The sequence below is a fragment of the Nicotiana tabacum genome, chromosome 20 (genome assembly GCF_000715075.1).
Source record: "Nicotiana tabacum cultivar K326 chromosome 20, ASM71507v2, whole genome shotgun sequence".
NCBI classification, from domain to species: Eukaryota; Viridiplantae; Streptophyta; class Magnoliopsida; order Solanales; family Solanaceae; genus Nicotiana; species Nicotiana tabacum.
Genome location: NC_134099.1, coordinates 89,177,373 through 89,249,461, shown reverse-complemented (window position 1 = coordinate 89,249,461; position 72,089 = coordinate 89,177,373). Strand labels below are relative to the sequence as shown.

Below are 72,089 nucleotides of genomic sequence, written 5' to 3'. Positions count from 1 at the left end.
GAAATTTAATAGCTAACCGTTTTATTAATGTCAAAATTAAACCTAGACCAAATATTTTACATAACAATTTTAACCAAATTACATCCTAAAGGCATCATTATATCTTTTTAAAAATAAGACTTGTTCAACAAATAACTTTGTAGAATAACATGATTAAGTTTTTTATGATTCTTTTTCTATGTTAACGATTTAGCTTAATCATAAATTATACTTCGCCATCCCATAATAATCTTTAAATTTAAACTAATAGTCCTATGGTCCCACTAAGTCGATGAGTAAATCTTGTATCTGTAAAAAAAAACTTAAAATGCAATATATTGGTAATACGGGTGAAAACCTGTGGTGATATTGATGTAAATAATTGAGTATTAAAAATGTCCAATATAATAATCTAAGACTCAACTTCACAACAAATTAAAACGCAATGACTAAAATTATAAAGAATCCTATATGGCCGGAATATCAATAGGTAAAATAACTCTTTCTAAGTCTAATTAGGGAGAATGACTCTGTTACCTAATTTATAGAATAATAATTTTTTCAATATGGGCACGCATTCAAGAAAGTACTGAGGGAATATGTGTTGTCTCTTGAGCGTACGGTTTTTGTAACGACCCGGCCGGTCGTTTCATGAGATACCGCTCTATTTCCTCCATTTCTGTTTCTTTATGTGTTGTTAAGTTGTATTATCTGGTATCGGGTTGTTGGTTCGGGTTCAGAGTGGTTTTTGGAGAGGAATGAGACATTTAGTCTCTTTTGAGTAAGCTTAAGTTGAAAAAGTCAACCGGATATTAACTTATGGGTAGAAGGTCTTGGATGTGAATTCTAATGGTTCGGATAGTTTCGTTAGGTGATTTGGGACTTAGGAGCGTGATCGGAATATAATTTGGAGGTCCGTGGTAGATTTAGGCTTGAATTGGCGAAATTAGAATTTTGGAGTTTTCCGGCCGGCAGTGAAAATTTTGATTTCGGGGTCGGAATGGAATTCCGGAAATTGTAGTAGATCCATTGTGTTATTTTTGACGTGTGTGTAAAATTTTAGGTTATTCAGATGAGGTTTGATAGGTTTTTGCATCATTTGCGGAATTTGGAAGTTTGGAAATCCTTAGGCTTAAATCCGATGGTGATTTGATATTTTGATGTGGTTTTGAGCGTTCCGAAGGTTGAAACAAGTTTGAATGATGTTATGGGATATGCTGGCATGTTTGGTTGAGGTCCCGAGGGCCTCGGGTGTGTTTCGGATGCTCAACGGGTCATTTATGAACTTGAAAGGGGAGCAGATTCTGCTGGTATTTCTATTGCAGAGGTTCCTTCTTCGCGATCGCGTGAGGGGACTCGCGATCGCGCAGAGCATTTATGGAGGCAGTCAAGTTTGTTCTTCGCGTTCACGTATTAAGGGCTGCGATCGCGTTGGTTGATCAGGAGAAGCATCGCGAACGCGTGGGTTAAGTCGCGTTCGTGTAAGGTTAAGTGGACCAAAGCTGGGCCATGCGTTTGTTCATCGCGAACGCGGTCCGTGGTCCGCGATCGCGTAGGAGTAAGGGGCAGAGCATTGCGTTTGCATGGAGATCGACGCATTCGTGTAGAGTTGTTTCAGGAGACAGCAAAGTTGTTCTTCGCGATCGCGAGGGTCTTTCCGCGATCGCGATTAAAGAAAAACACCTGGGCAGAATGTATATAAAGCCATCTTAGCGATTTTTAGGCCATTTCTCACATTTTTTTGAACGGCTTTGAAGCTTTTTGAGAAGGATTGAAAGGGATTCGAGGGAAAACACTTGGAGGTAAGGTTTTTGAACTCAATACTCGATTCTATGGTAATTTATAACGAATTAAACATAAAATTAGTGGAATTTAAAGACAAAAATTGGGGAATTAGGGCTTGGAATTGGAGAGTTTAAATTGGGGATTTGAGGGGCCATTTGAGGTCCGATTTTGATGTTCTTGGTATGTATGGACTCATCGGAGGATGAGGATTCTTGTGATGTGATTTTTATTGAATTCCGAGACGTGGGGTGGGGGGTCGGGTTTGGCATATTTCGGAATTGTTGAGTTAATTTGATAATTTTCGTAGGGGTTTCATTCCATTAGCATATATTGATGGTTATATACTGATTTTGGTTATATTCGGAGCATTTGGAGGTCGAATCGAGAGGCAAGGGCGTCGCGGGCTAGAGTTTGGCTTGAGGTAAGTAACGCTTCCAAACTTGGTTCTGAGGGTTTGAAACCCCGAACTATTTGTTCTATATTCCTATTGAGGTGATGCAAATGCCAAGTGACGGGTGTGTGGGCGTGTACCGTGAGAATTGCAGTTTGGATCCTTCCATGGCACCGCTTAGTAACTCTTTCTTTTTGATATCCTTGTTTCTATCAAGTGATTAAGTATGTTTGCTGCAAAAATTTGCTAGATATCTTGTTAGGGCTTCACGCCGATATTGTTGAGACCCGAGAGGTCGTTTCTTGCTGTCATATCATTATATTCATTGATATTCTGTACTCAATCTTGTTCGTGCATTATATATCATGCCTTAGTCTCAATTATTGTTATTGGGCACATCAATCATTGTTCGGGCTAGTATCATGATATTTTGAGCCCGTGTCTGTGAGATTGGAGAGTGATGACTGAGTGAGGACGAGAGCCTAGTTATGAGTGATAGTATATGGGATCGGGCTGCACGCCACGTGAGTTGTCCGTGCAGATTATAGCGCTTGGGCTGTAGGAGCCCCTTCGGAGTCTGTACACACCCCCAGTGAGCGCGGTTGATTATATTGAGGGATTGATCTTCCCTGGATATGGATCTTGTCCGAAGTATTTATACTTGGAGATGGATCTTCTCCACAGGGCTGGAATGGCCTTCCTTGGTACTGGATGACTGCGGTCATTGATATATATATATATATATATATATATATATATATATATATATATTCCAGGATGGATCTTCCCTGGGCCGGATGGCCATATACAGTACCAAGTGGTTGAGCACTTGTGAGTGGAGGTACATGGAACATGATCATGCTATCTGTGCATTGGTACATAGATATTTCTTGAGCTTTCTACTCCGTACGGTTTAGACTGCATTTATTTACTATTGAGTTTTTGCCTGAACTGCAAGCATGTCTACTTTTCAGTACAATTTAATGACATTACCTGTTGAGGTTTGGTTAGTCACTACCTGCCAGTCCATAGTTTGGACTTGTTACTTATTGAGTTGGTGTACTCACGTTACCCCCTGCACCTTGTGTGCAGGTCCAAGTATCTCGAGTCATGGTAGCGGTTGCTGATCTTTTCAGTGGTGGACTTTCCTTGGAGATAGAGAGGTAGTTGCCTGGCGATCGTAGTCCTGCCTTCTCCTTCCTTATATTCCTTTAGTGTATTTTGTTGGCTATTCTCAAACTATGTTAGTCTGGTTTTATTTCTAATCGTTATGGTATTTTGCTCATAACTCAGTGACACCTGAGGTCAGGCTTGTATTTTTCTCTTTATTTTGATTATTACTTTATATCTTTTATCAGATTTCTGTTAAAAATATGGTTTTACTTAAGTTTTAAATGAAATATGGAGTATTTGGTAATAAGTTGGCTGGCCTAGTTTCACGATAGACGCCATCACGATTGGGTCGGATTTTGGGTCGTGACATGTTGGTATCAGAGCCTAGGTTACATAGGTCTCACGAGTCATGAGCAGATTTAGTAGAGTCCCGCGGATCGGTACGGAGACGTCTGTACGTATCCTCGGGAGGCTACAAAACCTTTAGGAAAAAAAACTTCACATTCTTGAATTCTTGTCGTGCGAATTTTTTGATTCTGGTACTAAACTTCTGTTATTCTATTCTCTTGCAGATGGTGAGGACACGTGCTACCGGTCAGGATGGACGACCACCACTACCACCAGTTAGGGCCACTATAGGCCGAGGTCGCGGTCGAGGCCGTGGTAGGGGCAGAGGTGTAGCCCGTACAACAAGTAAGGAAGCACCTGCAGATCCACCAGCCGCCCCAGTTTATTATCAGGCTCTAGCGGGGGATGCTCCAGCAGCACCAACTCAGGCACCGACTGTGCCTATTATTATTCCGGGTCTCCAAGAGACCTCGACTCAGCTTCTGACCGTGTGCACCAGTCTTGCTCAGGCGGTCACAGTTACTACTTCAACAGCTACTTCTCAGGCCGGGGGAGGCACTCAGACTCCCGCTGCCCGTACACCCGAGTAGGTTGTTCAGGGACTGCAGACACCAGTGCAACGACCCGACCGGTCGTTTCATGAGTTACTGCTCCGTTTCCTAAATTTATACTTCCTTACATCTTGTTGAACTGTATTATATGGTATCAGATTGGTCGGTTCGGGTTCGGAATGGTTTTGGAGAGGAATAAGACACTTAGTCTCTTTTGCATAAGCTTAAGTTGGAAAAGTCAACCGGATGTTGGCTTATGGGTAAAAGGTCTCGGATGTGATTTCTGATGGTTCGAATAGCTTCGTTAGGTGATTTGGGACTCAAGAGCGTGATCAGAATGTATTTTGAGGTTCGTGGTAGATTTAGGCTTGAATTGGCGAAATTGGAATTTCGGCGATTTTCGATTGGTAGTGGAAATTTTGATATTGGTGTCAGAATGGAATTCCAGAAATTATAGTAGGTCCTTTGTGTCATTTGTGGCGTGTGTGCAAAATTTTAGATCATTCGGGTGAGGTTTGATAGACTTTTTGGTTGTTTGCGGAATTTGGATATTTTGGAATCCTTAGGCTTGAATCCGAGGGTGATTTGGTGTTGCAACATTGGTTTGAGTGTTCCGAGGATTGGTACAAGTTTGAATAGTGGTATATGACTTATTCGTATTTTTGGTTGAGGTCCCGAGGACCTCGAGATGATTTCGGAAGGTTGTCGGAAAGATTGGAATTGAGTTTGGGCAGCTTCAGCTGTTGATCCTTTCATAACCGCACCTGCGGATTATGGACCGCAGGTTCGGGCCCACTGAAGCGAAGAAAGGGATGCTGATGCAACCAAGATGGTGAAGGGCAGGAGCCGCATATGCGGTGAGGTCAGCGCACCTACGATGGCGCAGGTGCAGATAATTGATCGCAGATGGGGTTTTGGGCAGATAAGTGACTTCCGTAGGCGCGGTCGCGCAGGTGCGTATTTGGGGCCGCATGTGTGGAATCCCTAGGCCTGAAGCTATATAAGCCTTCATTCGCAATTTTCAGCCTTGTTCCACAATTTTTGAGTCGGATTGAGAGCTTTTTGGGAGGATTTGAAGAGAGATTCAAGGGATAACACTTGGAGATAAGATTTTTGAACCCAATACTCGATTCTATGGCATTATTTCACTGATTAGGCTTGAAATTATTGGAAATTAAGGGTTAAAAATTTGAGAATTAGGGCTTGGTATTGGGGAGTTTCCATTAGGGGTTTGATGGGCCATTTAGGGTCCTATTTTGATGTTCTTGGTATGTATAGACTCGTGGGAGGATAAGGATTTTAGTGATGTGATTTTTATCAAATCCGAGATGTGGGCATAGAGGTTGGGTTTGGCCAATTTCGGGATTTTTGAGTTAATTTGATTATTTTCGCTTGGGCTTTGTTCCTTTAGCGCGTATTGATGGTATGATGCTGATTTTGGCTAGATTTGGAGAATTCGGAGGTCGAGTCGAGAGGCAAAGGCATCGCGGGCAGAATTTTGACCGCATTGAGGTAAGTAATGATTGTAAATGTTGTCCTGAGGGTATAAAACCCCGAATTTCACATCGTGGTGCTACTTTGAGGTGACGTGCACGCTAGATGATGAGCGTGGGGTCGTGCACCATTGTGGATTGTGACTTGGTCCGTCCCGTATGACTATTAGTCACTTATTTGATTGAAAACCGTTTGATATCATTGTGTTTTGGAAAGTATTGCTATGTTTTGGGATGAATGCCATATCTGGGCCTCGTGACAACTATTTTGGACCCTTAGGGGCTTTTTACCACTATTCCTTACTATTTTGACTTAATATGTACTCAATCATGCTGTATTCTACTATTTTCATAACTCAGTCATATTTACTCCATTTTGATATTTTAAATGATATTTTAGGCTGAGCCTCATGTTTTACTGTTACCCGAGTGGTTTGAGAGGCTTTCTAACTAAGTGTGGCCGAGGGCCTATGTTGTGAGGATATTATGGGATCGGGCTGCGCGCCGTAGCATGTTGTACTGATTTGTGATATATGAGACGCCGAGGGCCTGATTTATTATGCCACGAGATGGCTTGTGATAGCTCTTGTGCTTTAAGAGCCCCTCTAGAGTCTGAACACCCCCAGTGAGCACGAGTACCCAGTCTAAGTGATGTGATATTGCCCGAGGGGCTGTTGTTGTTTCATGTTGCTGCCCGAGGGGCTGATTACGAGTGACTGTGAGGTAGTCCGAAGGGCTGATTCTATTGATATTTGGCCCGAGGGGCGGTTTATGGTACATGTTTTGCCCGAAGGGATGCTTACGTTTCTATCCTTTTACTCACTATTTTCATCACTCGTTTGAAACTATTGAAAGATGCTTTAAAAAGGTTTTACTGAACTGAGTTATTTTTACGAGTTAATTGATTTACTGTATTGTTCTGGACATATACTATTTTGTTGTAGCGCTATGATGTGGAATTACCTATTCTCTTACTGCTCAGCTGCTTTTAATTTTATTACTTACTGAGTTGGCATACTCACATTACTCCCTGCACCTTGTGTGCAGATCCAAGAGTTTCGGGACGCGATAATGAGTGCTGATCAGTCTTCCAGCAGGTCTCCGGAGTTGACTAGGTAGCTGTTTGGCGTTCGCAGCCCTGTGCTTCTCCTTCTTATATTACTCAGATTGTCTTAGTATTTTATTTTTGGACTATGTTGTCTTTTCTTGTTCCTAGACGAGTTTGTAGTTGCTCATGACTGGTGACATCCCAATGTCGGGCTTGTGTTATATTTTCGCACTGCTTATTTAAACTTATATTATGGGATTTTAGTTTATTAATGGCTTAAAATGACTTCTTATAATTTTTCTGGTTGGTTTTGGGTTTGTGTCGGCTGACCTAGTTTCGCGATAGGCACCATCACGACCGGGTCAGTTTTAGGGTCGAGACAATTTGGTATCAGAGCCTAGGTTACATAGGTCTCAGGAGTCATGAGCGAGTTTAGCATAGTCTTGCGAATCGGTACGGAGAAGTCTGAACTTATCCTCGGGAGGCTGCAGAACCTTTAGGAAAAACTTCATATTCTTGAATTCCTGTCGTGTGAATCTGTTTATTCTAGTACTAAACTTATGTTATTCTATTCTTTCACAGATGGTGAGGATACGTGCTACCGGTCAGGATGGACGACCACCAGTACCACAAGTTGGGGCTGCTAGAGGCCGAGTATGCGGTGGAGGCCGTGGTAAGGGCAGGGGTGTAGCCCGCACAAGAGCTAGGGCAGCACCTGCAGATCCACCAGCCGCCCCAGTTAATGATTAGGTCCCAGTTGTGGACGCTCCAGCAGCACCAGCTGTACCTATTGTGATTGGAGGCCTTCAGGAGTCCCTGTCCCAGATTCTATCAGTGTGCACTGGCCTAGCTCAGGCGGTCTCAGTTACTACAACTGCAGCCACTTCTCAGGCTGGGGGAGGCACTCAGACTCCCGCCGCTCGCACACCTGAGCAGGTCGTGCAGGGACTTCAGACATCGGGGGTACCCCCAGCCCAGCTGGTTGCAGCTGCCCAAGACTATGTAACTCTTGTTATGCCAGAGGATGAGCAACGTAGATTGGAGAGGTTTGGTAGACTTCAGCCTCCGATTTTCAGTGGTGTAGAGGGAGAGTATGCCAAGGGTTTCTTGGATAAGTGTCAAAGGATGCTTTGGGGCCGCGTGTATTTTGGAGACCAGTGGGGTCTCGTTCACTACTTTCGAGTTTTCATGGGCTGCACTTAGTTGGTGGGAGGCTTACGAGAGGCGTAGGCCGGTTGGTGCAGCGCGCCTTTCTTGGCAGCAGTTCTCCGTTCTTTTTCTAGAGAAGTTTGTACCTGAGTCTCGCAAAGAGGAGCTGCGCAGGCAGTTCGTGCAACTTCGTCAGGGTGATAGATCTGTTACACAGTATGAGATGCGGTTCACTGAGTTGGTTTGTCATGCGGTTTGGTTGGTTGCCACAGACCGGGAGAGGATCAGAAGGTTTATAGATGGCCTCGACTTTCAGCTTCAGTTGCTCATGACTAGAGAGAGAGAGAGAGTATCTGGTGCTACTTTAGATGAGGTTGTTGTCATAGCTCGACATATTGAGATAGTTCGTGGTCAGGAGAGGATTAAGAGGGAGGCTAAGAGGCCTCGTGGTTAGGGTGGATTCAGCGGTGCTCCTCATGGGGGTCAGTTTCAGCACGACAGAGGCCGTCCATTCAGGCATGCTCAGTCAGCTCGCTTAGGTTATCGTGGGGCATTATGGGGCCATGGTTCTTACAGTTCTCATCAGGGTCATTCCTTACTCAGTTCCCTTCCAGCCCAGAGTTCGTCGTGTGCTCCATCAGTCTAGGGCTCTTATATGCCAGGTTCTTCTGCTAGTCATCCCGGTGCTAGGGGTTCCTTTTAGTCCCCGTCTCCAGTAGCAGAGGGTTGTTACGAGTATGGAGAGTCGGGACATATGTGGAGGAAGTGTCCTTGTCGTCTTGGGGGTTCATCTCAGTAGAGGAGTCAGCCATCGACTTCAGCACCAGTTACTTCACCACCCACCTAACCAGCTAGGGGTGGAGGACAGTCAGCTAGGGGTCTCCCTAGAGGGGAGGTTGATCAAGTGGTGGTCAGGCCCATTTCTATGCACTCCCAGCTAGACCCGATATGCTTTAGATGCTGTGATATATGTATTGTCTTAGTTTGCCAAAAATATGCCTCTGTGTTATTTGATCCTGGTTCCATTTTTTCACATGTGTCATCATATTTTGCTCGTTATTTGGATACGCCTCGTGAGTCTCTTGTTTCATATGTTCGTGTATCTACTCCAGTGGGCGATATTGTTGTTGTGGACCGCGTATATCAGTCGTGTGTGGTAACTATTGGGGCTTTGGAAACCCCAGTGGACCTTCTGTTACTTTGTATGGTTGATTTTGATGTGATATTGGGCATGGATTTGTTATCTCCATGCCGTGCTATTTTGGACTGTCATGCTAAGACAGTAACGTTGGATACACCGGGTGTGCCACAGATTGAGTGGTGAGGTTCGACTGATTTTTTTCCCAGTAGGGTGATTTCATTTCTGAAGGCCCTGTGGATGGTTGGGAAAGGTTGTCTTTCATACTTAGCTTTTGTGAGGGATGTCAATGCAGAGACTCCTACCATTGATTCAGTCCCGGTAGTGAGGGACTTTCCGGATGTGTTTCCTGCAGACCTACCGGGCATGCCAACGGACAGGGATATTGACTTTGGCATTGATTTAGTGTCGGACACACAGCCCATTTCTATTCCACCGTATCGTATGGCACCAGCGTAGTTGAAGGAAGAACTTCAGGAACTCCTTGATAAGGGATTTATTCGACCTAGTGTGTCGCCTTGGGGTGCGCCTATTCTATTTGTGAAGAAGAAGGATAGCACTATAAGGATGTGCATTGATTACAGGCAGTTGAACAAGGTCACAATCAAGAACAAGTATCCTTTGCCTCGTATTGATAATTTATTTAACCAACTTCAGGGAGCGAGGGTGTTCTCCAAGATTGATCTCAATTCCGGGTATCGCCAGTTGAAGATCAGAGACTCAAATATTCTTAAGACAGCTTTCAGGACCCGATATGGTCATTGCACGAAGGGTGATGCCATGCCATATTCTGTGAGTGTTAATGCACGAAGGGTAATGCCGTGCCAAATTCTGTGAGTATTAATGCACGAAGGGTGATGTCGTGCCATGTTATGAGAGAGTTAAAGCACGAAGGGTGATGTCGTGCCATTTATATTGTTTCTTATAGTGAGGATGAGAGTAAAAGCACGAAGGGTGATGCCGTGCACTTTTTTTGCTAAGTCTATTACTTTCATTGGTGCAATTATATTGTGTACTGTGTTTCTTTATTATTATTGTTTTCATAACCTAATTTCTCCCCCCTCAGCATGTTATCCTCCTTCCCGTTATTAATTGCTTAATTTCTACTTGTTGTTATTTTCTCGTACATGATTTAACTGCACAGGTTCATGTTATTGTCTTGCCCTAGCCTCGTCACTACTTTGTGGAGGTTAGGCTTGACACTTACCAGTACATGGGATCGGTTATACTGACACTGCACTCTGCACATTGTGCAAATTTTGGTGCGGGAGAGTGTTGATCCTAGTCGAGATGCTGCCTTCAGTCCTACAGGAGACCCAAGGTAGATCTGCCGGCATTCGCAGACCCTGGAGTCCCCTTCTAGTATTCTTGTTCACTGTTTTATCTTAATTCAAAGAAATATGTATTTTCCTTTAGTAAGTGTTTGTAGTGACTCTCAGAAGTTCGTGGATTGTGACACCCAGTTTTGGGTAGCTATGTTGAGATATTTGAGTAATTATAAGCTTCCACATTTCATTTAATTATTATGTTTTAAATTATTGTCTTTTAGCAAATTATTTTAAAGGTTAGTGTATTTAATTTCTATACGTTGGCTTGCCTAGAAATAAGGTTAGGCGCCATCAAGATCCCGACGGTGGGAAATTCGGGTCGTGACAAGTTGGTATCAGAGCACTAGGTTACTTAGGTCTCACATTTCACGAACATGCTTAGTAGAGTCTGCGGGAAGGGTATGGAGATGTCTGTACTTATCTACCAGAGGCTACAGAGTTTAGGAACAATTTCACTTCCATTCTTCTCTGTTGTGTGACGTTATTCTCTCATTGCTAATTTAATTCTTCTACTCTTGTTCTCTCGCAGATGGCGAGAACACGTACCACATATTTAGATGAGCAGCAACCCGAGCCCCCAGTAGCAGCTCCTATGAGGGGCAGAAGATGAGGCTGAGGCAGGGGCAAGGCTCAGCCTAGAGATCGCGCAACAGCACCAGTGGCGGAGCCTTAGGTAAAGTTTGATAAGGAGGCTCTAGCCCAGACAGTTCCAGCAGGACCAACTCTGGTTCTAGAGGGGTTCATAGCCACCCCAATGCTTCAGAATGCTTTGGTCCGTCTCTTGGGCCTTATGGAGAGTGTTGCTCAGAGTGGCACATTTCCAGTAGCACCAGCCATCTCTCAGGCGGGGGGAAGAGCCCAGACTCCAGCTACTCACACTCCGGAGTAGATGGCTCCCCAGTTTCAGACTCTAGCAGCTCAGCTAGTTGGGTTAGTTCTGCCGGGTGTTGTAGTACAAACCAGTAATGGATCAACTATGTCTTATAAGGCCTTGTGGAGGTTGGATAGGTTTACCAAGCTTTTCACCACTACTTATGGCGGTACATCTTTAGAGGATCTCCAGGACTATCTGGACAGTTGTCACGAGGTGTTATAGAACATGGGGATAGTGGAGACTAATGGGGTCGACTTTGCTGCTTTTCTTCTGCCAGGTTACGCCAAGAGATGGTGGATTGATTTTGTGTTGACTAGATCAGTTGGGTCGCCTGCCTTGATTTGGGACCAGTTCTCTCAGCTATTTCTCAAAAAGTTCCTTCTTACCACTCAGAGAAAGGACTATCGCAGACGGTTCGATCGTCTTCGGCAGGGTCTTATGACTGTCACCCAGTATAAGACTAGGTTCATTGATTTGGCACGTCATTCTCTTCTTATACTTCCTACCAAGAGAGAGAGGGTGAGGAGGTTTATTGAGGGACTTGCTCAGCCTATTAGATTGCAGATGGTTAAGGAGACATGGATCGAGATTTCTTTGCAGGATGCAACCAATGTGGCTAGACGAGTTGAGATGGTTTTAGCTCAGGAGAGTGGTCAGGGGTCTGACAAGAGGCCTTGTCACACCGATGGATTCAGTAGGTCCTCATCTAGAGGCCGGGGTAATTTTGGTAGAGGCCATCTTCCCAGGCTATTTCATTCATCACTACAGGTTTCCCACGGTGTTTCAGGTGGTCGTGGCACTCATATGCAGTATTTTGATCAGCTAGCCTACAATGCACCACCAACTCCTATTAGTACACCTCTACTCTAGAGTTTTTAGGGTGGTTATTAAGGCCAACAGGGTCAGTTTCAGGGTCAGCAGTCTCAGTAGCCGAGGTCTTGTTATACTTGTGGCGATCCGAGGAATATTGCTAGATTTTGGCCTCGAGCATTGAACAGATCTCAACATCAGGGTTCTCATGCCATGGTTCTGGCACCAGGGGTTTCACTGCCCGCTCAGCCAGCTAGAGGTAGGGGTCAGACAGCTAGAGGTGGAGGTGTCACACCTCCCTTTTCCACCTGAAAGGGGTATAAGAGAGTTTTTCCAATTAAAGTGACAAAATCAAAATGGGATTATTTATTCAAATTCAAAGTCTCCACTTGGGATAATTTATGGTGTCCCAAGTCACCAGTTTAAAATACCGAATTGAGGAAGTTTGACTCTTATTTATGGTCTTCGAACACAGAAATCCAGGTAACGAATTATGTTAACTTGGGAGAAGGTGTTAGGCATTCCCGTGTTCCGTGGTTTTAGCACGGTCGCTCAACTGTTATTAATGGACTAATTTATCTAATTAATTACACATTTTAAACCTATGTGCATTTTTATCTTTCTAACCGCTTTTAGTGTTTATGGATTTATTCACGATCGTCTTACACTTGTTTGTTTTGGAATACATCATAAACCACACTACATGAAATGCACCCATGGTTCACGACATGTTTATTTTATTAAAAAATAGTTTGAAATTATGGTGGGATCACATGAAATATACACCCGGATTTAGAAATTACGTATCACAACTACGTCACGTGAACCGTACCCGTAACTATGAAGATTTATTATAGCGCGCCTAAAGCAAATTAACGAATATTCAAGGTTGTGTAGTTCTTACTGCGGTGAATGTGGGCAAGAAGGAGCCCGAGATTATGGAGTACATTTACTAAATTCAAGCTCATTCCCTTTTAAGCTTTTAAATTCATACATTTGACCAAGCCCAATTCTAAAATATGCATACCAATTAATCACTAATGGGCTTTGTTCCTCCCACAATTCCCACTGCCCAACCATCACTTAACTCTACTCCAGCAAAGCAACCGTCCAAGTACACAAAGCATGGAGAATTAACTAATCAAGCCAACAAAATAGCCAGAATACATGAAGTAAACAAATGACGAAATAATGCAACTATTAAATAAGGTAAGGCGAAGAAAGTGAATTAAAACATGATGAGACCCACTTTAAGATTTTCTCTAAACCCATTCCTGTTATTTTATTTCTCAACCCCAAATAACAGGCTACAAGGAAAGTGGAGGAATGTGATTCATCACCAAATTTCGAACTACTTTCAACTAAAATAGAGCAATAACATGACAGACCACTTCACAAACATAAGAGCCCTTCCACTCACTTAACTGTAACAAGATTCATGAAGGAACACAAATATTCAATAGCTATAAACTAGAACAAAATTTTGAAATAAAAGATCCAATAGCTACCATTAAGTCAATTCGATCATACTTACTATACATGAATGCTAAGGCAACAAATAAGAGAGCTGATTTAGGGATTGAACATAGAGCTTCTTTTCCTAAGAGTACACAAAACTTGGACCTCAGAACAGATCCATCAACTTCCCCCACATGAATCATTACCAACACATTAATCAATATCCAATTCGATGAGCATACAAGGACGATCTGTTTATACATTGTCTTCAACAAAAATTCTCATGCAAATACAGTACATAAAATAAACTACTAAGCATTTTGTATTGAACAACCAACTAACCATTGAATAAAACAACAAGCTTATCATTTTTAAGTAAGAGCTAAAAAAAAATAGAAAGAAAAAGAGCTGAATAGCTTAAAAGAATATGAAGGTTGAAGTTTAACCTGAACAACTACATTAATTTCAACATGAATATATCTTCCATACAAGCATCTTTACGTTCCATTTTCCATTCATGGTTCAAAGAGTACCTGGATACAGCAGGTAAACAGAATGAGAAAGGGTATCTCTAAGGTCAGAAGAAGATAGCAGAAAATAGTAGAATCAACAGCAAAATGGCAGCTCATTTCTCAGCTCATGAATCCAGAAATTCAAAGAAAACCCCTTCCAAACTTTTGTAAATAGAAAGAAAATCAGAAAACTGGAAGCTAGATTTTTCAGAAGATTTTCAAGTCTCATCTTCTCGTCCCCTCAATGAATGAGAGGGATCTTTTTATAGACAATTCTAGGGCAACCCTATCCTGATTTTTAATTCACTATTTACCCTTCACACTTTGTTATTTTACCTTCTGGACCCTAAAAATAGCTGAGTTGTCTTTATTTTTTTGCATACAAACCTCACCTTATCCTCTAGAAACTTCTTCTTTCCTAACAGAAAATATTCTTCAGGTTTAAATACCCAAAGTAACCCCTGACACCCTTGTATTTACTTCCCAAACTAGTACCAAAATGGGCCATCTAACCCAAAACTCATGCCCAAACCAGTGGGCTTTCTACTGCCCAAGCCAATAACACACATGATTTCAAACATATATGAAATGAAGATCAAATGACAAACATGTAAATTTAAATGCCAAAATGATGGAACTGGCTATGATGCTAAACAACTATAAGCTCAACTCATTAATTAATGAAAAAGAAAAATCTAATAAGAATAAAAATTAAACAAAAATTCACTACGGAACAAAACAAAATCTTAACAATGGTTAAGAGAACAATGTTTTTCTTTTCTTTTTATTTTATTTTATAAAAACACAATGTTAGAACAAACACAATAAATAAAACAAGATAGAAGGGACAAGAGAATACCCAAGAAAAAGGATGGACTGAAGTAAAACTCTGAAGACTTGGCTGAATTTCCTTGCAAATTTTGGAGTGAACAACAACCATCGTCAATTTATTGTACTTGTCAAGAACACGCCATTGACGTAGGTTCTAGGTCACAACGAGTAGCCATGAGCCAAGGAATAGGAAAAGGGGGGGGGGGGGGAACAAATTAATTTTTTTTCCTGGACTTTCAGATCCTAAATTAGAAGGATTTGGTGGGGATATAGCGAAACTAATGGTGGATTTGGAAAGAGGGGGGAATGGTGATTGCATGGTGACAATTCAGGCGAGTTTGGAGCGCCGCCGTCGCCGTGAGGCTATTTTCGGCCGGCGGCGGCTGGTGGTGAAGGAATAGAGATTGAAGGGGATATGGTTTGCAACTTTGGAAAGACGGAGGGGAAATGGGGAGGGGTCTCTAGGTTTAGGGGTATGGTTAGGACAATTATATGTAAAGGGGTAGGCTAGTTTCTGCCCGTTAGATCAAGGGTGATCAACGACTGGGATTGATTGTTAATGAAACAACGTCATTTTGGTTAATTTAGGGTTGTTGGACCGGGCAGGGGCTGGGCTAGTTGATTATTGGGGGGAAATTTTGGGCTTCAAAACAGGTTTGGCTCAATTCGAGTCCAAACAAGCATTCTTTCTTTTCTCTTCCTTGAATTGATTTAATTCTTTCAATTTCCAATTTTTTAAATATTAATGAACTTAATTAAACCTAAATTAAATCCTACACAAGACCTAATAGTGAAATTGACTTAATTGTCTAATTCTAACACTAAAACAATTAATTGATTTAGAATTAATGCAAGAAATGTACTAATTTATAAAACTGAAGCTAAAATGTGGAATAATCTATATTTTTTTTGTTTATTAATGAAATTAATTAACAACTAAACTAAAAATGCAACTATCAACCCTAGAATGCAATGCATGATACTTAAATGTATATTTTTCGGGTATATTTTGTGCTTTTAATATATGAAAAAATGCAACAGAAATGCAAACAATTAAACAAATATTCCTAAAATTCTCTAAAAATTAAAATGAACTACAAAAATCTATTGTGTGATTTTGTAGGAGCATTTTGACCGGGAAAAAATCACGTGCTCACAGCCGCCCCTCTTTGCTCGGAAACACGAAGAGTTTTCGGGCAAAGATAAAGTGAGCGAATACGAGCGACTTTGGCCCGTTTGGATACTCCATGGGAAGCATTTTTGAAAAGTCTGACCGAACCTTGCTTCCGAAGTTGCCTACATATTCTTGACTATAAAAGAATCATGTCAGTACAGTTCTGGAAGTTTTTGGTAGCTGGGACTACCGGAAAGTTGTGATTTCACTTCTGCTGCTGCTGTTACTGCTTGCCGAACTCTTTATTACACCAAAACCAAAATGAGAAAAACCTAGGCAAATCTATTATCTATGAGTTATAAAATTCCTATCTATATGTATTCAAACTTGATCTTGAATCTTCTGCAGTTCCGCCGTGCATCTTGAACTGTTGACTCGCACTTTCGAGGCAAGCTTCTGTTATTCCTAACTTGAATTGACCCCATTCTTCAGGCGGGTTTATGCTAATTAACTTGATACTTGAAGAGAATTACCATGTTTTATAGGTGGGTGCCTGATGCTGACTTAAAATTCAAAATAAATTCCCTTATTTTCTAGGTAGGCGCCTGCAACTTAAACTTAAAATGAATACCCTTGTTCTCCAGGTGGGCACCTGATGCTGACTTAAAATTTGAAATGAATTCCCTTGTTCTCCAGGTGGGCACCTGATGCCGACTTAAAATTTGAAATAAATTCCCTTATTCTCCATGTGGGCGGCTGCAACTTAAACTTGAAATGAATTCCCTTTTTCTCCAGGTGGGCGCCTGCAACTTAAAACTAAAAATAAATTTCCTTTTTCTCTAGGTGGGTGCCTACAAATTAAACTTGAAATGAATTTTCTTGTTCTCCAGGTTGGCGCCTGATGCTGACTTAAAATTTGAAATAAATTCCCTTGTTCTCTAGGTAGGAGCCTGCAACTTAAACTTGAAATGAATTCCCTTGTTTTCTAGGTGGGCTCCTGATGCTGACTTAAAATTTGAAATAAATTTCCTTATTCTCCAGGTGGGCGCCTGCAACTTAAACTTGAAATGAATTCCCTTGTTATCCAGGTGGGTGCCTGATGCTAACTTAAAATTTGAAATAAATTCTTTTGTTCTCCAGGTGGGCGCCTGCAACTTAAACTTGAAATGGATTCCCTTGTTCTCCAGGTGGGCGCCTACAACTTAAACTTGAAATGAATTCCCTTGTTCTCCAGGTAGGCGCCTGCAACTTAAAATTGAAAAATGAATTCCTTGTTCTCCAGATGGGCGCCTGCAACTTAAACTTGAAATGGATTCCCTTGTTCTCTAGGTGACCACCTGATGCTGACTTATAATTTGGAATAAATTCTCTTGTTCTCCAGGTGGGAGTCTGTAACTTAAACTTGAAATGAATTTCCACTTGAAATGAATTCCTTTGTTCTCTAGGTGGGCGCCTGCAACTTAAACTTGAAATGAATTCCTTTGTTCTCTAGATGGGCGTCTGCAACTTAAAACTAAAAATGAATTCCCTTGTTCTCCAGGTGGACACCTGATGCTGACTTAAAATTTGAAATGAATTCCCTTGTTCTCTAGGTGGGCGCCTGATATTGTGACTAAACAAACAAAACAAAAGAAACTTTTCTACCCAGTTTGGTACCGAGAACTTCTGTGAGTGTTAATCGAATCCTGTTATCCAAAAGAATTATAAGAATTTAAAAGTAGAATCCTATTATCTAGGAGGGCCCTGAAAATTTAAAATTAAATCTCATCTTAAGAGTGAAAACTTCAAAGCTAAATTCTACTTCCTAAATGTAAAACTTACGCTAAATCTCATTATCTATGAAGTTCTTAAAGACATAAAACTAAATCCCATTATCCAGGAGGGTTTTGACGGACTTGAAACTAAATCCCATTATCTAGGAGGGTCTTGAGAACTTGCAATTAAATCCCATTATCCAGGAGAGTCCTGAGAACTTTAAATTAAATCCCATTATCCAGGAGGGTCCTGAGAACTTACGGTTGAACCTATCTGGCACACGCTTTCCTCACGGATGGTTCCTCCAGAACACAAAATTTCCTTCCCCTGTTTCAATCAAAGAAAATCTTATCAGTTTGAAAATGAGGTGGTTAGTTTGCGGCATTCTTGCTAAAGGTGGCCTTTCCACTGCCATGCTTTGTTCCGATTAGCTGCCTTGGGCTGGCAAAAAATTGTTTGACCTTCTGATTGAACCTCAACCATAGAACCCCGAATGGCCCGAGTGGCTCGCACTCATCCTGGCATTTACATTTATGTCCTTCCAATTTGAACCTCTGTATTTCCTCAAAGTTCACGAAACCATTTGACCACTTGAACTCCCCCTAACACCTTATTTCTCATTTTGAATCATGCTATTTCTGGTATGATTTGGCCGCACTTTTCTTTGTGCAATTGAAAGTTGGTAATAAGCTTTGAAATCTTTCTTGCTTGCTTAACAAGGCTAACATTGGAAAAAGACTTACAGAAGTAGACCCAAAAGAAAACGAAGCAAAGCGACTTTGAGAAACAAAGACAAAGAGGAAATTTTAGAAAGAGATGACTATTCGAGGAATAGTGGAAGAGAGACTTATCTGAGTGAAGCAGCTGGCTGCAATGATCATGACATGCATTTCGGATTAATTAGCCCAGACCGTTCACCTAATCATATTTCATTTTGTGCCCCGCCTTCGTCCTCCGAAACCGGGATTTTCCATAATCCAATCTCTCTGCAAAGACACGAGCATCACTCGACTTGTAGTGCCCTGACGGGTTTTCACCAACAAACCTCTCTGATTTGTTAATCTCTCGACTCACTGTCACCTTAAGGTGCCCGCGAGGGTTTTCACCAATAAGACTCTCTCATTTTAGTTTTCTCTCAGCTTTCCATAGCCTTACGATGCCCGTGAAGGTTTTTACCAACAAGACTCTCATTTATTCATTTTTCCTTGTGCTCCCGAACAAAAGTGTTACCTACAATGTGACTCATACCTCTAGCTTGCTTGACTTAGCATATTTCAAAGATTGATCGGAAGGTCTTTCTTTGGACTGGGGTACCAGCCTTTGGACGGGGTTAGAAAGAAAAGGCGGGATGACAGCTTAACAACGGGGTTTAAAGTTACAACTTTTGGAATCAAATCTTTTGCAAAACCACAACTTCTGCCTCAGTTTCTTTGAGTCTGGGAAATTTTGGATTTTTGTTTTGATGGGACCAACCCGTGAGGCTGCCTACGTATCCTTAAAAAGAATCAGGTCGAACGTAGTTCAAGACATAAAAGTTTCTTTTTTTTGTTACGTTTTCTTTTGCTTTTTCTTTCTTTTCTTTTCTTACTTCTACTTTACTTTTCTCATTTTTGTCTTTCCACTTTTTTTTCTCTTTTCTTCTCTCACTTTTTTAATTATTTTTTGTATCTATATTTCTAAACTTTGCTTCTGATTCCAAAAGAGGGGTATGAAAGAAAATAAATAAGGCTCAAAAGAAAGGGGTAACAAAGGATAAAGTGTTTAGATAGCAGAATAAAATGCCTTCGTCATTCCAATCTTCAAAACATGCCAAGTACAAACAATACGATTAGACAAACCAAAGAAATCATACATAGTATCTTTTGACTGCATCAGAATTGATAGCCATATCTACACATTTTCCTTCTATATATGTTAAATACAAAGCAACATTGGACAACACTCTTGTTACAATAAATGGCCCCTGCCAATTTGGGGCAAACATGCCTTTAACTTCAGCCTATTGTGGATGAATACGTTTTAATATTTGCTTACCCACTTTAAATTTCCGGGGACACACCTTTTTAGTGTATGCTCTTGCCATTCTCTTTTGATACAATTGACCATGACATACTGCCGCCAGTCTTTTCTCACCGATCAGACTTAACTGCTCCAAACGGGTTTTGACCCACTCATCGTCATCAACTTCAGCTTCAACAACAATCCGAAGGGATGGAATTTCATCTTCTGCGGGTATAACTGCTTCGGTACCATATACCAGCAAATAAGGAGTTGCACCTACTGAAGTGAGAATAGTAGTGCGGTAACCAATTAAAGCAAAAGGCAAATTTTCATGCCATTGCCTAGAACCTTGCACCATCTTTCAAAGTATCTTCTTTATAATTTTGTTAGCCTCCTCAACAGCTCCATTTGCCTTGAGGTGATACAGAGTGTAATTTCGATGCATAATCTTGAACTGTTGGCATACTTCTTTTATCAAATGGCTGTTAAGATTAGCGCCATTGTCCGTTATGATTACCTTGGGGATTCTGAACCGGCAAATGAGGTTCGAATGAACAAAATCAACCACTGCCTCCTTGGTCACAGATTTGAAAGTCATAGCTTTAACCCACTTAGTGAAATAATCTATGGCCACCAGAATAAACCTGTGCCCATTTGATGCCGCTAGCTCAATTAGTCCAATGACATCCATGCCCCAAGCAACAAAGATCCAAGGTGCGGATAATGTGTGCAACGTAGAGGGTGAAGAATGAATCAAATCACTGTGCACTTGGAATTGATAACACTTGCGCATGAAGCTGATGCAATCTCGTTCCATGGTGAGCCAATAATACCCTGCTCGAAGAATTTTCTTTGCCAAAACATACCCACTCATATGCGGCCCGCAAACTCCGGAATGCACTTCGGTCATGATAGTCGTGGCTTGTTTAGCATCTATGCACCTCAGCAGTCCAAGATCTGGAGTTCTCTTGTACAAAATTCCCCCGCTCAAGAAAAATCCACTATCCAAACGTCGAATTGTTCTATCTTGATCACCAGTGGCATGTAACGGATACACCCCCATCTTGATGTATTTCCGAATATCATGGAACCACGGTTAACCATCAAGTTCCTCCTCAACCATATTATAGTAGGCATGCTGATCACAAACTTGAATATGTAGAGGGTCAACGTAAGCCTTATCTGGATGGTGTAACATTGATGCCAAGTTAGCCAAGGCATCAACAACCTCATTATGGATCCTAGAAATATGCCTGAATTCTACTAATCTGAACCATTGACAAAGATCATGCAAACATTGTCGATACAATATGATCTTTAAATCCCGAGTCTCCCATTCTCCTTAAATCTGGTGCACTAATAGATCCGAATCTCCCAAAACCAAGACTTCCTGGACTCCCATGTCTACAGCTAACCTCAAACCCAGAATGCATGCCTCATACTCAGCCATGTTGTTAGTACAATATAAACGAAGTTGGTCTGTAACAGGGTAGTGGTGCCCTATTTCAAAAATAAGCACCGCCCCTATTCCAACACCTTTCATGTTCGCGGCTGCATCAAAGAAAAGTTTCCAACCTGGCTTTTCATCCTACTCAACCTTGCCAATATGCATTACCTCTTTGTCAGGAAAATAAGTCCTCAATGGCTCATACTCTTCATCCACTAGGTTCTTAGCCAAATGATCGGCCAATGCTTGGGCTTTCATTACGGTCCTAGTCACATAGATGATGTCAAACTCTGTGAGCAGAATCTACCACTTTGCAAGTCTTCCTGTGGGAATAGGCATCTAATAAATATACTTTAGAGGATCCATGCGAGAAATGAGGTAAGTAGTGTAGGACGACAGATAATGCTTCAACTTTTGTGCTACCCAAGTCAGGGCGCAACATGTCCTTTCAAGGGGAGTATACTAAACCTCATAGGATGTGAACTTCTTGCTGAGATAATAGATGACTTGCTCCTTCTTGCCAGTGATGTCATGTTGACCCAGGACACAACCGAATGAGTTATCCAGGATTGTCAAATAGAGAATTAAAGGCCTCCCAGGCTCCGGTGGGACCAACACAGATGGGTTGGACAGGTACCCCTTGATCTTATCAAATGCCTCCTGGCACTCATCAGTCCATTTGACCGCGACATCCTTCTTCAGCAACTTAAAGATGGGCTCACAAGTTGTCGTGAGTTGAGCAATAAACCTGCTGATGTATTTTAAATGCTCAAGAAAACTCATCACCCCAGTTTTAATCCTTGGTGGTGGAAATTCTTGGATAGCTTTGATCTTTGACGGATCTAACTCAATGCCTTGCCGACTGACTATGAACCCCCAATAGTTTCCCAGACGGAACACCAAATACACATTTTGCGGGTTGAGCTTAAGATTGTACCTACGGAGTCTCTGGAAAACTTTCTCAAATCCCCGACATGGTTAGACTGTTGCTTTGACTTTATGATCACATCATCTACAAAAACCTCAATCTCCTTGTGTATCATGTCATGAAATACGGCAGTCCTTGCCCTCATGTAAATTGCCCCAGCATTTTTCAAACCAAATGGCATTACCCGGTAGTAATATGTTCCCCATGGTATGATCAACACTGTCTTTTCTGCATCTTCCTCCTCCATCAGGATCTGATGGTACCCCACATAGCAATCCATGAAAGATCCGATCTCATGCTTGGCATAGTTATCACTAAAAATGTGGATATTCGGCAATGGGAAATTATCCTTTGGACTTGCTTTGTTGAGGTCACGGTAATCAATGCACATCTTGGTCTTACCATCCTTCTTTGGTACTGGCACAACATTAGCTAACCAAGTGGGGTATCGCGTGACTCGAATGACCTTTGCATCCAACTGTTTTGTGATTTCTTCCTTGATATTCACACTCATGTCAGTCTTGAACTTCCTTAACTTCTGCTTGACGGGAGGGAATGCTGGATCAATTGGCAATTTGTGAACTACCAAGTCAGTACTCAAACCAGGCATGTCGTCATATGACCATGCAAAAATATCTTTATTTTCAAACAATGCTTTGATTATTTCTTCCTTGATTTGTGTCTCCAAGTGTACATTTATCTTGGTTTCTATGATATTAGCTAGATCCCCTAAATTGATTGCTTCAGTTTCATTCAAATTAGGCTTGGATTTCTCTTCAAAATGATTTAGTTCTTTACTAATTTCCTCAAATGCCTGTTCTTCATCATATTCTGTTTCATCATCACACTTTATTTCTTGGATTATTATTTCAAAGTTATATTGGCTTTTAAGACTTGGTCGAAGATTCTTCATGCATGTCATGTCATTGAAACCAGCATAAAAAGAACTGAACAAAGAAAGACAAAAATGACACTATCAGGAGTAATGGAAAAAGGAAAATTGCATTTCATTTGAAAATAAAGGATAGAAGGGCTTGTACATCAAAACAAGCAAAAAATAAAAATCTGGATTACAACCCTGGTAGGCAGAGGAGTAGCCTCTGAATTGTTAAGCTTCAGTTTTGGCCCAATAAATTGCACATATGTTTTGCTGGAACCTTCCCCAACTTCTACCATGTTCACCTCATCAAATGTACTCTGGAACCTTTCAATCAATTCTTTATCAAAATCAACCACAGGCTTTGGGATTGATGACACCGGGTGTTTCACGACCCCTGGCCTGACGAAGGACCTAGAGAGGCGTGGGATAGGCTTAAGGAGTGACCATGCCTTCTTTTTCAACTTTTTAGACTTCTTCACATCATCCCTTGTAGGTTTTAACCCCAAACCAAACATACCCAGATTTTCACGTAAAGACACTGGCTACACGATACCTTGCAAAGATGCGCCCAGACCCCTGCCCGATACAAAACCATTCTTCAACATTTCATTGGCTACCATGACGGTTGCAGAAGCTAGCTTTGGACCTGGAATACATTCCCCTTCCAGAACCTTTCAACTGACACTGCTTCGAAAACTTGGTAAACCCAAGGCCTCTTACTGTCTTCGGCCTCAATAAACGGGATGGATGTATCATTGTAAGCACATAAGTTCTCATCACCATGCACAATGATTTCCTGTCTATCCCACTCGAACTTTACCATCTGGTGTAAAGAAGATGGTACTGCTTTGGCAACATGTATCCAAGGCCTACCCAATCGCAAATTGTAAGAGACGGCCACGTCTAGTACTTGGAACTCCATGGTAAATTCAACTGGTCCTATTGTCAGATTAAGTAGGATATCGCCAATAGGATCTTTTCCCCCTTCGTCAAAACCTCAGACACATATACTGTTCTTGTGGATCCTCTCAGCATCAATTTTCAACTTGTGCATAGTGGAGAGAGGGCAAATGTTTGCACTGGAACCATTCTCAACTAGCACCCTTGTGACCACATAATTTTCGCATTTCACTGTGAGATAAAGAGCTCGATTGTCTTCTGTACCCTCCAGAGGCAGCTCATCATCCGAGAAGGTGATCCTGTTTGCCTCAAATATCTTGTTAGAAATATTCTCCAAATGGTTCACTGTGATCTTATTAGGGATATGAGCTTCATTCAGAATCTTTATGACGGCCCGGTGATGCTCGTTAGAATGTATCAACAATGATAGAAGAGAAATCTGAGCGGGTGTCTTCCTCAACTGTTCCACGATGGAGTAATCCCGCACCTTCATTTTCCTCAAAAATTCTTTCGCCTCCTCTTCGGTGACTGGTCTCTTCACCAGGATTGGATTATCTTTGAGTGGCTTAGCTTTCCTTAATTCCTCTAGGGAAAAACATCTCCCTGAACGAGTCAACCCCTGAGTTTCATTAACTTCCTATTCCACTTCTTTCCCTTTATAAGTTACTATCACTCGCTTGTAATTCCACGAAACAACCTTGGTGTTATCTATCGGCAACTGGGTCACGGGTTTAATAATAACCGGGGCAATGCGAGCCCCTTCCATCATAATGACATGCTTACTTGCTACCCCCAGCATGACCACTTTCGCCTTTCCTTACTTTGTTTCAACATCATCTGGGAAGCCCTTCACGGCTACCACAGGTGGCTTGTAATTGGGAGTGCTTAGCTTGTTTGTTAGCCCTTCATCTATCGAAGATGTTGCCTTTGTATCAACTGGAGTTTTGACTGGCTTACTTTCACTGGCACGGATCAACATAACAGACTTTGAAGGCCTCTTGGGCTCCCCATCCTTATGCACTATCTGAATCATATATGTTTTGGCATGGGCTGGTAATGGATTTTGATTGATATTTGGCGCTTCAGGGCTCTCGACCACAATTTGGTTTGTATCAATAAGCTCCTAGATGGCTCTCTTCAAATGCTAACATTTTTCTGTGTCGTGCCCCGGAGCATCAGAACAATATGCACATCTGAGGAAATAATCCAGGTTTTTCGGAGGGGGATTTGGTAATTTTGACTCAATCGGCCTTAGAACATCCAATTGCCTCAACCTTTGGAATAGACTGGCATAAGACTCTCCAAGCGGGGTGAAAGTTTGTTTCCGCTGCTGATTTTCCCTTTTATACTCCGGCCTGGGTCGAAAGCTGGGACCAGTAGGGTTTTGGTATGTTTGTGGAGGTAGGTTAGGGTTTTGTGGAGCTGGGGCATGCCATTGCGGGTAAGGAGGGGGTTGAGCATATGACTGTGCATGGGGAAATGGTATTTGGGTGGCCTGACTGAATACTAAGGGTCTGGTAGTAGGAAGTAGTGTTGGGGTGGATTATATGGAGCTTGGGTATAGGGCTGAGGTTGGGGTCGAGGATGGGTGTAATGGTGAGGTAAGCCCCTTGGGCCATGCCACGATCCTGAGACAACCATATTAACATCTTCTTTCTTCTTTTTCCTTAACACGCCACCGGTGCCATTCTGGATTGCTTGTGTAGTTGCTTTGATAGCAGAGTAACTCATGATCTTGCTTGATTTGAGTCCTTCCTGTACCATTCCTCCCATTTTTACCACTTCATTGAAAGACTTACATATGGTCGAGATCAAATGACCAAAGTAAGTAGGCTTTAAGGCTTGAAGAAAGTACTCCACCATTTCATCTTCCTCCATTGGAGGGTTGACTCTTGCCGCTTGTTCTCTCCGTCAGAAACCATACTCCCTGTCACACCTCCTTTTTCATTACCTACACCCCGCAAAAGGCGTAAATGAGTTTTTCCATTTAAAGGACAATCGGAACGGGATTTAATTATTAATTATTCAGAGTCGCCACTTGAGAGATTAATGGTGTCCCAAGTTACCAGTTGAATCCCAAACCGAGGAAATTTATGACTCTGTTAACAGTCCGCATACCAGAAATTCGAGTAAGGAATTCTGTTAACCCGGGAGAAGGTGTTAGGCATTCCCGGGTTCCGTGGTTCTAGCACGGTCGCTTAACCGTTGTATTTGATTTCATCTGATTTCAATACATGCTAACTTATGTGCTTTTTATTCGTAAACCGCTTTTATTGTTATTTATTTTAAAAGAATTGCAACGTCGTGAAAACGCGTTTCGATCCACGTCGCAATCAATGCACCCGTGGTTGTCAATACATTTCGACTTCGTCGAGATTTGGATTTGGGTCGCATCAATGCGCACCCGAGTTTAAGAAGGTACTTTAATTAAAATCGCGCCTAAAGATTCTAACGTAATATTACTTGGGGGAGACCGTGGAATTTGCTAAATGGCCATCCCAAATTCTAATCATTATAATAACCACTTGTTGACAGCCCGCATACGTGATTTGTGTTGAGCGAATTTCATTTCTAACAAAAAAAACCATTTTTGAAAGTAACTTACAATTTTCTAATGATCAAATATCCCTAAAAATAGAACTTAATTATATGTAAACTAAATAAAGTTCAGTGGCCCAACTTATACAATGGACTGGACCACTGATGGGCCTCAGAAATGGCCTAAAATTTGGGTCAGGCAAATGAAAGGGAGGCCCAGGCGACAAACTTCAACACTTGGGATCGAATCCCTTGAGAGGTCCAAACTCATGAAGGCTGTTCGCGTAACAGCCTGAGATGGCTTATCGTTGAGCCCAGCGAGGCTTTGATTTGCTTACCCCGACAACCCTTTGAAATTATCTCTAAGTTATTGCAAGTATTCAATAATCAGCCAAGGGGAAATAGCACATATCTACTTAACTTAGAAAGAAGTTAATCAATTGAATTCCTACTTCATATACAGGCTAATTCATCTAATGACATTCTGGTGAGTTTCTTAGACATCATCAAGGTAAAACCAAGCTATAAACACAATCTCAATAACATGAAGCAAACGAGCTATTTCTGAATCAATTCATGCCAACATTGCTATCAATCTATCATGTAATCGACTAACACTGGTGTTCACTTCATAGTATTCACATGACTCTAAAATATAACAGTCCATATAGTCTATTTGCACTAAAGCAAGCAAAACTTTAAACAATATCCATGAATTGAATACTGAATACTTAGATCTGGAAGCTAGCTAAATCAGAACTCAGTTCTGCATGTACATTGATTCTTCAAATAATTCATTTCTGCCTATTTGAGCTCACATTCATCAGGGGTACAATTGTGCACCTGGATAAATGAAAATATGAGAAGGTAAGGAGTCAACTACTCTGAACAGCAACAACAACAAACTCAACAATATATACCACAGAACATGCCAGGAACTGCTTTTGAAAACCAGAAATACAAACAGCCTCCACAGATCAATTCAACACACACTTCAAATGCACTCCTAGCCCTCACAGCTGAACCTGAGCACCTCTGCAATACTGCTAAACCCAAAACCCAACTGAAATCCAAAAACTAATAATGAAACTGTAAGATTGTTTTTGATTTCTTCATTTTTTGATGTTTTTATTTTTTGAATACTGGACTGGACCTACTAACTAGAATTGAAAGCAGGGAGGAGAGCCTTTTGTGGGGATTTTCGAGCTTAGAGCTGAAGGAAGAAGAAAAAGCCCCTTTCCCAAGGCATTTCATGCCCTTATATAGGCACAAAAAGATAGTAGATCAGATTTTTAGGCCTTCTTTTTTAGTCCCTCCCTTATTTCAGTTTAGTCCCTCTATTCTTGACTTGCTAAACAAGTAAACACCCCTATTGTGCTGAAATGTGCACTAAAATCCTATTCTAGAAGGCCCTAGGGTATTCTTCTACCCATACAATACCTATACTGCCCTTTCCTATGCTTTGAAATTACTATTCCTATCAGAACTACCCTTTTCCATACCCAAACTACCCTTGAAGGCTTCTCAAAGTTACTAAAACTACCCCCATCCTTAATAGCTATAACCAATCCCCTAAGTTAAACTAAACTAACTGAAATTGATTAATTAGCCACCAGAAATCAACTAATCAAACTGACCAAACCCAATTGTTCAATTATACCAACTCAATCAAACTAAATGAAATCAAACTAAGCTTAAGCTAACATGATCAACATTAAATGAATTTAAACTAATTCTTAACCCGTAAACTCACAATCATTCAAAAAAATATCAACTCAAAACTAATCAGCAATTGACAGAATTATACTAATATAAATAAATCATAAAATTAAAAGAACAATTAATGAAACAAAAACTGTAACTAAAACTTCAACCATGCGAGTGAAAAGAAACATGAAAGACTCACAGAAGCGCGAGGAACTCTGGCCAGTCACAGACGTCTGAATCCTTTTAGATTTTTGACGCGTAACATCCCTAACCATGTGTTCTTACAAGAGAACACATGGTTAAGGATACTACGGTTCGAAATCACAAAGATTTTGGTTTAGGGTTTTGGCCAGAAATTCTTAGATCTAAGATTCGAGCCGTTTCATAGAGATTTGAAGGAAAATAATCACGGATTAGTGTTGAGGGAAGACCGGGGATTGTGTGGTATGACTTTAGGCTGGTTTGGATCAACCTGCGATCTGACCGAAAACTTCAGTCGAAGATTCGACGAGCTTCGGCCTTATTCGAGGGGAACCAGTGGGTGGAACGGAAAGATGGGAGTGAGGAGGACGAGTGGTGTAATTTTGGGCTTGAACGGTGCAGGTGACGTTCACCGCCGACGAGGGGTTTGATGGCGGTGCGGATTAGGGTTCATTGAGGATGGGTAGGGTGAGGAAGATGAGGCAAATGGTTTGGGGGGGGGGGGAGTTTTCGGACATTTATATACAAACAACCTAGTTAGATCCGGACCGTTGGATTGATGAGATCCAACGGTCGTGATTGGGGCTGGGGAAAACGACACCGTTTGGACTTACTAGGGACTGGACCGGGTTGAGGGTTTGGGCTGGACTGGTTTGCAATGGTTTAAGGCGTTTGGTCCTGAAAATTTCTTTTGATTTGGCCCAAAATTGGCCAGCCCTTTGCTTCTCACTCAATTTCCTTTCTTGTATTTTTTTATTTCATTTTATCTATTTGTTTTCCACTTTGTAATTTTGTAATTATTTTTTCTGATTTTATAGAATTTCAACAATTAAAATAAAATCCTAATATACTTTAAAAACTAAAACTGACTAATGCCTAAAATTGTTTAAAAACTAATTCATGACAAATTCATAATAAAAATCATTAAAATGCGAAAGTGAACTAATTTTTGTGATTTTCATGTTTTGTTTTAAAACAAATTAACCCTTAATTGATACTAAAACCTAAACGCAAAAATGCATATTTTTTGTACTTTATAAAAATTAACATGCGCAAATAGAATGCAACAATTATCAGAAAATGACACCAAAATGCACAAAAATTGTAAAATATAAAGGAAAATTATTTTGTTTGGGATTTTGAGAATAATCATATTTAGGGAAAAAATCACGTGCTCACACTCCCTGAAACTCTCACTGGGCTTTTTCTCTATCTTAGTCAAAGACAGGCGATCTGGGACAATCTTTACGTTGTACTGGAAATGTCGAGTGAAAGCCTGGGCCAGATCATCCCAAGTGTACCACCTACTGTTGTCCTGGTGGGTGTACCACTCCAATGCTGCACCGCTCAGACTTTGGCTAAAATATGCCATCAACAGTTCATCTTTCCCACCAGCTCCCCTCATTTTGCTATAAAATCCTCTCAAGTAGTCCACGGGGTCTCCGTGCCCGTCATACAAGTCAAACTTGGGCATTTTGCATCCGACAGGTAGCTGGACATCAGGAAATAAGCACAGATCCTTATAAGATACACTCACTTGGCCCCTAAACCTTGCATATTTATCAATGACTGTTCCAAGCTCTTTACCTTCCTAAATGTCTCCTCTTGCTCCATGATTTTGGGTGGCTTCTCAGTTTCGACAGGAATTTTGAAGTAGGGAGTGTAGGAGTAGTGATCTGGGACTTTGAAGGTGGGCTCTGGGGCATAATACTAGTTATCTTGGGCTTGAAATACCGGCTCACTAGAAGATTGTTGGAGTGTAGCTGGCGGAGGTGCTACGAAGACAGGGGTAGCTGGCGGAGCGAGGTATGTGGTTTCTTTGGCTGGTGGAGCTTGGATGGTTTATGAAGTGGTGTCATGATAGTGGTAGTAAGGGGTGAATCTTGGTCCGTGTTGTGGGGATAAATCAACAATGTGGGATTGTTGAGATTGAACTAGTGGTGGAATGAAAGTAGGGTTGGCAGGGTATGAAGATGGAGGATGCCCTTTCATCCATGCCTGGTATATTTCGGCCATTTGGTGCTTCAGATTATGTAACTCTTCTTTCAAATCAGGCTCAGATTCCTCCTTCTCTCTTGGCGGGTAATTAACACTCGCGTCCAATTCTTTGCCAGCCATGATCGCCTTTTGTTTACACCTGGTATTATATGGGTGGCTTGCTAGAATGCCAAATAAACTAACCATCTTCTTGTACTAAATGACAACAACAAACTTGTTAGTGTTTAAGGGTTTAACAGATAAGCAATTGCACGTTTGAGATGCAATGCACCTGAAAAATTAAAGGTTTCTATTATGTATTTGAACGGTTGCATATTTCATCCCGGACTTAACTAACTCTTTTCACTTTGCACTTTCTCTTCTCTCTTTTTCTTTCTTTCTCACTACTGCCCTCATTCATCCATTATTTATTTTCCCACTCGGTTCTTGTCGCTCCCTTTTTTTTTGCTCTCGCTTTTGTTCTCTTGTTTTGCCACTCTCTCTCTCTCCACTTGATTTTCTTTCCTCTTTTCATTTTATGGTTCTGATTGAATCCTATAGGGATTGCCTACGTATCATGACATCGCATGAATCATATCATTACGTAGTTCGGGAGATAAATGTGAAATAAGAGAAAGAAATATTTTTGGGTTTTCAAAATTTCATAAAAATAATACATTCTGATTTTCCTCTATTACAACAACTCCATCATACAAACTTAAACATTGAAAAAACAAGACTCAAAATGGACTAACATACTCCAAAAGAAACTAAAATACAAACTCGAAAATAAAATTAGGAATACATAAGTGCCTCTAATACTGCTCCAAAGGCCCGCGGGACATCAGTCGGTCTCGCCGAGGGCCTACGTGCCATATCTTCTTGGAGGTGAAATAGGTCATCAATTATCTGACGGACAAAAATCATTGCAGTGAAGAACAAGGACCCGGTCATGTCCTCGCATTCATTGCACTTCATCACAATATGGTCTGCCATTCTTCTACTCCTCTCCCTGATGACGCCCTTCTCTTGGAGCAAACGTCTAATTTGTTGAGATATGGTCTCCAAAACTTGTGTGGCCATATGATTTTGCTTTTACAATTGCTGTAGGTCCTCCTCTAGTTGTGACATCAATGCATATTAGTGCTCTCTTTCTGCTTTGAACTTCTTTGCTTGCTTGGTCATTTCACTCTCAAGGGTATTGATCTTTTTCTTCAGACTTGTGATTCCTTCGTCGTACTTCTCCTTCAACTGTTGAACGAAACTTGCCCGTTCTTTCGCATTCCTGGCCAACATTGATCGGGCCTTTGCTAGTTCACCCTCAGTCTTTTCCAAATCAACCCCATAGTCACATACTTTCCGCCTAAGATCGTTTATAAGTCTTTCATCTGTTCTGCTCCTCTCCGGGTTTTCAGCAACTACCTTCATCCTTTGAATCTGGGCTCGGAGGGCCTCATTTTCTCGGGCCAACTTTTTCTTCTCTCCTTCATCAGCGGCAGCCTACACACTACTACCAAATTTAAGATCTCTAATTTGCCCTTCTAATCTGCTTATCGTAACCCTGTATCTTTTCTCCTTTGCTAACCAATCCCATTGTTCTTGTGCCCCATCAGTGAACTGTTGTACGTGGGGACTTTTGGCGGGCCGTTCAGGCTCTTGATGGGCTTGAACCCTTTTACCATACCAGACCGTGTATCTAGACTCTACCTCACCCTTGGACAAATCTCGTACTTGAGTTTGTGGCTTCAGGAACCTACACTGATGCCAAATCTAGCGAACTTTTTCTTCCGGGAATGCTGCTTTTGGACCTAGTTCAATAACTTGTCGACTCAAATCTTCATCATGAGGGACAGTTTGGTACCTGCCCAGTTGGCGTAGAACCCTGTTTTCATGTTCTTCAATGCAGTTAAGACCAGTCAGACCATAGTTCATGTACCCCGAACGATGACAAATGTGTTCTTCCATCCAGAGTTGTAAAAGCATGTTGCAACCCTCAAAAAAATTTCCCACTGCTTGGCAAACAGTTAGGGCTCGATAAATTTATGCTAGGATCATTGGTATAATAGTGCCATTAGTCTTTTTGATCATGAAGTCAGTCTTTCCTACGAGCCCCAACTCTATATGTCCATCACCTCTCGGGCAGATTAGGGTGCCTAAGAATGCCACTATAAAGGCCAGTCCCCGACGTGCTTCCCATTTGCCTTTATTCCCTTAATGAATTAAATCGGTATCCGGAGCCTCAAAACCATGGGGGTCCCCATAGCGGCGGCATGGGAAGTAAAATATGCAAAATCCTTTAGCCAAATTTCCATCTTTGACTTCCCGACTAATACTTAGAAGATCCAGAAACTTGTGAGGGGTTCCAGCTCTTGGTGCCACTAGGTATCGGCTCCTGAGATTTCCGTTAAAGCCAGCATAGCCTGCTATCTCCTCAAGTGTAGGGGTTAATTAAAAATCAGAGAAATGGAAAATATTGTGCGCCGGGTCCCAAAATGGTATTAAAGCTTCAATTATGTCCAACCTTGATTTAATCTTCAAGAGACCAATGATCCAGCCTAAAGCTTTTATTGCAACACCTCTACTGACTTCCCCCAGATCATTCCACCACATATGGAGTCCTATCGGGATTTCTTCTACAACTTTGAAAGGTTCATTTTCAATAGTGCTCAACTTGCACATTTATTTAAAGTGACCGGTTAAAAAAACCATGATTTATTTTGACCCAAAAGGAAGATTATTATTTTTTTGCAAAATTTCAACTCAAACAACTTGCTCAAAACGAAACACCTTTGCGAATATGGCCCTTTAGCACTTCAGGAAGGAAAATTTTAGGGCTATGTTCGCTAATTGGCCAGAAATTTGAAAAAGGACCATAGGTGGCTATTCATGCAAAAACAGCCTTCCCGCGCCCTGTCGGGACATTTCTGGCTATTTAGACAAAAACGGCATCGCCTAACTTTATTTGTGACAAAAATGGCAATATTTCACGTTTTTGGTTATTATTGTTTTTTGCAAAAGCAGGGCTGGACCGGATGAGGGTCGCCTACGTATCCCACATCCGGTGAGAATAAAACCCGCGTAGTTCGGTTAGTTTTGACGCCAAAGAAAAATATAAACACTTTGAAATAACTTTTCCCTTTTTTTCTTTTTGTTTTTCAAAAATTCCGGCAGAGCTTCGAGATATTTTGGACACCAGATTTTTTCAAAGGCGGGTAATTTCCTCTCATCTACCTCAATTTGATTTTTCTCAATTTTTCTTCCTTATTCTAGAAGTCGGTCAACATGCAATACGAATCAAATGAATGTATAATTAGCACGTAGAATGCATCAGGATGGTTTTTTATTTCGGGTACACTTGTTCTAGATGGACCTAACCCCCGTGTTGAGTCCCCAAAGTCAAATGCACGTGATGCAAACAAGCGTTCCTACTAGGGATCCATCTTTAGGCTATGTTATTCTAAGTTAATAACCTGGGTGTATTTGTTCTAGACCTGGCTTACTCGAGCGGACAGCTCGAGCCGAGGGGGTACAGCATACTGGGTTCTAAAATTGGGATATGACTCTAATAGAAAAGAAGTCACACGAAGTTCACACTTCCCAGATGATTTAGAAGATTCAGAGAGAAGAGGGTTTCGTAACAGTTTATATACAGTTCAAACAATATCAAAGAGGTAAAAAACGTCATTTAGCACATTAGGCTCAAACATATAAAAATCAGATAATAAATAAAGCCAACTATAATAGTTATTCTAAGCTCGAATTCTTGAACCCTGAACCAGAAGTTCCGGGTTCTTGGTCCCCAGTAGAGTCGCCCAAGCTGTCACACCTCCCTTTTCCACCCAAAAGGGGTATAGGGGAGTTTTTCCAATTAAAGTGACAAAATTGAAACGAGATTATTTATTCAAATTCAGAGTCGCCACTTGGGATAATTTATGGTGTCCCAAGTCACCAGTTTAAAATCCCGAATCGAGGAAGTTTGACTCTTATTTATAGTCTGCAAACACAGTAATCCGGGTAAGAAATTCTGTAAACCCGGGAAAAGGTGTTAGGCATTCCCGAGTTCCATGGTTTTAGCTCAGTCGCTCAACTGTTATTAATGGCCTAATTTATCTGATTAATTACACATTTTAAATCTACGTGCATTTTTCACTTTCTAACCGCTTTTAGTGTTTATGAATTTATTCACGATCGTCGTACACTTATTTATTTTAGAGCACATCGTAAACCACGCTACATGAAATGCACCCGTGGTTCGTGACATGCTTATTTTATTAAAAAATTGTTAGAAATTGTGGTCGGGTCACATAAAATGTACAGCAGGATTTGAAAATTACGTATAACAACTACGTCACGGAAACCGTACCCATAACTATGAAGATTTATTATAGCGCGCCTAAAGCAAACTAACGAATGTTCAGGGTTGTGTAGTTCTTAATGCGGTGATTGTGGGCAAGAAGGAGCCCGAGATTATGGAGTACTTTTACTAAATTTCAAGCTCATTCCTTTTTAAGCTTTTAAATTCATACATTTGACCAAGCCCAATTCTAAAACATGCATACCAATTAACCACTAATGGGCTTTGATCATACCACAATTCTCACTGCCCAACCATCACTTAACTCTACTCTAGCAAAGCAACCGTCCAAGTACACAAAGCATGGAGAATTAACTAATCAAGCCAACAAAATAGCCAGAATACATGAAGCAAACAAATGACGAAAGAAAGTAACTATTAAATAAGGTAAGGCGAAGAAAGTGAATTAAAACATGATGAGACCCACTTTAAGATTTTCTCTAAACCCATTCCTGTTATTTTATTTCTCAACCCCAAAGACCATGCTACAAGGAAAGGGGAGGAATGTGATTCATCACCAAATTTCGAACTACTTTCAACTAAAATAGAGCAATAACATGACAGAACACTTCACAAACATAAGAGCCCTTGCAATCCCTTAACTGTAACAAGAGTCATGAAGGAACACAAATATCAATAGCAACAAACTAGAATAAAATTGTGAACTAAAAGATCCAATAGCTACCATTAAGTCAATTCGATCATACTAACTATACATAAATGCTAAGGAAACAAATAAGAGAGTTGATTTAGTGATTGAACATAGAGCTTCTTTTCCTAAGAGTACACAAAACTTGGACCTCAGAATAGATCCATCAACTTTCCCCACATGAATCATTACCAACACATTAATCAATATCCAATTCGATGAGCAGACAAGGACGAGCTGTTTATACATTGTCTTCAACGAACTAAATTCTCACGCAAATCCAGTACATAAAATAAACTATTAAGCATTTGTTATTGAACAACCAACTAACCATTGAATAAAACAGCAAGCTTATCATTTTTAAGTAAGAGCTAAAAAAGAAAAGAAAGAAAAAGAGTTTAATAGCTTAAAAGAACATGAATGTTGAAATTTAACATGAGCAACTCCATTAATTTCAGCATGAATATATCTTCCATACAAGCATGTTCACGTTCCATTTGCCATTCATGATTCAAAAAGTACCTGGATACAACATGTAAACAGAATGAGAAAGGGTATCTCTAAGATCAGTAAAAGATAGCAGAAAACAGTTGAATCAGTAGCAAAATGTCAGCTCATATCTCAGCTCATGAACCCAGAAATTCAAAGAAAACCCCTTCCAAACTTTTGTAAATAGAAAGGAAATCAGAAAATTGGAAGCTGGATTTTTCAGAAGATTTTCAGGTCTCTTCTTCTCGTCCCCTCAATGAATGAGAAGGATTTTTTTATAGGCAATTCTAGGGAAGCCCTATCCTGATTTTAATTCACTATTTACCCTTCACACTTTGATATTTTACCTCCTAGACCCTAAAAATAACCGAGCTGTCTTTATTTTTTTGCATGCAAACCTCACCTTATCCTGACACCCCTGTATTTACTTCCCAAACTAGTACCAAACTGCGCCATCTGACCCAAAACTCAAGCCCAAACCAATGGGCTTTCTACTTCCCAAGCCAGTAACACACATGATTTCAAACCAGTGGGCTATAACACACATTATTTCAAATGAAGATCAAATGACAAACATGTAAATTTTAAATGCCAAAATGATTGAACTAGATATGATGCTAAAGAACTATAAGTTCAGCTCATTAATTAATGAAACAGAAAAGCCTAATCAGAACAAAAATTAAATGAAAATGCACAACGGAAGAAAACAAAATTTTAACAGTGGTTAAAAGAACACTATTTTTTAAATTATTTTATGAAAACACAATGTTAGAACAAACACAATCAACAAGACAAGATAGAAGGGATAAGAGAATACCCAAGAAAAAGGATGGACTGAAGTAAAACTCTGAAGACTTGGAGTGAACAACAACCATCGTCAATTGATTGTTCTTTTCAAGAAAACTCCATTGACGTAAGTTCTAGGTCACAATGACTAGCTATGAGCAAAGGAATCAGAAAGGGGGGAAAACAAATTAGGTTTATTTTGCTGGACTTTTAGATCCGAAATTAGAAGGATTTGGTGGGGATTTAGGGGAAACTAGTGGTGGATTTGGAAAGAGGGGGGAATGGTGATTACATGGTGACAATTAGGGCGAGTTTGGAACGCCACCGCCGCCGTGAGACGATTTCCGGCGGGCAGCGGCTGGTGGTGAGGGAATAGAGATTGAGGATGGCTAGGGTTTGCAACTTTGGAGAGATGGAGGGGAAATGGGGAGGGGTCTCTAGGTTTAGGGGTATGGTTAGGACAATTATATGTAAAGGGGTAGGCTAGTTCCAGTCCGTTAGATCAAGGGTGATCAATGGCTGGGATTGATTGTTACTGAAACGACGCCGTTTTGGTTAATTTATGGGTGCTGGACTGGGCAGGTGTTGGGCTGGTTGATTATTGGGGGAAATTTTGGGCTTTGAAACAGGTTTGGCCCAATTCGAGTTCAAACATGCCTTCTTTCTTTTCTCTTCCTTGAATTGATTTAATTCTTTTAATTTCATTTTTTTAAATATTAATGAACTTAATTAAACCTAAATTAAATCCTATACAAGACCTAATAATAAAATTGACTTAATTATCTAATTCTAACACTAAAATAATTAATTGATTTAGAATTAATGCAAGAAATGTACTAATTTATAAAACTGAAGCTAAAATGTGGAATAATCTATATTTTTTTTGTTTATTAATGAAATTAATTAACAACTAAATTAAAAATGCAACTATGAACCCTAGAATGCATGAGACTTAAATGTATATTTTTCGGGTATTTTCTATGCTTTTAATACATACAAAAAATGCAACAGAAATGCAAACAATTAAACAAATATTCCTAAAATTTTATAAAAAAATTAAAATGAACTACAAAAATCTATTGTGTGATTTTTGTAGGAGCATTTTGATCGAGGAAAAAATCATGTGCTCACGCGAGGTAGAGGCATTAATGGTGGAGGTCAGACCGCTAGAGGTGGAGGCCAACAAGACAGGGCCCGTCCTCGAGATGTAGTTTAGAGTGGTGGACCCAAGCCCCGATGCTATGCTATTCCAGCCAGACTTGAGGTTGAGTCATCTGACGCGGTTATCATAGGTACCTGTTTCAGTTTGTAGTAGAGATGCCTCAGTTCTATTTGATCCGGGTTTTACTTATTCATATGTGTCATCCTATTTTGCTCCCTATTTGGCTGTGTCTCGTGATTCTTTGAGCTCTACAGTGTATGTGTCCAAACCTGTGGGAGATTTTAGTATTGTAGATCATGTTTATCATTCATGTGTGTTTGTCATTGGAGGTCTTGAGACCAGCGCAGATCTTTTGCTTCTCGATATGGTTTATTTTTACGTTATATTGGGTATGGATTGGCTATAACCTTACCATGCTATATTGGACTGTCACGCCAAGACAGTGACCTTAGCCTTGCCAGGTTTGCCTCGATTATAGTGGAGGGGGACTCCTGGTCATTTCTCCAGTAGGGTTATCTCTTATATGAAGGATCAGTATATGGTCGAGAAGGGGTGTTTAGCTTATTTGGCTTATGTTCATGATTCTAGTCAAGAGATTCCTTCCATGGATTATGTACCAGTTGTTTTTGAGTTTTCAGAGGTATTTCTTGCAGACTTGCCGGGGATGCCACCTGACAGGGATATTGACTTTTGTATTGATTTGGCTCCGGGCACTCAACCCATTTCTATTCCGCCATACTGTATGGCCCCACCAGAGTTGATGGAATTGAAGGATCAGTTGCAAGATTTGCCTTATAAGGGCTTTATTAGACCTAGCATCTCGCCCTGGGGTGCAATGGTGTTGTTTGTAAAGAAGAAGGATAGATCGATGAGGATGTGCATAGATTATCGGCAGTTCAACAAGGTCACCATCAAGAACAAGTATCCATTTCCGAGGATTGATGACTTATTTGATCAGCTTTAGGGTGCCAAAGTATTTTCGAAGATTGATTTGAGATCTGGCTACCATCAACTGAGGATTAGGGCATCCAATGTCGCTAAGACAACTTTTTGGACTCGGTATGGGCATTATGAGTTTTTAGTGATGTTATTTGGGCTGAGAAATGCCCAACATCGTTCATGGATTTGATGAACCAAGTGTTCAAGCCTTATCTGGATTCCTTTGTGATTGTCTTCATTGATGATAGTTTGATATACTCCCATAGTCGAGGGGAGCATGAGTAGCATATTTGGTTGAGTTTTGTTGATTTCTTGGGTCATGTTGTATCGGCAGAGGGTATTCAGGTGGATCTAAAGAAGATTGAGGCAGTCAAGAACTGGCCAAGACGCACGTCAGCTACAGAGATCTGTAGTTTCTTAGGATCGGAAGGCTATTACCGTCGGTTTGTAGAGGGATTTTCATCTATAGCAGCCCCGATGACCGGGTTGACCCAGAAGGGTGCCCCGTTCACATGGTCACACAAGTGTGAGGCAAGTTTTAAGAAGCTCAAGACTGCTTTGACTGCGGTGCTAATGTTAGTGTTGCCCACATGTTCAGGACCTTATACCATATATTCTAATGCATCTTGTATTGGACTTGGTGCAGTATTGATGTAGGGTGGCAAGGTTATTGCATATGCTTCGCGATAGCTGAAGATTCATGAGAAGAATAACCTAGTTCATGACTTAGATTTGGCAGCCATTGTTCACACGTTGAAGGTTTGGAGGCACTATCTATATGGCGTGTCATGTGAGGTGTTCACGGATCATAAGAGTTTGCAGTATTTTTTCAAACAAAAGGAGCACAATTTGAGATAGAGGAGGTGGTTGGAGCTATTAAAAGATTATGATATCACCATCTTGTATCATCCCGAGAAGGCCAGTGTGGTGGCTGATACTTTGAGTAGGAAGTCAACCAGTATGGACAACCTTGCTTATATTCCAGTCGGTGAGAGACCACTTGCATTAGATGTTCAGGCTTTGGCTAATCAGTTTGTGAGGTTGGATATTTCTGAGCCTAGTCGTGTTTTGGATTGCATAGTCGCTCGATCTTCTTTCTTTGAGCGTATCAGGGAGCGACAGTATGATGATCCTCATTCGATTGTCTTTAGGGACATAGTGCGGTACGGAGATGCCAAGCATGTTATAGTGGGAGATGATGGAGTTATGAGGATGTAGGGTCGTGTTTGTGTGCATAATGCGGATGGGCTTCGTGAGTTGATTCTAGAGAAGGCCCATAGTTTCCGGTATTTTATTAATCCGGGTGCCTCCAAGATGTATCAGAACTTGCGAAAACATTATTAGTGGAGGAGGATGAAGAAGGATATAGTTGCACATGTAGCTCGGTGTTTGAATTGTCAGCAAGTAAAGTACAAGCATCAGAGGCCTGGTGGTTTGTTTTAGAGGATTGAGATTCCCGAGTGGAAGTGGGAACGTATCACTATGGATTTTATTGTTGGACTCCCACGGACTCAGAGGAAGATTGATGCAGTTTGGGTCATTGTGAACAGATTGACCAAGTCAGCGCATTTCATTCCAGTGGCATTTTCCTATTTTTCAGAGCGGCTGGTAGAGATTTGTCTTCACAGTGTGCCAGTGTATATCATTTCTGATCGAGGTACGCAGTTCACCTCGCATTTATGGAGGGAAATACAGTGTGAGTTGGGTACATATGTCGAACTGAGCATATATTTCACCCTTAGACGGACAGTTAGTCTGAGCATACTAATGTGCCAGAGAATTTCGGCACATTTCAATGCAAATTGCTTAGGTTTTAGCTTGTTTTGAATGCAATTATAGCCTATACTTATGTATTTTTAGTGTGTTTGCAGTACATGAGGTTTAAGGACCCAAGAGCATGGAAATAAAAGCAAAAAGCCACGAAAAGACAAGAAAAGAGCAAAATGCAGCACAAATGTGGAAATGCGGTGAAAGATGCGATCACAAATCCTACATAAGAGCCGCATAATGTGCAAAGGATCGCAAACCAAAACAAAATGTTGGCCAAAATCCAGTGCAAGAAATGCGGACCAGAATGTGATCGCATAACAGGTTTGCGGACCGCATAATGGACCGCCAACTCATGGAGAGAAATGTTGATGGTGGAAAATGCGACGCAGAATGCAATCGCATATCTGGAATGCAGACTGCAAATCCACAATGCGATGACGGCCTGGAAAGTAGGGTTCTGAAGTGCGATGGGCATAAAGAGAATGCGGACTGCATGTCTGTTATGCGACGGAAATGCGGTAGCATATTTGACATGAAAGGGGCATTTTTGTCCGTTTTCTGTCCCGAATTTTGGCCCTCTATAAATAGATTTATTGTGATTTTGTGGGAGCATCTTGTCAGATTTTGGGAGCTATTGTCCAAGGCCTTATTATTCCTCTCTTTTGGAAGATTTTGAAGGAAGAATCTTGCACTTTGTAAGCTTTAGGGTATTCAATATTTTCATCCTTTTGTATTGTAGTATGTGTAGCTAATTCTAAATACTAAGGTTGTGGACCCTAAATGGGTGTTATGTTAATGGGTGTTTAACATTGAAGATATATATAATGGTTGGTTGATATTTATTGACTTCTCATTCTTCATTTATTGTTGATGGTTGCAAACATTAACAAATGCCACTAAATTCTTGCTTTGCTTGGGAAAGTGGGTTAGAATTTGGTAGAAGTAAATATCAAAGACTCAAGGCTTTACACCTTATTTAATGGAATCTCTTAGGAATAAGTGTGTTTTATTTGGCATATATTGATTGTTTTTAATTGCAACTCTTTTATATTTTGAAAAATCATAAAGAGGAAATACTACCCAACTATTGAAAAATACTGGGTAGTCATTTAGACATTATTTTCATATCAAAAGGACTTTCCATTAAGAATATATCATATTAACACCGATAGCATTACACTTCAGTAAAGGGGGCACAACCTTGGTTTTGTCTAATCAAATTATTTACATTCTCAACATTACAATTAGTCATTACTACAAACCAAAATCATTCCATACTCTTGTTACCATTAACTAAATAGAATGACGACTTTAGTTAAGTAACACACTATTTGAGTAACCTTTTCACACCTATTCCCTGTGGGCTTCGACACCAACCTTGTTGGGTTATTATATTTGACACCGACCGTCGTACACTATTTATTAAAGTGTAATTTGAGCATATCAAATTTTGGCGCCGTTGCCAGGGAAAACGGTTTTGAAATTACTAATTAGTGTGTGCTTTGCTTTACGTCTTATTCTATTCCATCACGCTTTGCTTGTTTTGCTTGCTGTTGATAGGAAATCATGGCCGAATATGAAGAAGAAATGGAGGCGGAAATAGAAGAAAATCATTTTGTGGACATAGAGGAGTACATTGAGGATACAAATGCTATTGTACCTCCAGTCGTTAGCGCTGAAACATTCAAGGTGGAACATGGTTTAATCCTTATGCTCAAAGTAGAGGGGTTTTTCAAGAATTCTACTGATGATGATCCAACACAACATCTTAGAAACTTCTTGGGCGTATGTGCGATGCACAAGCAAAACAACTTTACTGATGATGCCCTATGGTTGAGGTGCTTCAAGTACTCACTAGCTGGAGACGCGAGGAATGACTTCAGAATTTGCCACCAAACTCTATTCATTCTTGGCCCGAACTTGTCCGAGTATTCTTAGCTAAATGGTTCCCGCAAAAGTAAGAAATCTAAGATCCGGGATAAAATATTCTTTTTCAAGCAAGTACCGGGAGAACATATACATGAGGCGTGGGATCAGTTCAAAGTATATTTGGTTCGGTCTCCCAATCATGGTTTTCCGGATTGTATCTTGTTGGAAAAATTCTACATGGACTTAGATCCGATGAACCAATCTATAGCCAAGAATGCAGCTGATGGATCTTTTATGGACAAGACATTCACAAGGGTCACACAGATCCTTGACAAAATGGCACAACATAATCAAGCTTGGCACTCTGAAGATACCACAGGTGGAATTTCATATGGTTCTCCTTCCTTGACCAACATAATTAAGTAGAATCAAGAGAGAGATCAAGTAATCGCAGGGCTTGCCACAAACGTTAATGTGTTGACAAAAATGTTCCCGGAAAGTCAAATAAAAAAGGTGAATGTGGTGGAGGATGTGCAAGCTATATCAAATGAAGATTTTGAGGAAGCAAGATACATCAACAGTCCTCAAGGAGGGTATCAAAGACAACAATACCAAGGTCAAGGACAACAAAATCAATGGAGGTCAAACCCGCAAGGGCAAGGAAACCAACAATGACGAAATGACCAAGGTGGCTCAAATCAAGGAAATTGGAACAACAACAACTTCTCAAACCGGAGTTCAAACCCTTACATTTCTCCAAAAGGTCAATATTCAAATTAAGGTTCCTCAAGTGAGTCTAAGTTGGAAGGTATGCTTGAACGGGTATTGCAAAATCAAGAAAAGTTTGACACTACTATGAGGAACATGGCCGAGCTTGTTGGCTCTCACACTACATCCATTCAAAATTGGAGATGCAAATGAGAGACCTCTCTAGGGAACAAAATCTAAAGCAAAAGGGAACACTCCCTAGTGATACAAATGCGAACCCAAGGGGTAGTGGGAGTGGCCCAACTTCTCATGTCATGGCAATTACTACTCGGAGTGGGAAGGTACTACAAGGAGAGGGTGAACAAGTGGTTGAAGTAGAAGAGTCCGAAGAAAGGGTTGAGGTTGAAGAGCCAAGTGTTGTCGAATTTGAGAAAATGCAGGAAGCTTTGCAAGTACAACAAGAGAACCGAGAAGAGGTAAAGGAAAAGGTAAAAGAGACATTAAAAACTCCTCCGCCTATTCCTAGACCTCCTCCTCCATTCCCTCAAAGACTCGCCAGGAAGGTTGATGATAGCAAACTCGAAAAGTTCTACAACATTCTCAAGCAATTATCGGTGAATATTCCATTTGGGGAAGCATTTCAAGAGATGTCGGGTTTTGCTAAGTATTTGAAAGATTTGATCACCAAGAAGAAAACCACTAAAAATGAAGTGGTAAATGTGACTCACCGGGTTACTTCCATCATTGCAACATCCACCGTTCAAAAGAAAGAAGACCCGGGAGCTTTCACCATTCCTTGTACCATCGGGGCACATGATTTTGCAAGAGCCCTTTGTAATAATGGAGCTAGCATCAACTTGATGCCTCTTGCCATTTACAAGAAAGAAGGATTAGGTATGCCAAGGCCCACAAGTATGAGATTGCAAATGGGCGATCATTCCATCAAACGACCGGTGGGAATTGTTGATGATGTTCTTGTGAAGGTGGGAAAATTTCATTTACCTGCCGACTTCGTAATCCTTGATTGTGTGGTTGACAAAAAGATCCCTATCATCTTGGGGAGACCATTCCTTGCCACTGGAAGAGCACTAATGGTTTCAGAATGGAATGAGATCAAATTCCATGTGAATGATGAAGAGGTTATATTCCAAGCAAGCAAGGGTATGAAACTACCGCATGAGTGTGAAAGCATCTCGGTGATCGATATTGTTGATGAAGTAGAGGATGCAGTTGAAATGAAAATGGAAGAACAATGCCTCGGCGAGGCATTGACGGCTATTTTGGTGAACTTTGATGGTGAAGATATGGAGGGGTACATGGAATCGGTAAATGCATTGGAGGGGCTTGGGTCCTACACTTATGCTCCGGCAAAGCTCTCTCTCAACTTGGAGAATAGAGCCACTCCTCCCACAAAGCCTTCTATTATTGAACCACCACAACTAGAGCTCAAACCACTTCCACCACACTTGAGGTATGAATTTCTTGGCTCAAATGATACTTTACCGGTAATTGTTTCTTCTCTGTTGAATGATTTGCAGGTAGAACAATTGTTGGAAGTCTTGAAGGAGCATAGGCAAGCCATTAGATAGACAATTGCGGACATCCGAGGGATTCTCGTGGGAATTTGCAAACACAAAATCCAATTGGAAAGCGAGAGGAAACCAAGTGTGGAACATCAACGACGGTTGAACCCGTCAATGCAAGAGGTGGTAAAGAAACAAATCATCAAATGGTTGGATGTCGGGGTAGTCTACCCTATTGCCGATAGTTCTTGGGTGAGCCCGGTACAATGTGTGCCAAAAAAGGGAGGCATGACCGTAATTGAAAATGAGAAAAATGAGCTCATCCCAACAAGAACGGTGACCGGTTGGAGGGTGTGTATGGATTATCGGAAGCTCAACAATGCTACATGTAAAAACCATTTCCCTATGCCTTTTATTGATCAAATGCTTGATCGGCTAGCGGGAAGGTCATTCTATTGTTTCCTTGATGGATATTCTGGCTACAACCAAATTAACATAGCATTGGAGGATCAAGAGAAGGCGACATTCACTTTCCCCTATGGAACTTTTGCCTTTAGCCGGATGTCGTTTGGTTTATGCAACGCTCTGACTACTTTTCAAAGATACATGATGTCCATTTTCTCCGACATAGTGGAGGATTTTCTAGAAGTTTTCATGGATGACTTCTTGGTAGTAGGTGACTCTTTTGAGCATTGTCTTAACAATCTTAGACAAGTGCTTAAGAGATGTGAGGAGACCAACCTTGTGCTTAATTGGGAGAATGCCATTTCATGGTGGATGAAGGCATTGTGTTGGGGCATAAAATTTCAAAACATGGCATAGAGGTTCACCGGGCAAAGATTGAGATTATTTACAAGCTTCCTCCACCTATTTCCGTTAAAGGTGTTTGAAGTTTCTTAGGGCATGCCATATTCTATAGGCGTTTCATCAAGGATTTTTCTAAGATTGCAAATCCTATGTGCAAACTCCTTGAGAAAGATGCCAAATTTATGTTTGATGAGAAATGCCTCAAAGCCTTTGAGGAATTGAGGCAAAGGCTCACAACGACACCTATTATTGTCACACCCGATTGGTCTCTTCCTTTCGAGCTCATGTGTGACGCCAGTGGTATCGCTATTGGAGTAATGCTTGGCCAACGTCACAACAAGGTTCTCCACCCGGTCTATTATGCAAGCAAAACACTCAATGGAGTACAAATGAATTACACGGTAACTGAGCAAGAACTTCTTGCCATTGTCTATGCCTTTGAGAAGTTCTGGACTTATTTGTTGGGATCCAAGGTGATAGTGTACACAGATCATGCTGCTCTTCGCTATCTCATGGAAAAGAAGGATGCAAATCCTCGGTTGATTCGATGGGTCTTGTTGTTGCAAGAATTTGAATTCGAGGTCAAGGATCACAAGGGAACTCAAAATCAAGTGGCGGATAATTTATCAAGGCTTGAAGAGGCAGGGAGACCAAAGGGAGATCTTGAAATCATTAATGCATTCCCGGATGAACAAATATTGGCACTATCTAGCATTTTTACTCCTTGGTATGCCGATATTGCTAACTATTTGGTTAGTGACCTTATTCCGGACGGATTGGAATCCTATCAAAAGAAGAAGTTCTTGAGAGACTACCGGCAATAATATTGGGAGGAACCATTCTTGTTCCGTGTTTGTGCTGACAATATTATCAGAAGGTGCATTCCAGAAGAAGAGATTATGCTAATTCTAAAGGCATGCCATGACTCACCGGTTGGGGGTCATCATGGAAAAAATCGAACGGCTGCTAAGGTGCTTGAATGTGGTTACTATTGGCCTTCAATCTATCATGACACCAATTAAATGGTCAGGGCTTGTGACCAATGTCAAAGTCAAGGATCAATCTCCAAGAGGCATGAAATACCAATGCACTTTGTGATGGAGATAAAAATCTTCGACGTGTGGGGAATTGATTTTATGGGTCCCTTTGTGAGCTCTTGTGGGATGAAATATATCTTGGTACCTGTGGACTATGTGTCCAAATGGGTTGAAGCAATTTCCTTATCAAACAACGAGGCGAGAAGTGTGACCACATTCTTGAAGAAGAACATATTCACTCGGTTTGGCACTCCTAGAGCCATTCTTAGTGATGGTGGGTCTCATTTTTGTAACAAGGCTTTCACGGGGCTGTTAGAGAAGTATGGTGTCAAGCACAAGGTGGCCACACCTTATCATCCCCAATCTAGTGGTCAAGTTAAGGTTTCCAACCGGGAGATCAAAAGCATTCTAGCAAAGACTATTAATGCAAACAGGACCGATTGGTCAAGGAAGCTAGATGACGCATTGTGGGCATACCACATGGCGTACAAGACTCCTATTGGTACTTCTCCTTATCGGTTAGACTTTGGAAAAGCTTGTCATCTACCGGTGGAACTGGGAGCACAAGGCCATGTGGGCTCTGAAGAGGTTGAACTTGGATTGGACTGAAGCTACGAATTTGAGGTTAACACAACTCAATGAAATGGAGGAATTCCATTTCCATGCTTATGAAAGTGCAGCTATGTATAAAGAAAGGATGAAGTTCGTCCATGACAAGAAGATCTTTAAAAAAGAGTTCAAGTCGGGTGACTTGGTTTTGCTCTTTAATTCAAGGCTAAAATTGTTTCCGGGCAAGCTCAAATCAAAATGGTTCGGTCCATTCAAAGTGATAAATGTCTCTCCTTTTGGAGCTGTGGAACTAGCATCGGAAGATAGGCTCCGGACATTCAAAGTCAATGGCCAACGAATCAAGAACTACTTGGGCACAGATGGATAAAAACATTTAGTGGAATAGTGGGCTCTCCAAGATGGTCCATGCCCGACAAATGAGTGAACAGAAACCCCCACTTTGTCGTGCTGCGACGTTAAATCAAGCGCTTCATGGGAGGCAACCCATGTGTGGTAACACCCTTTTTGTTCTTTACATTTTTAATTTTTGTTAGATAGATTTACTTGAACAATTTAAAGTGTGTGTTAGAGTGTAGGGGATTCAAAAGATCATAACACTGGGTAGGAATGCATAAGAAAGGGAAGAAAAATCACCGTGTAAAGTTTGCTGCAAATATGCGGTCGCATTTTCGCTATGCAGACTGCATTTTGGTCGCAAACCAACAGTGTGTTTGGCTAAAATGGAGGAACAAAATGCGACGAATTGGTGCACTTTGCGAACTGCATTTTCACTATGTGATCGCATAGTGCACCGCATTCTTGGTCCTTCAACAACTTACCTGAACACACCGCATAACACTTATGCGATCGCATAGTGTGTTATGCGGTGACTTATCCACTGCAAAATTCGTCAGGTATGTCTTCGCATACTTTCATCTCTCACACATTCAAAACAAAACAAAAAAAAATATTCTCTTTTATAGTAAGAAACAAAGCAAAAAAGAACGAAAAAAGGGGGGCAAACAAAGACTGAAAAGGAAAGGACAAAACCACTTGAGAATTCATCTCCCTAGTATGCTTGATCATCTTCACCGGTATGTTTCCTTGCCCTAAGTTTTTATTTTCAATATTCACATTTATCTCTCCTGTGTTTCTTTTCTATTTCCGTTCTTTGTTTTTGATTGTGTTTGGTAAGTAGTTGTTTGGCCACATTGTGATAATCTCTTGGGAAGGAAACATGTTTGGGGTGCTGGGTAGAAAGAAATAGGACCACCATTGTTGAGGGTAGGATTAACTCATTTGGGAACGATCGCATTTGCGGTTCGCAAATTCAAAATGCGGTCCGCATTTCTGCCGCATAACGAACCCTAGATTGGCTAAGAAAGATGATAAAATGTGGCGAGTTTGCGATCACATAGTTTATATGAGGACCGTAAACTCACCGCATATTGACATAGTGCACCCAGTTTCACAACATGAGTTTTGCGGCCATTTTATCGCATTTCCTACTTTATGGTGGAATTTGCGATCGCATTTCATGATTTGGTTTTCTGTGGAATCAGGTTTGCGATGGTTATGCGGTCCGCATAGTGGTTATGCGATCTCATAACCCATCGCAAACTTGGATCATATCAAGAGCTTGCAAGTTTGCGACAAGTTTGCTGTCCGCATAGTGGTTTTGCGACCGCATACCTGTCGCATTCTTAACTTCTTCTTTGTTTTTTTTTTCTGTTTTCTGTTCACTGTTGCTTATAATGTCACTCACATTTCTCTTTCGAGCAGATATGGCTCCCAAGAAACATGCATCCTCTGCACTGAAAAGGGCATCCTCCAGTCATCAAGCGTCACAAGCAAAACGTCCACGACCAGATCCTACTACGGCACGTCCCTCCCAGTCTGATGAGGAGGAGACATTGCCTTCAATAGACCTACAGGAAAAGGCAAGAAGAAAGAGGGGAGATGACTACCAACTTTGATTTGCAGTCGAGGGTTCTAGGGAACTCTATAGAGAAGGACTAATAAAGAGAAAAATCCTTGCCGAGAAACAAGTGAGCATGAACGGACTTAAAGAGCAGTACCCCCACATTTGGGAGAACATCAAAGCTAGAAAATGGGAGTGCTTCACTGAGCTGCCAGATGACTACAATAAAACCCTAGTCCGTGAATTTTATGCCTCATACGGAGCTTCCAAGACTGCTCACCACAAGTGCAACAGAGTATTCTGTGATACTGTGTTATTTCGGGGGAAAGACGTGAGTTGCAGTGCTAAGACTATTAATAAATTTTACATCCCTGACTGGAGCCCGGGAACAGCTGAGTACCAAGCCAAATGGGTAAACCGGGAGGATGAGCGGAGTTGGATAACATCTGTGATAGCAAAGGGGACCCCTGCTTGGATCAATCCTGTGCACAAAATAATCAAGGAGGATCTCACACGAGAGGGTTGATTTTGGCTTAGTTTTGTTACCACTCGTCTGATACCGTCCATAAATGAGACTGACATAAGCATTGAGAAGGCTCTTCTCATCGCATGCATTATGACGGGAATCAAGATCGATGTGGATGCCCTGATCTTCCAAGAGTTAAGAATCCGAGCAAGGCAGACAACCACTTCACTGCCATTCCCTTGTTTGATCACAACTCTCTGCAAGGCTGTGAACTTCCCACTCATGTCACACTCTGACAAGACAGGGAAGGTGCTGAAGGATATTGACATCACCCGCATTAGTGATGTTGTGGCTCCCCCAGAGGTTCAGATTCCGATTCCAGTTGATGTAGAGCCCTCAGAGTCCTAGACTCCTGTGTCCCCTCAGGCTCCGGCTGCATCCACTTCCACTACACAGCCCTCCTCTTAGTCAACCATTGCTCAACCTTCTGTTACACTGCTATCCATCTCGAGGCTCGGTCTCATTGCTCAGCATGCCAATACTAAGGTAGACCAGCTTATGAAGACCTTACCGAACCTCATCAAACAAGCCTTGACTCCGATACAGTCCTTAGTGATAACACTCTAACAACAACAAACAACTTACGGGGATCGCCTGCAACAGCTTGAGTTGAGGGCTGAGAAGATAAAACGAGGTGAGGTTAGTGACCTACCTAAGCTCCGGGAGGAGGTTGCCACTATGAAGATCGAGCTCCATAAGATGCAGACTTTGGAGTTTGATATATCATCCTTCCTGACCAAGGAAGGTGAGTAGGGTGCAGACACAGCAGCGCCAAATTTGGGTCTTGATTTCACTACTCTGATGGCTGACATTGTACTTCAGACTGCCGGGGCTTCCCAGCCTCCAGCTCCACCTGCACGTATTGATATTCCTGATGAGGAGGTTTCCTGATGCTCTACTGAGTCCGAGGGTGAGGAGGCAGATGAGGTCAAGGATGAAGAGGATTATGGTCCACAGATGATGATGGCCCTCAGGAGAAGGGCAAGCAGATTGCTGCTCCTATAGCTGAGGACGAGGAGCAAGCAGCAATTTGAATGGCGGTACAACATTCGTTAGCAGATATGGCCGCCCCTGCAGATCCATCGTCCACTCAGCCATTAGCGGGCGAGGCTGGTAGCTCACAGGCCCCAGCTCCAGTATTGGGCCATCCAGAGATCCCTCCTCCATCAGTGGAGGTCACTCCTCAGGCTGAGATCTCATCGGTCCCAGCTTCAGCATCAGAGGGTGACCCCACCATCACTCAGCTGGCTGCTGACTCCCATAGCGCTTAGTGCGCCTCAGGGGCCCCTTTAACTCTACTTTATGTTCTTATGCATTGGGGACAATGCATGCTTTTTAGTTGGGGGTGGTAGCCTTGTATATACTTTTATGACATTGGCAACTATTGTACATATTTATGCTTTTATGCTACAAACAAACTTATGTACTCCTGTGTATTTTGTGACTCTGTATATATTAGTGTTTTGTGATTTTCATACATAAGTTATGTTGTGTAGTTCGGGATTTTGTATATATTAGTGTTTTGTGATCTCCATACATAAGTCATGTTATAGTTATCTATCTTTAGTAATTAGCAATGAATTCCCCTTGGTTTTTCTTTGCCAGGTTCTTTTCCAAGGGTGTAATACTAGAACCAGGACAGTAGAATGAAACATGTTGACCGGGTTGGTGTAATTGTCTAGTCTCAAGCATGTGTATCTGTATATAGCTTATACCTTTCCTTTAAAAAAAAGAAAAAAAAGAGATCAATTGTGTGATCTTAAGGCTCGCTCTGTGACTCTATGTCTACCTAGAGTTATACATGTATATATGATGAAAGCTTTAAGTTGCCAAGTGATGACTCGAGGGCTTCAAACTATGTGAGACAAACAGTTTGAGTGCCTTGTGTGCGAGTTCTTTGTGTAAATAATTCTTGTGTCTGCTTCTGCCATCTAGAACTTGCCCGGTTGGTTTTTTGATGCTTATAATAATTACATTTGGTTGGAGAAATGACCTTAGGCAGTCTTTGTGATATTTGGAAAACCAGTTAGCCTTTCAAGCCGCCCATTATACATATAGTATCACTAGTCACCCCATTTGAGCCTTTAACCTTTTCTTTGACTACCTCATTATAAACCTTTCCCTTTTTGTGAAATAATTCCCTCTTTTGAACCCGTCCCTCCTTGAGCATTAATAATGAGGCTAAAAGCCTAAGTTGGGGGTGTGGTGTCAAGCCGGAAATGGGCTAGGTTGTATAGTGAGTGTAGAAAAGTATACATCAAGGTGTGAAACTACTCAAGCTCCAAAAGCAAAATAAAAAAATGGTGGAAAAGTTGATGCTAATAAAGGTTATATATGGAGTCTTGAAAAGAATTGAAAGGGTTGTTAAGGTGGCTAAATGGTGGAAAAGTTGATGCTAATAAAGGTTATGTGGTTTGAAAAGAAGCAAAGAGCAACAAGAATGAAAAATTTGATTAGTGTTCAAGGAGGGTTTAGTCACTTGTACCTAAATGTTTATCCAACCCTTCCCTAAACCTACATTACGAGCTTAAAAAGTCCTTATGAGATCTCCAACCGAGCATTCTTAGAATTAAGCGATGAATTAAAATAAGGGAAAGCCTATGGTATAGTATGTTGTAAGACTTGAAACTCTTTCTAAGAGTGAATGTATTTGTGAATTCGTCCCTTTTTGTTGTCAGTGTAAATATTGTGATTTTAGTACTTTCTTTCTAGCGAGGGCACATGAACTGTGAGGTTGGACAGAAGTTGAGCTCTTGGAATCAAATACAAGTGCACTCAGCTGAGGGTAATATTTTGTCAAATTGGTCGAGGCTCAAAGTTTCACAAGTTGATTAGCTCTCTGTAAATATTGACGATTCAGAAAGGGTAAACAATTGAAAAATGCATGCTTGTAGTACTGCCAACGGACACCGTCCACGGTCACTATTGTTTCATATATGTTAGATGAAGTCTAGAATAGGATAGAGAAGTTTTAGTTGCTTGATGACAAGCAAGAGTTTAAGTTGGGGGTGTTGATGTGCCGGAGAATTATGGCACATTTCAATGCAAATTGCTTAGGTTTTAGCTTGTTTTGAATGCAATTATATCCTATACTTATGTATTTTTAGTGTGTTTGCAGTACATGAGGTTTAAGGACCCAAGAGCATAGAAATTAAAGCAAAAAGCCACAAAAAGACAAGAAAAAAGCAAAATGCAGCACAAATGTGGAAATGCGATGAAAGATGTGATTGCAAATCCTACATGTGAGCCCCATAATGTGCAAAGGATCGCAAACAAAAACAGAATGTTGGCCAAAATCTAGTGCAAAAAATGCGGTCCAGAATGCGATCGCATAACAGGTTTGCGAACCGCATAATGGACCGCAAACTCGTGGAGAGAAATGTTGATAGTGGAAAATACGGCACAGAATGCGATCACATATCTGGAATACTGACCGCAAATCCACAATGCGACGACGGCCTGGAAACTAGGGTTCTGAAGTGCGATGGGCATGAATAGAATGCGAACCGCATGTCTGTTATGCGACAGAAATGCGGTCGCATATTTGACCTGAAAGGGGCATTTTTGTCCATTTTCTGTCCCGAATTTTGGCCCTCTATAAATAGATTTATTGTGATTTTGTGGGAGCATCTTGTCAGATTTTGGGAGCTATTGTCCAAGGCCTTATTATTCCTCTCTTTTGGAAGCTTTTGAAGGAAGAATCTTGCACTTTGTAAGCTTTATGGTATTCAATATTTTCATCCTTTTGTATTGTAGTGTGTAGCTAACTCTAAATATAAAGGTTGTGGACCCTAAATGGGTGTTTGTTAATAGGTGTTTAACATTGAAGATATATATAATGGTTGATTGATATTTATTGACTTCTCATTCTTCATTTATTGTTGATAGTTGCAAACATTAACAAAGTGCCATTAAATTCTTGCTTTGCTTGGGAAAGTTGGTTAGAATTTGGTAGAAGTAAATATCAAAGACTCAAGACTTTACACCTTGTTTAATGGAATCGCTTAGGAATAAGTGGGTTTTATTTGGCATATATTGATTTTTCTTAATTGCAACTCTTTTATATTTGGAAAAATCATAAAGAGGAAATACTACCCAACTATTGGAAAATATTGGGTAGTCATTTATACATCATTTGCATATCAAAAGGGCTTTCCATTAAGAATATATCATATTAACACCGATAGCATTATACTTCATTAAAGGGGACACAACCTTGGTTTCTCTAATCAAATTATTTATATTCTCAACAATACAATTAGTCATTACTTCAAACCAAAATCATTCCATACTCTTGTTACCATTAACTGAATAGAATGACGACTTTAGTTAAGTAACACACTATTGAGTAACCTTTTTACACCTATTCCCTGTGGGATTCGACCTCAACCTTGTTGGGTTATTATATTTGACACCGACCGCATTACACTATTTATTAAAGTATAATTTGAGCGTATCACGTACTATTCAGATTTTAGAGGATATTTTCCGTGCTTGTGTTATTGACTTCGGAGGCTCTTAGGATCAGTTCTTGCCGTTAACGGAGTTTTCCTACAATAACAGTTATTATTCGAGCATCCAGATGGCTCCCTATGAGGCATTATATGGTAGACGGTGTCGATCACCGATCAGATGGTTTGAGCCGGGAGAGGTTCGGTTATTGGGTACAAATTTAGTATAGGATGCCTTAGATAAGGTGCAGATCATTCAGGATAGACTTCGTCCAGCTCAATCCAGGCAGAAGAGTTATGTCGACCATCAAGTCCAGGATGTAATATTCATGGTCGGAGAGAGAGTGTTGCTTCAGGTGTCAACCATAAAGGGTGTGATGAGATTTGGAAAGAAGGGAAAATTGAGCCCTAGGTACATTGGGCCTTTTGAGATTCTTCGGAGAGTGGGTAAGGTGGCTTACGAACTCGTATTGCCACCCAGTTTATCAGCAGTTCATCCGGTATTCCATGTGTCCATGCTCCGGAAGTATCACGGTGATCCATCCCACGTGTTAGATTTCAGCTCTGTCCAGTTGGACAAAGATTTGAGTTATGAGGAGGATCCGGTGGCTATTCTAGACCGGCAGGTTTGCTAGTTGAGATCCAAGAGTTATCCTTCAGTTCGTGTGCAGTGGAGAGGTCAGCCTGTTGAGGCAGCTACCTGGGGGTCCGATATGCATATTAGATATCCCCACCTTTTTCCCAGCTCAGGTATTTTTCTATGTCCGTTCGAGGACAAACAGTTGTTTTAGAGGTGGAGAAAGTGATGACCCAAAAGTTCATATTATTATTTAAAAGTAAATTCTTAGTTCTGAGGTCATAAAAACATCCTTTTATTCCTTTTCATTTGTGTGCGCAGTCTGGGCATGCTTCCGGAAAGTCTTTATGTAGAAAATTGATAAAAAAATAACTTTTGGGTTAAAAAGTTGGTTTTTGTTGACTTCGATCAACGTTTTAGGTAAATGTACCCGGACCCTTGTTTTGACGGTCTCGGTGGATCCGTAGTAAAATTAGGGATGTGGGCATATGCCCAAAATCGAATTCCGAGGTCCCTAGCCCGAGAAATGAATTTTTGATTAAAATTGTAAGACTGAAAATCTAAGGAATTAAAGGAATTGATTAATGTTAGATCTCGTTGGTATCAGGTCTGTATTTTGGTTCCGGAGCCCGGTACAGGTTTAATATAATATTTAAGTTGTGTTTGTAAAATTTGGTGAAAAACGGAACTGATTTGACGTGATTCGGACCTTTGGTTGAAAAGTTGGACGTTTTGAAAATATCTTGAAAATTTCATGCAATTTGGTGCTAAATCCATAGTTTTTGATATTATTTTGGTGATTTGATCGCGCGAGCAAGTTCCTATGATGTTTTAAGACTTGTGTGCATGCTTGGTTTGGAGTCCCGAGGGCTTGTGTGAGTTTCGGATAGGCTACAAGATGTTTTTACACTTAGAAATCTGATGCATGCTGCAGCACCAGCACTTGCTGGTTTCCTTCTTCGCGTTCGCGGAGCCTCTCTTGCGAACGTGAAGGGTAATCTGGGAAGGGGAAAGGTTTGTTCTTCGCGAACGCGAAGCCATGGTCGCAAACGTAGAGCACCGGGGGACTGCTCTTCGTGAATACGACCGACATCACACGAACGGGTAGAGTAAAATGGAGCTGGGTTGGGAGATCCTTTAGTTGTTATTTGTGAACACAGTCCTAGGCCCATGAACGTGATGGTTAGGGGAAACAGACCATCACGAACGCAAACAGCTCCTCGCGAACGCGAAGGACCTTCTGGACAACACTTTGCGAACGTGTTGTTACACCCATGTTTTCGTACGTGAAAGTATGCCATAAATAAATTGATGAACGCTCAGAAATGAGATGTTACATCCCACATTTTCATATATTTAAGTTTTATCGTAAGTCAATCAACGTAAGTTCGGGAATGAGATTATTTTGAGATTATAAGCATTATGCTATTGAAACCGAGTTATGAGTAAATTCGTGAAGCTGAGAGGGGAAGCAAGTCAAAGAAAATGAATTTTCGTCCAAGTTTGACATGTTGGAATAAAATACGGCCCGAGCTAAAATACCCGATATTTATGGACTAGTGCCATACAAGGTACCACATGACCATGATAGTAAGGTGAATATGGAATGTTAAAAGTGAGTAGTATATTAAGTAATTGGAGATAATTCTTAATTATGTGGGTGATTGGTTAATTATTGTATAATGGGATATTACCTAATTAATTAATAATTAGTGATTGATTAATTAAAGTCTTTGGATAAAGACGAAGGCCAAAAGCGTGGCAGCAAGCATATCACCTATTTAAGTGACTCTTTGGCTTGATTGCAAGGTGGAAAGACTTAGAAAGAGCATTTGGCTAACTAAGCCACAAGTGGGCCCCACACCCATTAATTCAAAAGCTTTCTTAAAAGTTATCAAATTAAGAAATGTCACATTTCTTACGGATGAGAAATCATCAAGCAAATATCATGTTCTTCATTAGTAACGTTAGTTACTTCAAACAATTCATGCGAGATCGTGTCTTAGCAACGTGAGATATTGCAATTTTAAGGAGTATGGTGCAATCTTTCTCAAGAATATCATGCGGATTTCCCCTACTTTGATCTGCCATTATGTGTTCTTCACAAAAGTTGTGTGTTAGAGAGATTGTCAAGAGAATCGACTCAGGTATGTTAAGGCTATCCTTTCTTTCTTTTGGCATGATCCATGCGATACAAACGAAACAAGTAAATACACAACTTCCATAAATGACTCTATTTATAGAAGTATTAGAAGTGCCTATGTTCTTGAATTCCCATGTATCTTATTATTCTATCATCTGTTTATGGGTTTCAGAAAATACGTAAGTCGATAAAATTTATTTCAAGATATTAATCAAAGGCATAGTGGTCTTATGATACTCGGAAAGATTTTATTGACGTACTTATCATGCATTGCATTCATTTATATTGACCCACGACCAGATGGCGTTATGTACGCATATATATGTATAATATATGTATATAAGATATGGGAAAAGGTTATGGCGTTATATACGCACCACCACCTGATCAGCTGGTATACGTTGATGATTTGCCCAGAGTGGCCGAGATGATATGATGGGATGCCCTCAGAGGCTTGATGATGTTATGAACGTATACCCATGAATGGTATGAGTTTTACACGCATATGTATGACATTTTAAATATTAAAAGATTCATAAAGTTGTTCAGACTTACATGTCGAGTCTCTTACTCCATGTTTCTATCTTGTCTATTATTTACTGATTTTCATTCCTTACATACTCGGTACATTATTTATATTGACGTCCCTTTTGCCTGGGGATGCTGCATTTCATGCTCGCAGGTCCTGATAGACAGGTCGAGAACCCTCTATGTAGGCTATCAGCTTAGAGGAATATGTTGGTGCACTCCATTTGCTTTAGAGTTGCTTGTTTGGTTAGTATGATTTAGACGTGTTTAGTTTGGTATGGCGGGACTCTGTCCCAACCTTATGAAAATTATGTATTCTTTTAGGATTGTAGACAGATGTCATGTACGTGAAAGATTGTATGGCCTTGTCGTCCTATGTTCAGTGTACGAGTGGTTTTTTTGGTCTTATTGGCCCGTATGTCTTATGTATAAGTTGGTATCACATGTTGTATTCTACTTATCTCACGGTAGCCTTCCGGATTAGTTATCTATGATAGTATTACATGAAAAGATACGTTATGTTGGTACTCGGTTGAGTAAGGTACCGGGTGCCCGTCGCGGCCCATCAGTTTGGGTCGTGACAAAAGTGGTATCAGAGTTGTTCTGTCCTAGGGAGTCTACAAGCCGTGTCTAGTAGAGTCTTATTTATGGGTTTGTCGTGTACCACACTTATAAGCAGGAGGCTACAGGGCATTTAGGATTATCACTCTTTCTTCTTACTCTAGATCGTGTGGTAGAGCTTAGTTGGAAGAACTCAATTTCCCAAACTCTATCTTGTTCATAATACGACGATGCCTATATCTAGAAAGACGGTTGGTAAAAGATATAGTTGTGGAAGAATTGAGTCTGAGAAACTCAATTTTTGCATCATGCTTGTGATGGATAAATATGAGGTATTCAGCAGATCATATGTATATAAGATGTGTAAGCTTCTTAATAAGGATCCCTAAGACAAGAATGCATATCCATTCTTGAGGTAAAAAGCAATGAAAGTAGAAAGTACAAGTTTCAATAAGTAAAAGAAGCAAGATGAAGATGGGTACGAGGTACCTAGTTAGTAGAGATGAACATTATCTACAATTCAAGTAGAGTAATATAAGCATTTTGAGTTACCTTCAATTGTAACAAAGGTATGTACAATTGGCCACTCCCATCTAATTTATGCCCTATGGAAGATAACAGAAATAGTATAAGAGAATGACCAATATCAGGATCCGGTCGGGGTTAGAGTGACCCAAAATGGTGGATGGTTTTTTTGTGTTAGTTGATATTTCCGAAGTATATTGCAAATGTGCTAACAGATCTCCTTATGAGACACCGAGATGGTGAACTCTAAAATGGTATAGCTATGAGTACAACAAAGATAGACACTGGAAGCCTGGAAGAGATAAATATTATCTTAGTGTGGCTCTCGTCCCTAGTAGAGAAAGAATGTTAGGCATTTCGAAAAGCCAGTGGATGGAGTAAGAGGAGCTAAAAGAAAAAGAATGTCTTGTTCGAGTTTTTCGAATAAAGTGACAGACATAGATGTTAGTGGGAAATAAGAAAAGAGTTAGTGAAGCATTATAAGTAAGATGTGATACCTGGACGACAACGGTAGAAAAAGAAAAATGAAAAGGATGATAGTATTACAGAGTCTAAAGTCAAGTGAAGGAAAGGACGAAAGGTGACAGGCCTTGAGACAAAAAAAGTATAGGCTATAAAGTCATATCCTAATTTCAAGAAATAAGTTCTCGACTCTTACGTGATTACCAGAAGGAAACGTTAGACCCCGAATTAATAAGAAATCAGTATGGACTGGTGAACAAAATTAACTAAACATGAACTAGGGACTGAGTGATTTGATAATGGTCGGTATCATGAGAATTTCATATTGTGTTCTGGCGATAATAGAATGGACAATAGAAAAATATTCATGAGAAATTCAGAGAAAGGTCATTTAGGAAGACGCTTCCCTAAAGCAAGCAATATGAGCAAAGTTAAGCATAAAGGACTATGCGCGCCAGTTACACTAAGTGTCATCCTCGCGAGTAAGAAATTTTGTTATCCTTGGTACAAAAAGCATTACCACAAGGCGAGTAAGGGTAATCGATGATGTGAAAAGAAGCCAAAGATGAAGAAGTAAAACATCTATAGGTAAATCGTCGTAGCTACAGCTCTTAGTAATCCCCTAAAGGGGGAAATATGGAGTGATATGGCGTAAAGTCAAAATTTAGTGGTTCTAGTAATCATGGAGTGGTAAAGGAAGAATGTGATAAAATGAAAAATGGATGAGATTGCACTTATTCAAATCCTACAGATATGCTACTATTCCAGAACATTATGTAAACAAGACGTCAAGAAGAGGAAGTAAGGGTTCCAGCCCGGGTTGTTTTTGATAAATAAGGAGCCAGTGTGAGAGGCAACTTAAGACAAAGGAAATAACCCAAGAAAGATTATGCAGAATATTGATATAAGAATGGGCCAACGAGTAGTTAGTTATTGATTCAAGAAGAGCCTAGTTATGGTGTGAGAAAGAGGCCTAAATAGGGGAATACCCTGGCCATTGGAGTTATTAACCGAACAATTGCCTAGATGGCAAGGTAGTACTAAAGTATTCACAAGAGCTATAGGTTATGAAAATTATAAGTGCATTAGTCAACATTCGATGAAGAATGTTCCAAAGCGGGGAATGATGTTACACCCCATATTTTCGTACGTGAAAGTACACCATGAGTAAATTGATGAAAGCTCGGAAATGAGATGTCACACCCACATTTTCATATATTAAAGTTTCGTCGTAAGTTAATCGACGTAAGTTCGGGAATGGGAATATTTTGAGATTATAAGCATTATTCGATTGAAAACAAGTTATGAGTAAATTCGTGAAGGTGAGAGGGGAAGCAAGTCAAAAAAAATAAATTTTCATCCAAGTTTGACATGTTGGAATAAAATTACGTAAAATACCTGATATTTATGGACTAGTGCCATACAAAGTACCACATGACCTTGATAGTAAGGTGTATATGGTATGTTAAAAGTGAGTAGTATTTTAAGTAAGTGGAGATAATTCTTAATTATGTGGGTGATTAGTTAATTATTGTGTAATGAGACATTACCTAATTAATTAATATTTAGTGGCTGATTAATTAAATTCTTTGGATAAAGACTAAGGCCAAAAATGCGGAAGCAAGCATATCACCTATTTAAGTGACTCTTTGGCTTGATTGCAAGGTGGCAAGACTTGAAAGAGCATTTGGCCAACTAAGCCACAAGTGGGGCCCACACCCACTAATTCAAAAGCCTTCTTAAAAGTGATCAAATTAAGAAATGTCACATTTCTTACGGATGAGAAAGCATCAAGCAAATATCATGTTCTTCAATAGTAACTTTAGTTACTTCAAACAATTCATGCGAGATTGCGTCTTAGCAACGTGAGATATTGCAATTTTAAGGAGAATGGTGCAATCTTTCTCAAGAATATCATAGGATTTTCCCCTACTTCGATCCGCCATTATGTGTTCTTCGCAAAAGACGTGTGTTAGAACGATTGTCAATAGAATCGACTTAGGTATGTTAAGGCTATCCCTTCTTTCTTTTCGCTTGATCCATACGATACAAACGAAACGAGTAAATGCACAACTTCCATAAATGACTCTATTCATAGAAGTATTAGAAGCGACTATGTTCTTGAATTCCCATGTATCTTATTATTGAATCATCTATTTATGGATCTCAGAAAATACGTAATTTGATAAAATTTATTTCATGATATTAATCAAAGGCATAGTGGTCTTATGATACTCCGAAAGATTTTAATGACTTACTTATCATGCATTGCATTCATTTATATTAACCCATTACTAGATGGCGCTATATACGCGCATATATATATATATGAGAAAAGGTTACGGTGTTATATACGCACCACTACCTGGTCAGCTGGTATACATTGATGATTTGCTCACAGTGGCCGAGATGATATGATGGGATACCCTCAGAGGCTTGATGATGTTATGAACGCATATACCCATACATGGTATGACTTTTATATGCATATGCATGCCATTTTAAATATTAAAAAATTCATAAAGTTGTTCATACTTACATGTCGAATCTCTTATTCCATGTTTCTCTCATGTCTATTATTTAATAATGTTCATTCCTAACATACTCGGTATATTATTTGTACTGACGTCCCTTTTGCCTGGGAACGCTGCATTTCATGCTCGAAGGTCCCGATAGACAGGTCAAGAACCCTCTATGTAGGCTACCAACTCAGAGGAATATGTTGGTGCACTCCATTTTCTTCAGAGTTGCTTGTTTGGTTAGTATGATTTAGACGTGTTTAGTTTGGTATGGCGGGACTCTGTCCCAACCTTATGAAAATTATGTATTCTTTTAGGATTGTAGACAGATGTCATGTACGTGAAAGATTGTATGGACTTGTCGGCCTATATTCAATGTACGCTGGTTTTTTGGTTTTATCGGCCAGTATGGCTTATGTATAAGTTGGTATCACATGTTGTATTCTACCTATCTCACGGCAGCCTTCCGACTCAGTTATCTACGATAGTATGACATGAAAATATACATTATGTTGGTACTCAGTTGAGTAAGATACCAGGTGCCCATCGCAGCCCATCGGTTTGGGTCGTGACACGCGTTAGGTCCATCGCGAACTCGATAAAGACCTGTCCATTGTTATAAAATCAGAACCAAAGACGGGATTTCTTCAAAATTTTATATCTCTTCCGTTAAAACTCTACCTAGGGACGATTCTTGAAGAGGGATTTCAACACCCAATCATAGGTTTATGTTCTTAAGCTCATTTCCTTCAATTTCCATCAACACCCATTAAATTTCTAGCCCTAAATCTTGTTCTTTCATGGTAGAAATTAGGGATTTCGGTAGAATTAGGGGTTTTTGCAATTTAGGGATTTAGACCTCGATTTGGGGTAAGATTCCGGAACTAATTACACATTTGGGCTCGGGGGTGAACGAGTGAATGGGTTTTGGTCCGAACCTCGAGTTTTGACCAAGCAGGCTCGGGGTCGATTTTCGACTTTTTGGGAGAAATGTTAGGAAACTTATAATTATGCCTTGGAACTGATTTATTTTGCTATAACTTATATTATTAAGTTAATTATGCCTATATTCTATTGGTCTGGAGGCTTGTGTGAAAGGAAAACTTGTGATTGAGCTTTGATTTTGACCATTGGAGCGAGGTAAGTGTTGTCTCTAACCCTGACTTGAGGAATTAGGTATTATCTGCCTATTTGCTATGTGTTTTGATGTTATGTACAATTTATAGGTAAGGTGACGAGTACTTATGTGTTTTTGTCGGGTCATATCATGCGAGTTAGCCTTATTCTTGTAACAGTGGTACTCTTTGATCATATATTCCATGACTAGACTTGATATTCCATGTGTTGAGAAATTCTTATCATGTTTTACGGAATTTGGTCTTGATTGAGTATTGACTCAGAGTTGAGGCTGGTTTTGTGGCATTAAACTGTGATGACCCAAGAGGCCATCACTTGTTTTAAAATGAAATTCTACATTCTGAGGCCTAAAAAACCTCTCTTAGCATCACCTCAATTTGCATGTGCAGTCGGGGCACGTAGCCGGAAAGCCTAAACATGAAAATCTGTGAAAAATGATAAATTTTGATTATAAAATGAATTAATTTGACTTTGGTCAATGTTTTGGGTGAACGGTCCCTGACCCGTGATTTGACGGTCCCAGAGGGTCTTTACGAAAATATGGGACTTGGGCGTATGCCCGAAATCGAATTCCGAGGTCCCAAGCCCGAGAAATGAATTTTTGAAAAAAATTATTTTCTGAAATTGTCTATAAGGTTTGGAAATGAATTTTGATTAGAACATGTTGGTATTAGGACCGTATTTTGGTTCCGGCGCCTGGTACAGGTCTTATATATGATTTAGGATAATTCTGTGAAATTTGGTAAGAAACAGACTTGAAACGACGTGAATCGGATAGTTATTGAGAAAATTGGAAATTTGAAGTCTTGAGAAAAGTTTCACGAGGGCTCGGGTGAGTTTTGGATAGGCCACAAAGTGAAATTTTGTACTTAAGGAATTGCAGGCCTGCAGGCTTTGCATTTCTCAACCTCCCTTCGCATTTCCCAAACTCAAACTCCCTTCATAATTCCCAATTCGCATTTACCAAACTCCCTTCGTAATTCCAGTTCGCATTTCCCAAACTCCCTTCGCAATTCCCAGTTCGCATTTCCCAAACTCCCTTTGCAATACCCAGTTCGCATTTCCCAAACTCCCTTTGCAATTCCCCAAGCCAGCAGAGGTCGGGGTTCGCAATTGCGAATCCCTGTTCGCAATTCCCATATCTGAGACCTGCAACTTTTATACGTTTCACATCTTTTCAAAACACAAACACCCTAGGGCTATTTTCCAAAAACAACTCTTCTTCCAAATCGATTGTAAGTCAGTTTTTACTAGTTTCCTTCAATCAATAACATCTTTTAACATGATTTCAACTCAAAATCAATGATTTTCATGGGGGAAATTCGGTGTTTTGGGTAGAACCTATGTTTTTTAAAAAAAAGGAGGATTTGGATAAGTGCAAATTATATATTTGGGTTCATGGGGGAATGGTTAATCGGGTTTTGGTTCAAACCTCGGGTTTTGACCATGTGGGCCATGGGGCAATTTTTGACTTTTTGGGCAAAACTTTGGAAAACTCATTTTCTTGCATTCAAATTGATTCATTTAGCGTTTATTAATGTAATTAAGTAACTTGTGACTGTATACGAGCGAATTGGTGGTGGAATCATGAGGTAAAGCTATAGTTGACGCTTGAATTGTGTTCGTGGCATCGAGGTAAGTATTTAGTCTAACCTTAGCTTGAGAGATTAGGAGTTGTGTCCTATTTGCTATTTGTTTCTTGTTAAGTACAACGTATAGGCATGGTGACAAGTATCTATACGTTGGTGTTGAGCATGACCGTGAGTCATATATTGTGATTTTCATGACTTCGTTGTGTTATTCATGCCTTGGTGAAGGTTTCTATTGTTGTGTAAAGTTTGTGGAAAGAATTGTGACCTATGAGCATTGAGGAGCGTTGGCTCAAGTTGTACAACGAATTGTGAAAGTATAAGTGATAATTGAACCACTAGAGCATTGTCTCGAGTTATGAAGTGAATTGTGAAGTAAATGTGAGAAAGAGAAGAGATCATAATGTTTCCCCCTTGCCGGGCTATTGTTGAGTTGTGGTTCCCTTGCATTGTGTTCTTAATTGATATTACGGATGCTTAGGCTGATGATTCTTTACATTGGGTAAGGATTATGGTTATTCTCGGGGAGCAAGTTTGGTTATAGCTGAGGTAGTTAGATGTTGTAACAAGTTTGATTATAGCTGAGGTTGTTAGATGTTGTAACAAGTTTGGTTATAGCTGAGGTAGTTAGATGTTGTAACACGCTTGATTATAGCTTTAGATGTTGTAACAAGTTTGGTTATAACTGAGGTAGTTAGATGTTGTAACAAGTTTGATTATATCTGAGGTAGTTAGATGTTGTAACAGGTTTGGTTATAGTTGTTTCTCCCTTGCCGAGACGTAATTACTTATGATGTCTGATCCCTTGCCGGGATAGTGTAGACCTTATTGATCCCTCATCGGGACTCTCGTTATAATCATAAATATTATATGTGGATCGGGTTGCACGCCACAACAATATTATATGTGGATCGGGTTGCACGCCGCAACAATATTATATGTGGATCGGGTTGCACGCCGCAACAATATTATATGTGGATCGGGTTGCACGCCGCAACATTATTATATGTGGATTGGGTTGCATGCTGCAACAATATTATATGTGGATCGGGTTGCACGCCACAACAATGATATATGTGGATCGGGTTGCACGCCACAATAACGATAAATGATATGGATCGGGTTGCACGCCGCAACAAAGATATATGTGGATCGGGTTGCTGTTGATACCCAATTTTTTCCTATGTATTTTTTATATGCAAAATACTTTCAAATATAACATGTATATGCATATATAAGCATGCCCAAGTGTTTTGGTATTTTTTTCCTAATTTTTAAAGATTTTTAAAATTAATTTATTGTCTATTTTAGCAGTACAAAATCCAATAATTATTCCCAAGATTATAATTTTGGTGAATAATTTATTTTATTCTCATATTTATACCAAAATATAGCTAACGTTATTTTTTATACATTTTTACAAATTCATTTGGTATTCTAAAGCTAAATTGCATATAATTGCAATTCTAGCATATTTTAAGATTTAATAGCATTTTATAATTATAAAATTGGCTCCAATATTTTTAAATTAATATTTATATATTATTAACTGGCTCAGTACTTTTAATTTGTTTTTAAAATCATCTTTTACTATTTTTATAAAATAAAAGGAAAAAACTAGCTATTTAACATTTAGCCTCATTTCATTTCAATTACAGCCTATTTACATTTCAATTTAACCCTAGAATTGACCCAATCCTAACCCCCAGTTAGACCAGCCCAATCCCAATTTAACCCAACCCCTGACCCGTTTATCCCACCCGCCCGACCCTCCTATTAATCCAGGTCGTTGATCATTCTGATCAACGACCACGATTTCCCTTTTCCTTTTTTAATCCGCCCACACCCCCAACCCTAACTCATTTCATTTGGTCAACCACCTTTGAATCCCTATCGTCTCTCAAACTCTCTCAAAGTTTTCGGAACCCTAGTCGACTCCCACCCTTTTCAATCGTTACTCCACTGGAATCCATGGCTTTTCAGGCCATGGATGGTCTGTACTCACCCCCTCCGCCATTAGACCATGGTTGTTCGAAGTTACGAAGTCTGACCTCGACGGTTCTCTTTCAGATCTTCTTTGATCTATGGTTCTATGGCCTCTCCGGCCATGCTCAGGCGTATCCAAAGCAATAAGAGCATGTTTCTAACTCAGCCGACTCCATATCGGAATTTCTTCCAAGCCTTTCTCATTTCTAGGGTTTCTTCGAAATCCTGAGCTATTCGAGGTTTTCTCTATTTGTTTCTTAGATCTATGATATATTTGTGTTCTACTGGATGTTTAAAATATCTTCCCCAATCTTTCTTTCAAAAATTGCTTCTCTTCGTTTAGGGTTTCTGAAAGGTTTTCAAAACATCTTTCTGATTCTTCCTTTTCTTTTCTTTATGTGTGTTTGTCTATATTATGCTCGTGTGTTTTCTTTTCTACCACGCATGTGTTGTTCTTCTATTTTCTTTCTACTATACATGACTCTTCTGTACCTTTGTACTCTACTGTGCCTCTAGATTAGGCTCGCATATTAATATTTGTTATGTTTTCCTGTATGTTATTTGCTATACTTTTTAGTATTCTTCTACTGTATGTGTTCCCTTCTGGGTTCTTAAGTTTTGTCTTTTTTACTGGACTTTGTTCGAGTTCTTTCTAAACATGTTTCATCTACTGTTTCTTAAGTTTATATCACCCGTTTTCTCTTCTGAACTTGCTTAAGTTCCGAGTTTTTCTTAAACATGTTCTTTATGCTTCAAATCAGCTTCCTCACTGTGTTGTTTCAAACTTGCTATTCTATCTTAGTGAGTCTCTAAAAGAGACCTCTGAGCCTGTTATCTGTCTTTTCGTCTCTGCTTCTAATTCAAGTTGAAACCCTAGCTTTGGGTTTTGGCAAGTTTTATTTTGGACTAGGGTTCTACTTTGGAACCCTGGACTCTCAGACTCATTCTGAGTCTACAAACTGAACTTGTATCCCTTTGTTATGACTTTGAGCTTCTCTATGCTAGTCTTTTCTAATTAGCATGACAACTCTTTTTGTTTGACATGTCTGTATGCTTTATATATGAGGTTCTTCCTTCAAAAAGGCTTTTGCCAATTTATGATTGACTCAGGATCCTTTTTAATAAGGTCCGATTGATTGTTATTGATTTTCTCTAATTGAACCTTATTTACCTTTTCTCGGCTTGGTTCATTCGAACGGAGCCTGTCACTTTATTTTACTGGCTGTCTGATTGATTCCCTTTCCTTTTTCTTTACAAACCGAGTACCAATAGACTTTTGCCTTAAATAAACTCTATGTATTTACCCTTTTTATGCTACTTTGAAAAGTTTTCAATCAAATTTCTTTCCTTAATTGTACACTACTCGTTTGAAATCAGAATCCCTTAACTCAAGGGAGATTCTGTCTGATTAATTGCAAGCTATTCCTTTACCTTTCTTACTCGTTTTTCTGCACTATAAAAGGGACTACCCTTCTACACTTTCAGACGACTTCGAGTTCAAGACCTCGAATTTTTTGTTCAATACTTTCAACTTACTTACACACCATATTTCTTTGAGTTCAATACTTTTACAACGTTCTGCTCTTTCTGAGGTCTTTTTTGGAACTATTTGCTTGCAACTTGGCTTTTCAAGGCTACTGTTTACTGGTTTGTCTTCCCTGAAACTGGTATGTTCTAATTTAACTTCCCTGCCTCATCCCTATATGTTTATTTACAGTTTTCTGCAACCCTATTTACTTTGTTGTTCATGTTCAGTGATTAATGTTAACTATGTGTGTTCTTTCCTTGCATCTATTTGTGTTTTTAATCCTTACCCCTATTCCTTTCTATGTGTTTGAGTTAAGGTTCGTGGCCTGGCAGTGTCCAAATTACTACCCAGGTCTAAACCTGATCCTCAATGGGTCCTAACTCCCAACTTTGGCTGACAGACTGGTCAGGGGTGTGCCAGCACTCTTAAATTGCTGGGAATGACCACCAGCCTGCCATGGTCTTCCCTAATTCCCCTCTATGCACTTACACTTACTCTTAGATTCTAAGTTCTGTCCGCTTCTTATGAGACATGCTTTGGGACCCTGAGTTCCCTCTAAATTTGGACATTTGAGGGTTGACTCTTCCACACTGCACTATAATCTAATTCTGCAATGTATTTAGGGTGCAAGCACTGCCCTAAGACTCCTTTGAGGCTCTTGGGAACTTTGACACATGCTAAATAAGAGAAAGGCTTTGGAAATCTGATTCTGGAAGTTGGTTTATCTCATATTGGTAGACTTTGAGTCTGAATTAGGCTGTTTGGTTGCAGTTGGAAGTTCTGATGTAATTTTTTTTTCTTTCTTGATTGATTTGGGTCTGTAATAATTTATAATAACTATGGGGTTCTAGTGAGAAGGTGAGGGTTACTCATGTGTGCATATGGGTAGATATCATGCTTTAGGTATTACTGCTGCAGTCACAGCCTGCTCTTTTGCTTATGCATGCACTAGAAATCCTGCCTATAAGTTATGCATTACGAAATTCTGCCTATAAGCTATTTCATTACTGCATTAGCAATCACGCCTATGAATTATGCATTGCATATAGCAATCCTGCCTATAAGTTATGCATTACACGTAGAAATCCTGCCTATAAGTTGTTTCATTACTGCATTAGAAACCATGCCTATAAGTTTCTGCATATACATCTCTCATTAGGCAAACAATCATAGGTTAAATAATAATCAACCACACTCTAGATATCATGCCTATAGGATTCTTGCATCCCGTAATCGTTTCAAAACCAACAACATCTAGAAATCATGCCTATAGGAATAACCAGCTGAATCTGATTCGTCCATCTCATCCACAAGTCTAAAATCAGTAATAATATCGTTTAATATCTGTAGAATTTTGTTTTATCAGTAACCCTTCTTTAAAATCAGTATACTTCCACCTAGGTAAGCAGTAGGTAATTGTTTAACTGTGTCAGTTTTAATAAACTGCAACCAGACAAGGCCTAATTCGGGCTTCTCATTTGAGAAATATGTGATGAAGTAGCAAGTCCTAACGCTTTAGATTTAATTCAGACTATAACCAGTATTTGAAGTCATTCTAGACAATTTGTTTTCTTTAAATGAGGAGGCCTGTTTGAGCCCAAAAACTGTTATGTGTTCTCCCATACCTGCCTTATATGTTTTGATTGTCGCTCTAGAAATTTATCCTTTTAAAACTCTGAAAAGCCAAATCTCCCTTCCCTTTAAGACTAGTAGTCCCAAATGGCTCCAGGACCGATAGGATCGGGACGGGTACCAGCATGCAATAAGTAAACGAAACCATTCTGCGTTTAGTACCTTAACGGGATTGGAAAGGGTAGATATGGATATGATGACCGGTGCGCGAATACCATATGTAACCCCTCTTCTGAGGAGTGATTACCTGGTATTGCATCGTTGTGATCCATATTATTTATAAACCTAGGACCCCCTACCCTTTACTCGTTTATTTTATTTCAAAAACTCTTTTTTTCTCAAATTTCAGCTTCTTTTTTTCCCCTTCAAACTTTAACTTATTTGCAATCCCAATATGACAACCCTTCATTTTTGAAATCCTTATTTTCTTATTTATTGTTTGTAATTAAGTCACAATTGTAGCATGGCCGGGAACCACACTAGTGGATCCTGAGGGGTGCCTAACACCTTCCCTTCGGGATAATTTCTAGCCCTTACCCAAACTCTGGTTTTCCAACTCAAATCCTTCTTAGTGTCCTAATGCACTTAAATCTTTAGGTGGCGACTCTTCAATTCAAAAACCCAATTCCCAAAAGGGAACGAGTTGTCCTCCCAAATGTCATGAACCCGATTTTCGCTTAGGAAAATGGGGGTGCGACAACATGGTGACTCTATTGGGGATTTCTTTAAGGCTTTTACCATTTCATGCTATTTGTGACTTTATGCTCCTTGAATGTCTTTAATGCCTTTAAGTATTTATTTTGCTCTCCTACTTCGAAAACTGACTTGGCTCTTCATTTTTTCTCTTTATTTCTCTTAATGCTTTCTTTTACCGCTTTCCTTTAATACTATTGTAATTTTGAGCAATTATTATAATTATTACCTTATGAACATGCAAATACATGACAACTTTTTTCATTCTTGTAATTACATATTCAACATCATATTCCACTTGTGCCAAACAAAATACCATAGCAACGCTTATAATGAGTGGTTGCGCCCTTCCAATATTATCACCCCCTAAATTTGGCAAAGGCGTATTTGCGGTAAAACCAGTCGATCAATGGTGTAGTCGACGGTTCCGTGCCTTTCCCTCTTGAGTTGTCCGCTCAAAGGTACCAGTCTAAAACCCCCATAGAAACCTTACTCTGTTTAATTGTGCATGCATCATGTTCAAACTTAGCCGATTCATTTATGTTGTCCGCATAATGACTCTTTAAGATAGCCTTGTCCAAAGTCCACTGGGTTTCCTTGGAACCCAAATGGACACTACCACGTCTGTGCATTTATTTGGAGAATTAAATACTGCTCATGCCAATTATTGATATTTAAATAGTCGAGTCCGGCGGGGGTAAGGGCCTAACATTTTTGTTTTGCAGAAAATGAGGCACGAAGTCCCCAAATTCGGCATGGTCACCAACATCCACCTAAAGTTGTTAAACTGGCGGGAAGACCTTCACTCCGGTGATCAGACTCTTGTCCGCAAATATTTGGGAAATTTACCTTCTCTTCTGGAAATCCAACCCAACAACAAAATCATAGAGGCTGTTACTTTGTTCTGGGATGGCGATAGGTCTGTGTTCCGCTTCGATGACTTTGAAATGGCACCCTTTCTAGAGGAAATAAAAGGACTAGCCGGTATACCATGGGAGACTCCCGGCTTGCTAATGCCAGAAAATCGCAAGGGTAGAGGTTTTCTCAAAATGATAGGCCTGAAGAAGAATCCAGACTTGACATGTTTGAAGGAGTCTTACATTCCCTTTGATTATTTGTACGAGAGGTACGGTCACAGCAAATCCTACCGTACTTATCCGGATGAGTTTGACCTTACATCTTTGGGGCATATTCACCGAAGGGTCTTTGTCTTCACGTTCTATTTCTTGGGGATGATAGTGTTTCCAATGAAGAAAGCAAGGATCCACACCAGGCTAGCCATGGTCACCAAAACTTTGATGGAGAGAATTGGTGGACAACCATTTAGCATAGTGCCCATGATCATCGCAGATATATACCGAGCCTTGGAAAAGTGTCAACAAGGAGCCCCACACTTCGAGGGCTGCAACTTGCTACTCCAGCTCTGGCTCATGGAGCATCTTCAAAGGGGTGAATATCGGCAAGAGATTCAGCATAGAGACTGCGACGATCATATAGCCTTCCATCAACCAAGGCGAATGAACTACATGCCCAACATGTTTTCTCAGCCAGAAGATGCCAAGGGATGGGTAGAGCTGTTTGAAAATCTGACTGAGGATCAAATACAATGGATGTTCGAGTGGTTCCCTACTGAAGAGTTCATCGCCCGATCCAGGGACGCACCATTTCTGATACTGATTGGTTTGAGAGGAACCTACCCTTATGTCCCTCTCTAGGTCATGAGACAGGCTGGAAGAAAGAAGGTTATACCAAGGGTCGACAAGGTGAGTCATTTAAGGGCCGACTTTCAGTATGACGATAGCCCTTATAAGTGCCAAGACCAACACATGTGGCACTGCAAAATTATCATGGGAAGAGATACTATTGAGCCAGACAGGTACCATGCTGGTTGGAAGACGATCATAATGGGTTAGGACAACCCGGGTTTGTTCGAGGTCACAGGATCATCGACGAAAAGGCTGAAGTACAGGTCAAGTACAACCAACTGCACAAGAGGATTCGGGAATGTGAAAGTGAGTACCAGGAAATTCAAGAAGCCCACCAAAAGCTAATTGAAGAATGGAAAGACATGGCTGTCAGCGCCAACAAGCGACTAGGATACTTGGAACGGGGTTTAGTGGAGCTGGAAAGGAAATTCATCAAGAGGATCGAGGACTGCCACAATGTTGAGGGAAACGAAGGTGGACACCTGGCTAGAGCCTACTTGCTGCTAGGACTTCACGAGCTGGTAAAGCTGTTCGATGGAGCCAAAGATGCCGAGTCTGGGGAAGGTCCTTCTGGGACCAAGTAGATAGGAATCTACCTTTTCATTTTTATGAATGTAATAAGGCCAATGGCCATTAGTGACCTTTTATTTCCGTTATTTAGTGTCATTTTGGGATTCGTCTTATTTTTATCAATAAAATGAATCATT

At 40.4% G+C, this 72,089-nt stretch overlaps 1 protein-coding gene and 1 long non-coding RNA gene across 2 annotated transcripts; one reads left to right on the top strand and one right to left on the bottom strand.

The window, feature by feature from the left end:
• Nucleotides 1-35,444: 35,444 nt before the first annotated feature.
• Nucleotides 35,445-36,974, bottom strand: LOC107831609 (uncharacterized). The gene is made up of 2 exons (XR_001658405.2): nt 36,566-36,974; nt 35,445-35,781 (listed from the first exon to the last, which is right to left on the bottom strand). It is a non-coding gene; the product is annotated as an uncharacterized LOC107831609 (long non-coding RNA).
• An 8,622-nt stretch (nt 36,975-45,596) lies between these two features.
• Nucleotides 45,597-46,958, top strand: LOC142174453 (uncharacterized). Its single transcript, XM_075240249.1, has 2 exons — nt 45,597-46,064; nt 46,647-46,958. Exons 1-2 carry the CDS (start codon nt 45,597-45,599, stop codon nt 46,956-46,958), a joined length of 780 nt encoding a protein of 259 aa, XP_075096350.1.
• Nucleotides 46,959-72,089: the final 25,131 nt, after the last annotated feature.

What these genes read in the sequence shown, in the direction of transcription:
- LOC142174453 (XM_075240249.1), top strand. Translation starts at nt 45,597, where the DNA reads ATGTGTGACGCCAGTGGTATCGCTATTGGAGTAATGCTTGGCCAACGT. An exon ending in CCGATATTGCTAACTATTTG is followed by an intron (nt 46,065 to 46,646) that starts GTTAGTGACCTT and finishes TTTTGTAACAAG; the next exon opens with GCTTTCACGGGGCTGTTAGA.